Source organism: Zosterops lateralis (genome assembly GCF_965231275.1).
Source record: "Zosterops lateralis genome assembly, chromosome: 31".
NCBI classification, from domain to species: Eukaryota; Metazoa; Chordata; class Aves; order Passeriformes; family Zosteropidae; genus Zosterops; species Zosterops lateralis.
In genome coordinates this window covers 908,780-980,541 of record NC_139791.1, presented here as the reverse complement: position 1 = coordinate 980,541, position 71,762 = coordinate 908,780, and the positions used below count along the sequence as shown (strand labels likewise).

Below are 71,762 nucleotides of genomic sequence, written 5' to 3'. Positions count from 1 at the left end.
CCACTTTTTCCCACCCAAATCCTGATTTTTTCCCCCAAAATCCAATTTTCCAACCCAAATTTTGATTTTCCACCCAAAATCCCAAATTTCCCCATTCAAATCCCAAAATTTTCTTCCCAAATCCCAAATTTTCCCTCAAAAATCCAAATTTTCCCACCCAAATCCTGATTTTTCCCACTCAAATCCCAATTTTTTCCCCTAAAAATCCCAATTTTCCCACCCAAATCCTGATTTTTCCCAAAAACCCCAAATTTTCCACCCAAATTTTCCCACCAAAATCCCAATTTTTCCCTCAAAAATCCCAATTTTCCCACCCAAATCCCACTTTTTCCCACTCAAATCCCAATTTTTTCCCAAAAAAAATCTCAATTTTCCCACCCAAATCCCACTTTTTCCCACCCAAATCCTGATTTTTTCCCCTAAAAATCCCAATTTTCCCACCCAAATCCTGATTTTTTCCACTCAAATCCTGATTTTTCCCAAAAATCCCAAATTTTCCACCCAAATTTTCCCACCAAAATCCCAATTTTTCCCTCAAAAATCCCGATTTTCCCACCCAAATCCCACTTTTTCCCACCCAAATTTTGATTTTTTCCCCTAAAAATCCCAATTTTTCCGCCCAAATTTCCCCCAAAATCCCAGATTTTTCTTCCCAAATCCCAAACTTTCCCATCCAAATCACAATTTTTTCTCCCTAAATCCCAGATTTTTCCCAAAATCCCAAATTTTCCCTCAAAAATCCAAATTTTCCCTCCCAAATTTTGATTTTTTCCCCAAAAATCCCAATTTTCCCCACCCAAATCCTGATTTTCCCCACTCAAATCCCAATTTTTCCCAAAAATCCCAAATTTTTCTTCCCAAATCCCAAATTTTTTCTCCAAATCCCAAATTTCCCCACTCAAATCCCACTTTTTCCCACCCAAATCCTGATTTTTTTCCCCTAAAAATCCCAATTTTCCCACCCAAATCCTGATTTTTTTCCACTCAAATCCTGATTTTTCCCAAAAATCCCAAATTTTCCACCCAAATTTTCCCACCAAAATCCCAATTTTTCCCTCAAAAATCCCGATTTTCCCACCCAAATCCCACTTTTTCCCACCCAAATTTTGATTTTTTTTCCCCCAAAATCCAATTTTCCCACCCAAATTTTGATTTTCCACCCAAAATCCCAAATTTCCCCATTCAAATCCCAAAATTTTCTTCCCAAATCCCAATTTTTCCCAAAAATCCCAAATTTTTCTTCCCAAATCCCAAATTTTCCCTCAAAAATCTCAATTTCCCCACCCAAATCCCACTTTTTCCCACCCAAATCCTGATTTTTTCCCCTAAAAATCCCAATTTTCCCACCCAAATCCTGATTTTTTCCACTCAAATCCTGATTTTTCCCAAAAATCCCAAATTTTCCACCCAAATTTTCCCACCAAAATCCCAATTTTTCCCTCAAAAATCCCAATTTTCCCACCCAAATCCCACTTTTTCCCACCCAAATTTTGATTTTTTTCCCCTAAAAATCCCAATTTTTCCGCCCAAATTTTGATTTTCCACCCAAAATCCCAAATTTCCCCCAAAATCCCAGATTTTTCTTCCCAAATCCCAAACTTTCCCATCCAAATCACAATTTTCTCTCCCTAAATCCCAGATTTTTCCCAAAATCCCAAATTTTCCCTCAAAAATCCAAATTTTCCCTCCCAAATTTTGATTTTTTCCCCAAAAAATCCCAATTTTCCCCACCCAAATCCCACTTTTTCCTATTTAAATCCTGATTTTTTTCCCCCAAAAATCCTGATTTTTCCCCAAAATCCCAAATTTTCCCCAAAAATCCCAATTTTCCCACCCAAATCCTGATTTTCCCCACTCAAATCCCAATTTTTCCCAAAAATCCCAAATTTTTCTTCCCAAATCCCAAATTTTTTCTCCAAATCCCAAATTTTCCCCCAAATCCCAAATTTCCCCACTCAAATCCCACTTTTTCCCACTCAAATCCTGATTTTTTTCCACCAAAATCCCAAATTTTCCCACCCAAATCCTGATTTTTTCCCCAAAAAATCCCAATTTTCCCACCCAAGTTTTGATTTTTCCCTCCCAAATCCCAAATTTCCCCATTCAAATCCCAATTTTTCCCAAAAATCCCAAATATTTCCCCAAAAAATCCCAAATTTCCCCACCAAAATCCCACTTTTTCCCACCCAAACCCTGATTTTTCCCACCTAAATCCCAATTTTTTCCCCCAAAATCCCAATTTTCCACCCAAATCCTCATTTTCCCCACTCAAATCCCAATTTTTCCCAAAATCCCAAATTTTCCCCCTAAAATCCCAAATTTTCCCACCCAAATCACAATTATTTCTCCCTAAATCCCAGATTTTCCCCCAAATCCCAAATTTTCCCTCAAAAATCCCAATTTTCCCACCCAAATCCCACTTTTTCCCATTTAAATCCTGATTTTTTCCCCCCAAAATCCAAATTTCCCACCCAAATTTTGATTTTCCCACTCAAATCCCATTTTTTTCCACCCAAATCTCAATTTTTTTCCCCCGAATTCCAAATTTTTTTTCCCAAAATCCCAAATTTTCCCCCAAAATCCCAATTTTTTTCCACCAAAATCCCCAAATTTCCCACCCAAATCCCAAATTTTCTCACCAAAATCCCATTTTTTCCCACTTAAATGCAAATTTCCACCCAAATCCCAAAATTTTCCCCCCAAATCCTGATTTTCCCCCCAAATTTTGATTTTTCCTCCTAAATCCCAAATTTTTCTTCCCAAATCCCATTTTCCCCCCATTATTCCCCCATTATTTCCCCCATTATTTCCCCCATTATTTCCCCATTATTTCCCCCATTATTCCCCCATTATTTCCCCCATTATTTCCCCCATTATTTCCCCCATTATTCCCCCATTATTTCCCCCATTATTTCCCCCATTATTTCCCCATTATTTCCCCCATTATTTCCCCCATTATTTCCCCATTATTTCCCCCATTATTTCCCCATTATTTCCCCATTATTTCCCATTATTTCCCATTATTTCCCATTATTTCCCATTATTTCCCCATTATTTCCCATTATTTCCCCATTATTTCCCCCATTATTTCCCCATTATTTCCCCCATTATTTCCCCCATTATTTCCCCCATTATTTCCCCCATTATTCCCCCATTATTTCCCCCATTATTCCCCCCATTATTTCCCATTATTTCCCATTATTCCCCCATTATTCCCCCATTATTTCCCCATTATTTCCCCCATTATTTCCCCATTATTTCCCTATTATTTCCCATTATTTCCCCCATTATTTCCCCCATTATTTCCCATTATTTCCCATTATTCCCCCATTATTCCCCCATTATTTCCCCATTATTTCCCCATTATTCCCCATTATTTCCCATTATTTCCCCCATTATTTCCCCCATTATTTCCCATTATTTCCCATTATTTCCCCCATTATTTCCCCCATTATTCCCCCATTATTTCCCCCATTATTCCCCCCATTATTTCCCCCATTATTTCCCCCATTATTCCCCCCATTATTTCCCCCATTATTTCCCCCATTATTTCCCCATTATTTCCCTATTATTTCCCATTATTTCCCCCATTATTTCCCCCATTATTTCCCATTATTTCCCATTATTTCCCCATTATTCCCCCATTATTTCCCCATTATTTCCCCCATTATTTCCCCATTATTTCCCATTATTTCCCCCATTATTTCCCCCATTATTCCCCCATTATTTCCCCCATTATTTCCCATTATTTCCCCATTATTTCCCCCATTATTCCCCCATTATTTCCCCCATTATTTCCCATTATTTCCCCCATTATTCCCCCATTATTCCCCCATTATTTCCCCCATTATTCCCCCATTATTTCCCCCATTATTTCCCCATTATTTCCCCCATTATTTCCCCCATTATTTCCCCCATTATTCCCCCATTATTTCCCCCATTATTTCCCATTATTTCCCCATTATTTCCCCCATTATTCCCCCATTATTTCCCCCATTATTTCCCATTATTTCCCCCATTATTCCCCCATTATTCCCCCATTATTTCCCCCATTATTCCCCCATTATTTCCCCCATTATTTCCCATTATTTCCCCCATTATTCCCCCATTATTCCCCCATTATTCCCCCATTATTTCCCCCATTATTTCCCATTATTTCCCCATTATTTCCCCCATTATTTCCCCCATTATTTCCCCATTATTTCCCATTATTTCCCCATTATTTCCCCCATTATTTCCCCCATTATTCCCCATTATTTCCCCCATTATTTCCCCATTATTTCCCCCATTATTTCCCCCATTATTTCCCCCATTATTCCCCCATTATTTCCCCCATTATTTCCCATTATTTCCCCATTATTTCCCCCATTATTCCCCCATTATTTCCCCCATTATTTCCCATTATTTCCCCCATTATTCCCCCATTATTCCCCCATTATTTCCCCCATTATTCCCCCATTATTTCCCCATTATTTCCCATTATTTCCCCCATTATTCCCCCATTATTCCCCCATTATTTCCCCCATTATTCCCCCATTATTTCCCCCATTATTCCCCCATTATTTCCCCCATTATTTCCCCATTATTTCCCCCATTATTTCCCCCATTATTTCCCCCATTATTTCCCCCATTATTCCCCCATTATTTCCCCCATTATTTCCCATTATTTCCCCATTATTTCCCCCATTATTTCCCCCATTATTTCCCCATTATTTCCCATTATTTCCCCCATTATTTCCCATTATTTCCCCATTATTTCCCCCATTATTTCCCCATTATTTCCCCCATTATTTCCCCATTATTCCCCATTATTTCCCCCATTATTTCCCCATTATTTCCCCATTATTTCCCCATTATTTCCCCATTATTTCCCCATTATTTCCCCATTATTTCCCCCATTATTCCCCCATTATTTCCCCATTATTTCCCCCATTATTTCCCCATTATTTTCCCATTATTTCCCCCATTATTTCCCCATTTTTTCCCCCATTATTTCAAATTTATTTCCAATTTTTTTCCCAATTTTTCCCCTTTTTTTTCCCATTATTTTCCAGGTGCCGACCCCGTCCCCTGGAGCGACTGTTCCGGTGTCACCTGCAGCCCCGGTGACAAATGTCAGGTCACCGACCTGGGCCCCAAATGTGTCACCGTCCCCTCGTGTGACAGTGTCCGCTGTGGGGAGGGGACACGGTGCACAGTGACCCATGGGTGGCCAAAGTGTGTCCCCAATGTCCCCTCGTGTGACAGTGTCCGCTGTGGGGAGGGGACACGGTGCAGGGTGACCCATGGGTGGCCCCGCTGTGTCCCCAATGTCCCCTCGTGTGACAGTGTCCGCTGTGGGGAGGGGACACAGTGCAGAGTGACCCATGGGTGGCCCCGCTGTGTCCCCAATGTCCCCTCGTGTGACAGTGTCCGCTGTGGGGAGGGGACACGGTGCACAGTGACCCATGGGTGGCCCCGCTGTGTCCCCAATGTCCCCTCGTGTGACAGTGTCCGCTGTGGGGAGGGGACACGGTGCAGGGTGACCCATGGGTGGCCAAAGTGTGTCCCCAATGTCCCCTCGTGTGACAGTGTCCGCTGTGGGGAGGGGACACGGTGCACAGTGACCCATGGGTGGCCCCGCTGTGTCCCTGTCCCCTCGTGTGACAGTGTCCGCTGTGGGGAGGGGACACGGTGCACAGTGACCCATGGGTGGCCCCGCTGTGTCCCTGTCCCCTCGTGTGACAGTGTCCGCTGTGGGGAGGGGACACGGTGCACAGTGACCCATGGGTGGCCCCGCTGTGTCCCTGTCCCCTCGTGTCCCCTGCCCGGCTGTGCCCGGTGTCGGATGACCGACGGGTGGCCGGAGTGTGTCCGGCGTCGTGGCCGGAGCGTGTCGTGTCCCCGATGTCCCCGAGGCACCGAGTGTGACACCAGCCGGGGGTGGCCGAGGTGTGTCCAGACCAAAGTGACCCCAAGGTCCTGCCATGATGTCCAGTGTCCCAAGGACACCTCGTGTCAGATGACCAATGGGTGGCCGCAGTGTGTCCACAACCGGCCATCGTGTGACAATGTCCAGTGCCAGAAGGGGACAATGTGTCACCTGGTCAGTGGGTGGCCAAAGTGTGTCCAGATCAAGGTGACCCCAAGGTCCTGCCATGACGTCCACTGTCCCAAGGACACCACGTGTCAGATGACCAGTGGTCATCCCCAGTGTGTCCAGACCAAGACGTCCATCAAGAGTCCATCTTGTGGTCACCTCCACTGTCCCCAAGGAACCCAATGCCAGATGACCAATGGTCAACCCCACTGTGTCCACAACCGACCATCGTGTGACAACGTCCGGTGCCACAAGGACACCACGTGTCACTTGATTGATGGGTGGCCGAGGTGTGTCCAGACCAAGACGTCCATCAGGAGACCTTCCTGCAGTGACCTCCACTGTCCACAAGGAACTGAGTGCCAGATGACCAATGGGTGGCCACAGTGTGTCCATCACCCGCCATCCTGCCAGGACATCCAGTGTCCCAAGGGCTCCTCATGTCACCTGGTCAGTGGGTGGCCAAAGTGTGTCCAGACCAAGACGTCCATCAGGAGACCTTCCTGCCAGGATGTCCAGTGTCCCAAGGACACCACATGTCAGATGACCAATGGTCATCCCCAGTGTGTCCACAACCGGCCATCGTGTGACAACGTCCAGTGCCAGAAGGGGACAGTGTGTCACATGATCGATGGGTGGCCGCAGTGTGTCCAGACCAAGGTGGCCCCAAGGAGACCGTCCTGCAGTGACCTCCACTGTCCACAAGGAACCCAATGCCAGATGACCAGTGGTCATCCCCAGTGTGTCCATCAGCGACCATCGTGTGACAATGTCCAGTGTCAGAAAGGCCACGTCTGCCAGATGGTCAGTGGGTGGCCGAGGTGTGTCCAGACCAAGGTGGCCACAAGGAGACCGTCCTGTCATGATGTCCAGTGTCCCAAGGACACCACGTGTCACATGGTCAGTGGTCATCCCCAGTGTGTCCAGACCAAGACGTCCATCAGGAGACCTTCCTGTCATGATGTCCACTGTCCACAAGGCACTCAATGCCAGATGACCAATGGTCATCCCCAGTGTGTCCATCAGCGACCATCGTGTGACAATGTCCAGTGCCAGAAGGGGACACTGTGCCAGATGGTCAGTGGGTGGCCGCAGTGTGTCCAGAGCAAAGTGACCGCAAGGAGACCTCCCTGCAGTGACCTCCACTGTCCACAAGGAACTGAGTGCCAGATGACCAATGGGTGGCCACAGTGTGTCCATCAGCGACCATCCTGCCAGGACATCCACTGTCCCAAGGGCTCCTCGTGTCAGATGGTCAGTGGGTGGCTGAGGTGTGTCCACACCAAGACGTCCATCAGGAGACCTTCCTGCCGGGATGTCCACTGTCCACAAGGAACCCAATGCCAGATGACTGATGGTCATCCCCAGTGTGTCCATCACCGACCATCGTGTGACAATGTCCAGTGTCAGAAAGGCCACGTCTGCCAGATGGTCAGTGGGTGGCCACAGTGTGTCCAGACCAAGACAGCCCCAAGACCATCCTGTCACGATGTCCAGTGTCCCAAGGACACCACGTGTCACATGGTCAACGGGTGGCCGAGGTGTGTCCAGACCAAGGTGACCTCAAGGTCCTGCCATGATGTGCAGTGTCCCAAGGACACCAGGTGCCAGATGGTCAGTGGTCATCCCCAGTGTGTCCAGACCAAGACGTCCGTCAGGAGACCTTCCTGCCGTGACCTCCACTGTCCACAGGGAACCTCGTGCCAGATGACCAATGGTCATCCCCAGTGTGTCCACACCCGGCCATCCTGTCATGATGTCCAGTGCCAGAAGGGGACAGTTTGTCACATGATCGATGGGTGGCCGAGGTGTGTCCAGACCAAGGTGACCCCAAGGAGACCGTCCTGCAGTGACCTCCACTGTCCACAAGGAACCCAATGCCAGATGACCAGTGGTCATCCCCAGTGTGTCCATCAGCGACCATCGTGTGACCATGTCCAGTGCCAGAAGGGGACACTGTGCCAGATGGTCAGTGGGTGGCCGAGGTGTGTCCAAACCAAGGTGGCCACAAGGAGACCGTCCTGTCATGATGTCCAGTGTCCCAAGGACACCACATGTCACAGGGTCAGTGGTCATCCCCAGTGTGTCCAGACCAAGACGTCCATCAGGAGACCTTCCTGTCATGATGTCCACTGTCCACAAGGCACTCAATGCCAGATGACCAATGGGTGGCCACAGTGTGTCCATGACCCCCCATCCTGTCACGATGTCCAGTGTACCAAGGACACCATGTGTCAGATGGTCAATGGGTGGCCACAGTGTGTCCAGAGCAAAGTGACCGCAAGGAGACCTTCCTGCAGTGACCTCCACTGTCCACAAGGAACTGAGTGCCAGATGACCAATGGGTGGCCACAGTGTGTCCATCACCCGCCGTCCTGCCAGGACATCCACTGTCCCAAGGGCTCCTCGTGTCACATGGTCAGTGGGTGGCCAAGGTGTGTCCAGACCAAGACGTCCATCAGGAGACCTTCCTGCCGGGATGTCCAGTGCTCCAAGGACACCAGGTGCCAGATGACCAATGGGTGGCCACAGTGTGTCCACTCTTCTCCATCCTGCCAGGACATCCACTGTCCCAAGGACACCACATGTCAGATGGTCAGTGGGCGGCCACAGTGTGTCCAGACCAAGACGTCCATCAGGAGTCCATCTTGTGGTCACCTCCACTGTCCCCAAGGAACCCAATGCCAGATGACCAATGGTCAACCCCACTGTGTCCACAACCGGCCATCCTGTCATGATGTCCAGTGCCAGAAGGGGACAGTTTGTCACATGATCGATGGGTGGCCGAGGTGTGTCCAGACCAAGGTGACCCCAAGGTCCTGCCAGGATGTCCAGTGTCCCAAGGACACCACATGTCAGATGACCAGTGGTCAACCCCAGTGTGTCCACACCCGCCCATCGTGTGACAATGTCCAGTGCCAGAAGGGGACACTGTGTCAGATGGTCAGTGAGTGGCCGAGGTGTGTCCAAACCAAGGTGGCCACAAGGAGACCGTCCTGTCACGATGTCCAGTGTCCCAAGGACACCACGTGTCACATGGTCAGTGGTCATCCCCAGTGTGTCCAGACCAAGACGTCCATCAGGAGACCTTCCTGTCATGATGTCCACTGTCCACAAGGCACTCAATGCCAGATGACCAATGGGTGGCCGCAGTGTGTCCATGACCCCCCGTCCTGTCACGATGTCCAGTGTCCCAAGGACACCACGTGTCACATGGTCAGTGGGTGGCCGAGGTGTGTCCAGACCAAGACGTCCATCAGGAGACCTTCCTGCAGTGACCTCCACTGTCCCAAGGACACCACATGTAAAATGACCAATGGGTGGCCGCAGTGTGTCCACCACCCACCGTCCTGCCAGGACATCCACTGTCCCAAGGGCTCCTCATGTCAGATGGTCAGTGGTCATCCCCAGTGTGTCCAGACCAAGACGTCCATCAGGAGACCTTCCTGCCATGATGTCCAGTGCTCCAAGGGCACCAGGTGCCAGATGGTCAATGGGTGGCCACAGTGTGTCCAGAGCAGAGTGACCCCAAGGAGACCTTCCTGCAGTGACCTCCACTGTCCACAGGGCACCACATGTAAGATGACCAATGGGTGGCCACAGTGTGTCCACTCTTCTCCATCCTGCCATGATGTCCAGTGTCCCAAGGACACCACATGTCAGATGGTCAGTGGGTGGCCGAGGTGTGTCCCCACCAAGGTGACCCTAAGGAGACCTTCCTGCAGTGACCTCCACTGTCCCCAGGGAACCTTGTGCCAGATGACCAATGGTCATCCCCAGTGTGTCCACTCTTCTCCATCCTGCCATGATGTCCATTGTCCCAAGGACACCACGTGTCAGATGGTCAGTGGTCATCCCCAGTGTGTCCAGACCAAGACGTCCATCAGGAGACCTTCCTGCAGTGACCACCACTGTCCACAGGGAACCCAATGTAAGATGACCAATGGGTGGCCACAGTGTGTCCACTCTTCTCCATCCTGCCATGATGTCCAGTGTCCCAAGGACACCACATGTCAGATGGTCAGTGGGTGGCCCAGGTGTGTCCCCACCAAGGTGACCCCAAGGAGACCTTCCTGCAGTGACCTCCACTGTCCACAAGGAACCCAATGCCAGATGACCAATGGTCATCCACAGTGTGTCCACTCTTCTCCATCCTGCCATGATGTCCATTGTCCCAAGGACACCACGTGTCAGATGGTCAGTGGTCATTCCCAGTGTGTCCAGACCAAGACGTCCATCAGGAGACCTTCCTGCAGTGACCTCCACTGTCCACAAGGAACCCAATGTAAGATGACCAATGGGTGGCCGCAGTGTGTCCACTCTTCTCCATCCTGCCATGATGTCCAGTGTCCCAAGGACACCAGGTGTCAGATGGTCAGTGGGTGGCCACAGTGTGTCCAGAGCAGAGTGACCCCAAGGAGACCTTCCTGCAGTGACCACCACTGTCCACAGGGCACCAGGTGCCAGATGACCAATGGGTGGCCACAGTGTGTCCACTCTTCTCCATCCTGCCATGATGTCCAGTGTCCCAAGGACACCACGTGTCAGATGGTCAATGGGTGGCCACAGTGTGTCCAGACCAAGGTGACCCCAAGGAGACCTTCCTGCAGTGACCACCACTGTCCACAGGGCACCCAATGTAAAATGACCAATGGGTGGCCACAGTGTGTCCATAACCAACTGTCCTGTCATGATGTCCAGTGCCAGAAGGGGACAATGTGTCAGATGGTCAGTGGGTGGCCGAGGTGTGTCCAGACCAAGACGTCCATCAGGAGACCTTCCTGCAGTGACCTCCACTGTCCACAGGGAACCAGGTGCCAGATGACCAATGGGTGGCCACAGTGTGTCCACCACCCACCGTCCTGCCAGGACATCCACTGTCCCAAGGGCTCCTCATGTCAGATGACCAATGGGTGGCCAAAGTGTGTCCAGACCAAGACGTCCATCAGGAGACCTTCCTGCTGGGATGTCCATTGTCCACAGGGAACCCAATGCCAGATGACCAATGGGTGGCCGCAGTGTGTCCATCACTCACCCTCCTGTCACGATGTCCAGTGTCCGAAGGGCACCGTGTGCCGGGTGGTCAGTGGGTGGCCGCAGTGTGTCCACTCTTCTCCGTCCTGCCGTGATGTCCAGTGTCCGAAGGGCACCGTGTGCCGGGTGGTCAGTGGGTGGCCGCAGTGTGGCCCCGCCCCGTGGCCGTGCCGTGGTCAGCGCTGTCGGCGCCGCGCCCGCGACGTCCCCGCCCCATCCTGCCAGGACCTCACCTGTGAGCCCGGGGCCACCTGCCAGGTGCTGCAGGGCTGGCCCAGGTGTGTCCCCAAAGCTCAGACCTGCCAGGACCTCACCTGTGAGCCTGGAACCACCTGTCAGATGGACGGAGCCACGCACAGGTGTGTCCCCACAGCACTGACCTGCCAGGACCTCACCTGCCCACCTGGATCCACCTGTCGGATGGAGAAATCCACGCCCAGGTGTGTCCCCAAAGCTCCAACCTGCCAGGACCTCACCTGCCCACCTGAGTCCACCTGTAGAATGGAGAAATCCACACCCAGGTGTGTCCCCACTGCATTGACCTGCCAGGACCTCACCTGCCCACCCAGATCTACCTGTCGGATGGATGGAGCCACGCCCAGGTGTGTCCCCACAGCACCGACCTGCCAGGACCTCACCTGCCCACCCGGATCCACCTGTAGAATGGATGGAACCACGCCCAGGTGTGTCCCTTCACCACTGACCTGCCAGGACCTCACCTGCCCACCTGAGTCTACCTGTAGAATGGAGAAAATGATCCCCAGGTGTGTCCCCAAAGCTCCAACCTGCCAGGACCTCACCTGCCAGCCTGGATCCACCTGTAGAATGGAGAAATCCACACCCAGGTGTGTCCCCACAGCATTGACCTGCCAGGACCTCACCTGCCCACCCAGATCTACCTGTCAGATGGATGGAGCCACCCCCAGGTGTGTCCCCAAAGCTCCGACCTGCCAGGACCTCACCTGTCCACCTGGGTCCACCTGTCAGATGGATGGAGCCACGCCCAGGTGTGTCCCCACAGCATTGACCTGCCAGGACCTCACCTGCCCGCCCGGATCCACCTGTAGATTGGACAGAGACACGCCCAGGTGTGTCCCCACAGCACCGACCTGCCAGGACCTCACCTGTCCACCTGGATCTACCTGTAGAATGGACAGAGACACGCCCAGGTGTGTTCCTTCACCACCGACCTGCCAGGACCTCACCTGCCCACCTGGATCTACCTGTAGAATGGACGGAGACACGCCCAGGTGTGTCCCCACTGCACCGACCTGCCAGGACCTCACCTGCCCACCTGAGTCTACCTGTAGAATGGAGAAAATGATCCCCAGGTGTGTCCCCAAAGCTCCGACCTGCCAGGACCTCACCTGCCCACCTGGATCCACCTGTAGATTGGACAGAGACACGCCCAGGTGTGTCCCCACAGCACCGACCTGCCAGGACCTCACCTGCCCACCTGGATCTACCTGTAGAATGGATGGAGCCACGCCCAGGTGTGTCCCCACAGCACTCACCTGCCAGGACCTCACCTGCCCACCTGAGTCTACCTGTAGAATGGAGAAAATGATCCCCAGGTGTGTCCCCAAAGCTCCAACCTGCCAGGACCTCACCTGCCCACCTGGATCCACCTGTAGATTGGACAGAGACACGCCCAGGTGTGTTCCTTCACCACCGACCTGCCAGGACCTCACCTGCCCACCTGGATCCACCTGTAGAATGGACGGAGCCACACCCAGGTGTGTCCCCATCAAATCAACCTGCCAGGACCTCACCTGCCCGCCTGGATCCACCTGTAGAATGGAGAAATCCACGCCTAGGTGTGTCCCCAAAGCTCCGACCTGCCAGGACCTCACCTGTCCACCTGGATCCACCTGTGAGATGGACGGAGACACGCCCAGGTGTGTCCCCAAAGCTCCAACCTGCCAGGACCTCACCTGCCCACCTGGGTCCACCTGTAGAATGGACGGAACCACACCCAGGTGTGTCCCTGTGCCCATCACCTGCCAGGACCTCACCTGCCCGCCCGGATCCACCTGCCAGGCCCCGCCCTGCCCACCTGGGCTCACCTGCCGCCCCACCTGCGCCCCGGCCCCACCCTTGGTGTGCCACGTCCTGAGCCGGCGCCGCTTCCGCGCCTTCGACGGCCTCACCTGGCGGCTGCCGCTCACCTGCCCGCTGGTGGCCACCTGCGGGGGCTCACCTGGCCTGCAGGTGTGGCTGTCCGGCCAGGTGGGCTCGGGGCCCCGCGCCACCTTCTCGCAGGTGACGGTGGCCGGGGACGGGTTCCAGGTGGAGCTGAGGCACGGAGAGGGCACCGCGGCCTGGGTGAGTGCGCACCTGGACAGGTGTGATACCTGTCCGCAGGTGTGGCTGTGTCTGTGTCCCCAGGTGTGATAACTGTCCGCAGGTGTGGCTGTGTCTGTCTCCCCAGGTGTGATACCTGTCCCAGGTGTGTCTGTGTCCCCAGGTATGATACCTGTCCACAGGTGTGTCTCTGTCCCAGGTGTGTCCCTGTCCCAGGTGTGGTTTGTCCCAGGTGTGACACCTGTCCCAGGTGTGGTATCTGTCCCCTGTGTGCTGCCACCTGTCCCAGGTGTGTCCCTGTCCCCAGGTGTGTCCCTATCCCAGGTGTGTTCCAGGTGTGTCTCTATCCCAGGTGTGGTACGTCTCCCCAGGTGTGTCCCTGTCCCAGGTGTGTCCCTGTCCAAGGTGTGACACCTGTCCACAGGTGTGGTTTGTCCCAGGTGTCTCTGTCCAAGTGTGGTACCTGTCCTTTGTGTGCTGCTACCTGTCCCCAGGTGTGTCTCACCTGTCCAGGTGTGTCCCTGTCCCAGATGTGACACTTATCCCAGGTGTCTGTCCCAGGCATGTCCCACCTGTCCCAGGTGTGTCCCTGTCCAGGTGTGGTACCTGTCCTTTGTGTGCTGCTACCTGTGTCCCAGGTGTGGCAACTGTCCCAGGTGTGTCCCTGTCCACAGGTGTATCTGTGTCCCCAGGTGTGACACCTGTCCCAGGTGTGTTCTATCCAAGGTGTGTCCCTGTCCCAGGTGTGACACCTGTCCACAGGTGTCTCTGTCCCAGGTGTGGTACCTGTCCCTTGTGTGCTGCTACCTGTCCCCAGGTGTGTCTCAGGTGTGTCCCACCTGTCCCAGGAGTGTCCCTGTCCAAGGTGTGCCACCTGTCCACAGGTGTGGTTTGTCCCAGGTGTTTCTGTCCCAGGTGTGGTACCCGTCCCTTGTGTGTCCCATCTGTCCCAAGTGTGTCTCACTTGTCCTGTGTCCCTTACCTGACCAGATGTGTCTCACCTGTCCCCAGGTGTGTGTGTTCCTTATCCCAGGTGTGTCCCCTGATCAGGTGTGTGTTACCTGTCCACAGGTGTGTCTCCCCTGTCCCATGTTGGTCTCACCTGTCCAGGTGTGTGTCTCCCCTGTCCCCAGGTGTGTGTCTCACTTGTCCCCAGGTGCGTCTCTCACCTGTCCCCAGGTGTGTCTCACCTGTCCCAGGTGTGTCCCAGGTGTGTCTCACCTGTCCCAGGTGTGCGTTATCTGTCCCCAGGTGTGTCTCACCTGTCCCCAGGTGTGTGTCTCACCTGTCCCCAGGTGTGTCCCTAACGAGGTGTGTCTCACCTGTCCTGTCCCCAGGTGTGTGTTATCTGTCCCCAGGTGTGTCTCACTTGTCCCAGGTGTGTCTCACCTGTCCCCAGGTGTCTCCCCTAACCAGGTGTATCTCACCTGTCCGCAGGTGTCCGGCCACCGCGTGCGTCTCCCTGTGGGCGTGGCCGGGGGCCGTGTCCAGGTGAGGCGCCGGGGGGGGCAGCGGCAGGTGCTGCTCACCTGGGCGGGGCTGCAGGTGAGTCTGGCAGGTGACGGAGCCGTGACCGTGACCGGGAGCGCCGCCACCGCCGGGGGGCTCTGCGGGGCCTGCGCCGGACAGCGCACCTGTCCTGCAGGTGAGTCACCTGGGGGGTCACACCTGTCCTGCAGGTGAGTCATGGGGGTTACACCTGTCCGGCAGGTGAGTCACCTGGGGGGTCACACCTGTCCTGCAGGTGAGTCATGGGGGTTACACCTGTCCTGCAGGTGAGTCACCTGGGGGGTCACCTGGGGGTCACACCTGGGGACAGGTGAGTCACCTGGGGGGGGTCACACCTGGAGACAGGTGAGTCACCTGGGGGGTCACCTGGGGGTCACACCTGGGGACAGGTGAGTCATGGGGGGGGGTCACACCTGGGGACAGGTGAGAGGTTTGGGGGGGCTCAGGTGTGTCCCAGGTGTGAGTGGAAGGTCCCAGGTGTTCCCAGGTGTGTCTCAGGTGTGGGTGGGAGGTCCCAGGTGTGTCCCCAGATGTGTCCCCAGGTGTGTCCCAGGTGTGTCCAGGTGTTCCCCAGGTGTGTCCCAGGTGTGGATAGGAGGTCCCAGGTGTCCCCAGGTGTGTCCCCAGGTGTCCCCAGGTATCTCAGGTGTGGGTGGGAGGTCTCAGGTGTCCCAGGTGTGTCCCAGGTGTGTCCCCGGGTGTCCCCAGGTGTCCCCAGGTGTCCCCAGGTGTGTCCCCTCACCTGTTGGCGGGTCCCGGACACTCCCCCCTCCCCCCTCCATGTCCGGGCCCCTCCCCCACCCCTTTAACCCCTCCCCCCTCTCTCTCTGTCCCCTCCCCCCCAGCCCCTCCCCCCCGCCCCTCCCCCCCCCCCGCAGGTACCTGTCAGGTGTGGCCGCGGCACTTCCGGACCTTCGACGGGGCGGGGGGGGCGCGGGGGGGGCGGGGCTGCCCCTCCCCCCTCCTGCTGGTGCGGAGCTGCGCCCCTCCCCCACCCCGGGGAGCCCCTCCCCCACCCCGGGGAGCCCCGCCCCCTCCTCCAGGCCTGGAGGTGGCGCTGGAGGGGGGAGGGGCGGGGCAGGTGACGGTGACAACGGGACACAGACGGTGGCGCCTCCAGGGGGCGCGAGCACAGGTGAGGGGGGGAGGGGGAGGGATGATGAGGATGACGATGATGGATGAAGGATGGATGGAGAAGGTTGGATGAATGTTGGTGATGATGATGATGATGATGGATGAAGGATGGGGAGGATGATGATGATGGATGAAGGATGGATGGAGAACATTGACTGAAGGATGATGACGATGATGATGACGACGACGGAGGAGATGGATGAAGGATGGATGAAGGATGATGACAATGATGGAGATGATGATGATGGATGAAGGATGGGGAGGATGATGATGATGGATGAAGGATGGGGAGGATGATGATGATGGATGAAGGATGGATGGAGAACATTGACTGAAGGATGACGATGATGATGATGATGATGATGGAGGAGATGGATGAAGGATGATGACAATGATGATGGATGAAGGATGACAATGATGGATGAAGGTTGGATGGAGAAAGTTGACTGAAGGATGATGATGATGATGGAGATGATGGATGAAGGATGATGATGATGATGATGGATGAAGGATCCATGCAGGTTGACTGAAGGGTGATGATGATGATGGAGATGATGGTGATGATGATGACGATGCCAATGATGGAGATGATGATGATGGATGGAGAAGGTTGGATGAAGGATGATGATGATGGCGAAGACGGTGATGATTGAAATGATGATTGAGAAGACGATGATGGAGATGACGATGATGATGATGGAGATGATGATGATGATGGATGAAGGATGAGGAGGATGATGATGATGGATGAAGGATGGATAGAGGCCGACTGAAGGGTGATGACGATGATGGAAATGATGACAATGATGATGACAATGATGGAGATGCTGATGGATGAAGGTTGGATGGAGAAGGTTGGATGAATGATGTGATGATGAATGGAGAAGGCTGGATGAAGGATGTTGAGGATGATGGTGGATGAAGGATGGATGGAGAAGGTTGGATGATGGAGATGACGATGATGACGATAATGATAGAGATGATGATGGATGGAGAAGGCTGGATGAAGGATGATGACAATGACAATGATGATTGAGAGGATGATGACAATGATGGAGATGATGATGATGATGATGATGGTGATGGTGATGGAGATGATGATGACAAGGATGGAGATGATGATGGATGGAGAAGGTTGGATGAAGAATGATGATGACAGAGATGTTGATGATGATTGTGACGATGACATGATGATGGATGAAAGTTGGATGGAGAAGGTTGGATGAAGAATGGTGATGATAATGGAGATGACGATGACAATGACAATGATGGAGATGATGATGATGGATGGAGAAGGCTGCATGAAGGATGATGATAATGGAGATGATGACAATGATGATGGATGAAGGATCCATGGAGGTTGACCGAAGGATGAGGATGGAGATGACGATGATGATGATGGATGAAGGATGATGATGATGGATGGAGAAATTTGACTGAAGGATGATGATGATGATGATGATGATGATGGAGATGACAATGATGGAGATGCTGATGGATGAAGGTTGGATGGAGGAGGTTGGATGAATGACGGAGATGATGGACGGAGAAGGCTGGATGAAGGATGTTGAGGATGATGATGGTGATGGTGGAGATGATGACGATGGAGATGATGACAATGACAACAATGATAATGACGATGATGGAGATGATGATGATGGATGGATGGAGAAGGTTGAGTGATGGAGATGATGATGATGATGATAATGACAATGACGATGATGATGATGATGATGACAACAATGATGATGACAATGATGATGATGATGATGATGATGACAACAATGATGATGATGATGATGAAGACCCCCCCGTCCCCCCAGCTGGACGGCGCCCCCGTCCCGCTGCCCTTCTGCCTCCCGGACGGCTCCGCCTGCGTTGGCCCCGCCCCCGGCCCCGCCCGCAGCCCCGCCCTGGTGCTGCTGACCCCCGACCTGCGCGTGGTCACCGGGGCCGTCCTGGAGGTCACCGTGTCCCCCCGGCTGCGGAACAGCACCTGCGGCCTCTGCGGGGACTTCGACGGCCACGCCCACAACGACCTCGGGGACGTCGGGGACGTCGTGGGGAAATGTCCCCGGGGACGCTGCCGTGAGTGGGGCGGGGACAGGGACACGGGGCGGGGCCTTGGTGTCCAGCCTTGACCTCCTCGTGCCCATCCATGACCTTCCCGTGTCCATCCATGACCTTCCTCTGTTCGTCCTTGACCTTTTCATGTCCATTCTTGACCCCTCCATGTCCATCCATGACCTCTCTATGTCCATCCTTGACCTTGTGTCCATCCTTGACCCTTCAATGTCCATCTTTGACCTCCTCATGCCCATCCTTAACCCCATGTCCATATTTGACCCCCCCGTGTCCATCCTTGACCTCTCCATGTCCATTCTTGACCCCTCAATGTCCATCCATGACCTCCTCGTGTCCATCCTTGACCCCTCCTTGAGTCCATCCTTGGCCTTGTGTCCATCCTTGACCTTCCTGTGTCCATCCTTGACCTTCCTGTGTCCATCCTTGACCTTCCTGTGTCCATCCTTGACCTCCTCGTGTCCATTCTTGACCTCCTCGTGTCCATCCTTGACCTCTCCACGTGTCCATCACCTTCCCCATGACCGTTACAGGTCCATCCTGGTCCATCCATAACCTTTTTGTCCACCCATGACCTTTGTGTCCACCAATGATCTCTCCATGTGTTCCACCCATGATGTCCCTGTGTCCAGCCATGACCTTTGTGTCCACCAATGATCTCTCCATGTGTTCCACCCATGATCTCCCCATGTGTCCACCCATGACCTTTGTGTCCACCCATGATCTCTGTGTCTATCCCTGTGTCTGTCCGTGACCTCTGTGTCCATCTGTGTCCACCCATGACCCGCCCATGTCCATCCCTGACCCACCCTGTGTCCACTCATGGCCTGTGTCCATCCATGGCCTTCTCATGTCCATCCATGACCTTTGTGTCCACCCCCATGACCTCCCAGTGTCCATCCCTGTGGCCATCCATGTTTGTGTCCATTTGTGATGTCCCCATGTCCACCCGTGACCTTTGTGTCCATCCCTGTGTCCATGACTTCCCCATGTCCATCCATGACCTCCGTGTCCATCCCTGTGTCCACCCATGACCTGTGTCAATCCCAGTGTCCACCCGTGACCTTTGTGTCCATCCATGACCTCCCCATGCCCATCCATGACCTTTGTGTCCACCCCAGTGTCCATCTGTGACCTCTCCATGTGTCCATCCAAGACATCCTTGTGTCCATCCGTGTCCATCCCTGACCTCCATGTGTCCATTCATGCCCTCCCTGTGTCCACCCCTGCGTCCACCCCAGTGTCCATCCCTGACCTCTCTGTGTCCATTTCTGTGTCCATCCCTGTGTCCACCCACGACCTTTGGGCCCACCCATGACCTCCGTGTCCATCCCAGTGTCCACCCATGACCTTTTGTGTCCATTTCTGTGTCCATGACCTTTGTGTCCATCCATGACTTTTGTGTCCACCCACGACCTTTGTGTCCATCCCTGACCTCTGTGTCTGTGGCTTCCCTATGTCCATCCCAGTGTCCACCCATGACCTGTGTCCATCCATGACCTCCCCATGTCCACCCATGACCTCCATGTCCATCCCAGTGTCCATCCATTACCTCTGTGTCCATGACCTGTGTCCACCCATGACCTTTGTGTCCACCCCTGACCTCTGTGTCTGTGGCTTCCCCAAGTCCATCCCAGTGTCCATCCATGACCTCCCTGTGTCCACCCATGACCTTTGTGTCCATCCCTGTGTCCATGACTTCCCCATGTCCATCCATGACCTCCGTGTCCATCCCTGTGTCCACCCATGACCTGTGTCCATCCCTGTGTCCACCCATGACCTGTGTCCATCCCTGTGTCCACCCATGACCTGTGTCCATCCCTGTGTCCACCCACGGCCTGTGTCCATCCCAGTGTCCACCCATGACCACTGTCCATCCCTGTGTCCACCCACGGCCTGTGTCCATCCCAGTGTCCACCCATGAGCTCTGTGTCCATCCCTGTGTCCACCCATGGCCTGTGTCCATCCCTGTGTCCACCCATGGCCTGTGTCCATCCCTGTGTCCACCCATGGCCTGTGTCCATCCCTGTGTCCACCCATGGCCTGTGTCCATCCCAGTGTCCACCCATGACCACTGTCCATCCCAGTGTCCACCCATGGCCTGTGTCCATCCCTGTGTCCACCCACGGCCTGTGTCCATCCCAGTGTCCACCCATGAGCTCTGTGTCCATCCCTGTGTCCACCCATGGCCTGTGTCCATCCCTGTGTCCACCCATGGCCTGTGTCCATCCCAGTGTCCACCCATGGCCTGTGTCCATCCCAGTGTCCACCCATGACCACTGTCCATCCCAGTGTCCACCCATGGCCTGTGTCCATCCCTGTGTCCACCCATGGCCTGTGTCCATCCCTGTGTCCACCCATGGCCTGTGTCCATCCCAGTGTCCACCCATGACCACTGTCCATCCCAGTGTCCACCCATGACCACTGTCCATCCCAGTGTCCACCCATGACCACTGTCCATCCCAGTGTCCACCCATGGCCTGTGTCCATCCCAGTGTCCACCCATGACCACTGTCCATCCCTGTGTCCACCCATGACCTGTGTCCAGCCCAGTGTCCACCCATGAGCTCTGTGTCCATCCCAGTGTCCACCCATGACATCCATGTCCACCCATGACCTCTGTGTCCACCCATGACCTGTGTCCACCCCCGTGACCCCCGGGTGACCCCGGTGTGACCTCGGTGTGTCCCCACAGCCGCCCGGTGTCCCCCGGCCGCCGCCCCCCGGGCCCCCCGTGACCTCACAGGTGAGGGGACACAGGTGACCAGGAGGAGGAGGAGGATGGTGGGATGGGATGAAGATGATGGTGGGATGAAGATGATGATGGTGGGATGATGATGATGATGAAGATCATGGGATGAAGATGATGATGATGAGGGTGGGATGAAAACGGTGATGGTGGGATGAAGATGGCGATGGTGGGATGAAGATGATGGTGGCGCTGAGGTGGGATGAAGATGATGATAATGGTGACAATGGGATGAAGACGATGATAATGGGTCGGGATGAAAACAATGATGGAACGATGATGAAGATGGTGGGATGAAGATGAGAGCGGGATGAAGATGATGGTGATGGGGTGGGATGAAGGTGACGATGATGATGATGATGGTGGGATGAAGATGATGGTGATGATGGGATGAAGATGATGATGGTGGGATGGAGATGAAGATGATGCTGGGGTGGGATGAAAGTGATGATGATGATGATGGTGGGATGAAAATGAAGATGGTGGAGGGACGATGATGACAATGATGATGAAGAAGAGGGTGGTGGGATCATGATGATGATGGTAATGGGGTGATGATGGTGATGGTGGGATGAAGATGATGACAAAAATGGTGGTGGGACGGTGATGATGACGATGATGATGAAGATGGTGGGACAGCGATGATTAGATAAGGATAAGATGAAAATTACGGGATGGAACAATGAGGACGATGATGATGAGGATGATGAAGGTGGTGGTGGTGGGATGATGACAATGGAATGAAAAAGATGATGATGATGGGAAGATGAAGATAGGACGATGATGGTGGTGATGGGACAACGATGATGAAGATGGGACAATGACAATGGGAGGATGATGATGATGATGATGAAAATGGTGATGGGACAACAATGATGAAGATGGGACAATATCAATGAGATGATGATGATGAAGATGGTGGTGGTGACGGGAGGATGATGATGGTGGTGATGGGACAATGACAATGGGAGGATGATGATGATGATCATAGTGATGGGAAGATGAAGATAGGAGGATGATGATGATGATGATGATGAAGATGGTGGCGGTGACGGGAGGATGATGATGGTGGTGATGGGACAACGATGATGAAGATGGGATAATATCAACGAGATGATGATGACGGTGGTGGGATGATGATAATGATGATGGGAAGATGAAGATAGGAGGACGACGATGATGATGATGATGATGATGATGATGATGATGACGATGGTGGGATGAAGGTGACACTGACCCCGATAACTCCCCAGACTGACCCCACCCCGTGTCCCCACAGGTCACCTGATGGAACCACTGGGAGCACTGGGAGCACTGGGAGCGCCCCTCGGAGCACCACTGGGACCACTGGGGGGAGGACTGGGACCAGTGGGACCAGTGGGAGCACTGGGAGGACTGGGAGGACTGGGAGTACCACTGGGAGCACTGGGAGGAGCCCTGGGGGGAGGACTGGGAGGACTGGGACCACTGGGGGGACCCCTGGGAGCACCACTGGGAGCACTGGGAGGACTGGGAGGACTGGGGGGAGGACTGGGAGCTCCACTGGGAGCACTGGGAGCTCCACTGGGAGCACTGGGAGCTCCGGTGGCCCCCGGGGCCCTCCTGGGGGTCCCCCTGGGGCCCTGAACTGGGACTGGGGACAATAAAGGACTGGTGTCACCTCGGGGTCACTGGTTTATACTGGGAGAGTACTGGGAGGGGATTGGGAGGGAACTGGGAGGGACTGGGATGAACTGGGAGGGACTGGGATGAACTGGGAGGGACTGGGAGGGACTGGGAGGGAACTGGGATGAACTGGGAGGGACTGGGAGGGACTGGGAGGGACTGGGAGGGGACTGGGAGGGAACTGGGATGAACTGGGAGGGACTGGGAGGGACTGGGAGGGACTGGGAGGAACTGGGAGGGGACTGGGAGGGACTGGGAGGGGACTGGGAGGGAACTGGGAGGGAACTGGGAGGGAACTGGGATGGACTGGGAGGGACTGGGAGGAACTGGGAGGGGACTGGTTTGAACTGGGATGGACTGGGAGGGACTGGGAGGGACTGGGATGGACTGGTTTAAACTGGGATAAACTGGGAGGAGTCCCAGGTGTGGGGACACCAGGTCTACCCATTGACTTCTATGGGGGGTGACATTTGGGGGTCCCAAGTGACATTTGGAGGGTCCCAGGTGACATTTGGAGGGTCCCAGGTGACATTTTTTGGTCCCAGGTGACATTTGGGGGGTCCCAGGTGACACTGGAGGGTCCCAGGTGACATTTGGGGGGTCCCAGGTGACATTTGGAAGGTCCCAGGTGACACTGGGGGGTCCCAGGTGACATTTGGAAGGTCCCAGGTGACACTGGGGGGTCCCAGGTGACATTTGGAAGGTCCCAGGTGACATTTGGGGGGTCCCAGGTGACACTGGAGGGTCCCAGGTGACACTGGGGGGTCCCAGGTGACTCTGGGGGGTCCCAGGTGACACTGGAGGGTCCCAGGTGACATTTAGGGGTCCCAGGTGACATTTGGGTGTCTCAGGTGACATTTTTGGGTCCCAGGTGACATTTGGGGTGTCCCAGGTGACACTGGGGGGTCCCAGGTGACATTTAGGGGTCCCAGGTGACATTTGGGTGTCTCAGGTGACATTTTTGGGTCCCAGGTGACATTTGGAGTGTCCCAGGTGACATTTGGGGTGTCCCAGGTGACACTGGGGGGTCCCAGGTGACACTGGGGTGTCCCAGGTGACATTTGGGGGGTCCCAGGTGACACTGGAGGGTCCCAGGTGACATTTGGTGAGTCCCAGGTGACACTGGAGGGTCCCAGGTGACATTTGGAGGGTCCCAGGTGACACTGGAGGGTCCCAGGTGACTCTGGGGGGTCCCAGGTGACACTGGAGGGTCCCAGGTGACTCTGGGGGGTCCCAGGTGACACTGGAGGGTCCCAGGTGACATTTGGGGTGTCTCAGGTGACACTGGGGTGTCCCAGGTGACATTTGGAGGGTCCCAGGTGACCTTTGGGGTGTCCTGAATGACCCCAGGGGGTCCCAAAGGTGCCGAATTCCGCTGTCCCCAACTGTCCCCAATGTCCCCAAATGCCACCAGCCCCAGGCCCAGTTTTTAACCCTTTATTGGCGGTGCCACTGCGTGTCCCCTGCCCGGGGGGGGGTGACAGCCCTGTCCCCTCCCCCTGTCCCTGTCCCAGGTGTCACCAATGTCACCCCGGGGGGGGGTTGGGGACATTCAGATCTTGCCGGGGAATGTCCCCTCCTCACGGGCCTCGTCCCACGTGGTCACCTGGGGGGACAAAGGGGACATTGGGGACACTTGGGGGACACTGGGGGACATTTGGGACATTTGGGGACATTGGGGACATTGGGGACATTGGGGGACATTGGGGGACATTGGGGGACATTTGGAGACATTGAGGGGACATTGGGGACATTTGGGGACATTGGGGACATTGGGGGACACTTGGGGACATTGGGGACATTGGGGGGACATTGGGGACATTGGGGGACACTTGGGGACATTGGGGACATTGGGGGGACATTTGGGGACACACAGGTGACACACAGGGGACACAGGGGACACACAGGGGACACACAGGTGACATTGGGGACACACAGGGGACATTGGGGACACACAGGGGACACACAGGGGACATTGGGGACATTGGGGACACTCACCCAGGCGGTGGGACACAGTGACTTGTACACCCTGTAGTACCACTGGGGACATTGGGGACACACAGGGGACACACAGGGGACACACAGGTGACATTGGGGACACTGGGGACACTCACCCAGGCGGTGGGACACAGTGACTTGTACACCCTGTAGTACCACTGGGGACATTGGGGACACACAGGGGACACACAGGGGACACACAGGGGACACACAGGTGACACAGGGGACACACAGGGGACATTTGGGGACACTCACCCAGGCGGTGGGACACAGTGACTTGTACACCCTGTAGTACCACTGGCAGGGGGTGGCGTCGGCCCCCCTGGCCGCCATGGCCCGCTGGCACCGCTGGTAGTCTGGGGACAACGGGGACACTCAGGGGACAGCGGGGACAGCGGGGACATTGGGGACAGTGAGGGGACATTGGGGACAGTGAGGGGACATTTGGGATATTGGGGACAGTGAGGGGATATTGGGGACAGTGAGGGGACTTTGGGGACATTGGGGATATCAGGGATATTGGGGACAGTGAGGGGACATTTGGGATATTGGGGACAGTGAGGGGATATTGGGGACATTGAGGATGTTGGGGACTTTGGAGATATTGGGGACATTGGGGATATTGGGGACACTGGGGATATTGGGGACAGTGAGGGGACATTGGGGATATTGGGGATAGTGAGGGGATTTTGGGGACATTGGGGCTATTGGGGACACTGGGGATCTCAGGGATATTTGGGACATTGGGGACAGTGAGGGGACTTTGGGGACATTGGGGACAGTGAGGGGACTTTGGGGACATTGGGGATATCAGGGATATTGGGGACAGTGAGGGGACATTGGGGACACTCATGGGACAGCGGGGACAGTGGGGACACTGGGGACATTGGGGACAGTGAAGGGATAGCGGGAATATTGGGGACAGTCAGGGGACACTGGGGGCATTGGAGATATTGGGGACAGTGAGGGGACATTGGGGACAGTGAGGGGACATTGGGGACAGAGAGGGGACATTGGGGATATTTGTGATATTGGGGATAGTGAGGGGACTTTGGGGATATTGAGGACAGTGAAAGGACATTGGGGTCAGTGAAGGGACATTAGAGACATTGGGCAATATTGGGGACACTGAAGATATTGGGGACATTGGGGACATTGGAGACATTTGAGGACATTGAGGATATTGGGGACATTTGGGATATTTGGGATATTGGGGACAGTGAGGGGACGGTGGGGGGACATTGGGGATGGTGAGGGGACTTCGCGGATATTGAGGACAGTGAAAGGACATTGGGAAGAGTGAAGGGACATTGGGGACATTTGGGATATTGGGGACATTGAGGATATTGGGGACATTGGGGATATTGGGGACAGTGAGGGGACTTTGGGGATATTGGGGACTCCGGGGGCATTGGGGACAGTGAGGGGACATTGGGGACATTTGGGGATATTGAGGATATTGGGGACTTTGGGGACATTGGGGATATCAGAGATATTGGGGACAGTCAGGGGACATTGGCGGCATTGGGGACATTGGGGACATTGGGGACAGTGAGGGGCCACTGGGGGTATTAGGGACAGTGAGGGGACTTTGGGGATATTGGGGACAGTGAGGGGACATTGGGGACAGTGAGGGGACAGGAGGGGACATTGGGGATATTGGGGACATTGGGGACACTCAGGGGACATTGGGGCATTGGGGATATTGGGGACATTGGGGACAGTGAGGGGACACTGGGGATATTGGAGATATTGGGGACATTGGGGACAGTCAGGGGACATTGGGGACAGTGAGGGGACACTGGGGACATTGGGACAGTGAGAGGACTTTGGGGACATCAGGTCTACCCCACCACTATCGGGAATGAAAAAAACCCCAAATTTTGTTATTTTTGGGGTATTTTGGGGGGAATTTTTTGGGCATTCGGGTCAATTTGGGGTTTTTTGGGGTGCCCAGGTGAATTTTGGTGTCCTTTGGGTGAATTTTGGGGCAATTTTGGGGCAATTTTGGGGTTTCTGTGTGTTGGGACATCAGGTCTACCCCACCATTATCGGAAATTAAAAAAACCCCAAATTTTGTTATTTTTGGGGTATTTTAGGGGGGATTTTTTTGGAATTTGGGTCAATTTGGGGTTTTTTGGGGTGCCCAGGTGAGTCCTGAGCCCCCTCAGGTGAATTTTGGGGTGATTTTGGGGCAATTTTGGGGTTTCTGTGTGTTGGGACATCAGGTCTACCCCACCACTATCGGAAATTAAAAAAACCCCAAATTTTGTTATTTTTGGGGTATTTTTGGGGTATTTTTTTAGGAAATTCGGGTCAATTTGGGGTTTTTTGGGGTGCCCAGATGAATTTTGGTGTCCCTCAGGTGAATTTTGGGGTGATCTTGGGAAGATTTGGTGTTTCTGTGTGTTGGGACATCAGGTCTACCCCACCACTATCGACCATGAAAAAACGCGAAATTTGGATATTTTGGGGATATTTTTGGGGTATTTTTGGGGGAATTCGGGTCAATTTGGGGTTTTTTGGGGTGCCCAGGTGAGTCCTGAGCCCCCCCAGGTGATTTTTGGGGTGATTTTGGGGGTTTTTGGGGCCTCACCCAGGTAGTTCTGCCAGCAGTTGCGGGTCTGGTTCTGGTTGGGGAAGCGGCTGTCGAACGGCGCCGTCTTGTAACGAGCCAGTTTGGCCTTGATGTCCTCAGCCATGGCTAATTAGCCTAATTAGAGACCTTAATTAGCGCCTGGGCTCATTAAGGCTCCTCTGCTCAGGGTTAATTAATGACTTGACTTGATTAATTGAGGTTGGGGGGGGTTAATTGGTTAAAAAAAGGAGAGAAATTAAGATTTTTAAGGTTCCTCTTGAAGGGATTTGGAGATTAGTTGACAACTAATTAATTATGGTGATTAATAATTAATTAATTATGGTAATTAGTAGTTTATGAGGATGATTAGTAGCTAATCAATCAGCTAAATAACTGATTAGTGCCCCATTAATTAGTAATTAATCTATTTTTGTTAATTGGATCATTAATTCCTCCAATGGAAATAAAGGAATAAATCAACAAAAATTAAAAGGTCATTAATGGTGTTAATTAGCAACTAATTAATTAATAATCAGGATAACTAGCACCTAATTAATTAGCTAGCAATGCGTAATATTAACTAATAACCCTCTAATAATAATTAATTCATTAATAGGTTAATTAATCTCACCCTGGGATGAAACAGAAGCAAAAAATCAATAGAAAATGACATTAAAAACTCATTAATTAAGCTAATTAATGCCTAATTAATTAGTGATCAGCCTGATTACCAATTAATCTGCTCATTAACAACCTGTAGCATTAATTAATAGAACTCTGGGATTAATTAATTAATTAATGGGTTAATTAGCCCCGTCTTGGAACTAAAAATAACCCTGAGACCAATAACAAATAACATTAATTCATTAATTTTGTTAATCAACATTTAATTGATTATTTAGCAGGTTAGTTAGCACCTCATTCAATTAATTAACAACCTATACTGTTCATTAATAACCTCCCCGAATTAATTAATTAATTAAGAAATTAATTAATCCCACCCCGCAGTGAGAAAGATAAAGATAATTATTGGCCATTAACAATAATTAATTAGGTTAATTAGTGCCCTGCTAATTAATTAACACACTAAAGAACTAATTAAGACCTTCCTGGGCTTAATTAGCCCAGCCTTGATTAATGTAATTAATGAATTAATTAATTCCAGCCTGGAGGAAAAACAAAATGGCGACAAAGGGACCAGGAATGACCCTGAGGCACTAATTAATGACTCTGTTAATTAATTAACACCCTCAGGACTAATTAGTTAATTAATTAATTAACTGGGGGCTGTTAATTGCTTCCCTGAGCAACATCAAGGCAATTAATTACCTCTTATTGATTATTAAACCAAGTAATTAATAAAATTAATTTAAAAACTCAGAAATTATTCAAATTGGTTCCTAATTAAACTGGCAATTAACTAATTAGGGCCCCTGGGATTAATTAATTCCACCTTGGGGCCATTAATTAACTCCCGTTGATTATTAAATCAAATAATTAACAATTAGATGAATATCTAGAAATTCACTGTTCAAATTAGCTCCTAATTAAACTACCCATTAATTAGTTAATTACCAGCTCCAGGGTTGATTAATTAATTAATTCTAGCTGGGGGCTATTAAGCAACTAATTAAGTCTCATAGATTATCAAATTAAAAAATTAATAAAATTAACAACTAACATTATTATCAATAAATTAACTACTCTTATTAACACCTAATTAACATAATAATTAACGGGTTAATTAATTAATTATTTAACACCCCCAAGGTTAATTGGATTAATTAATCAATGAACTCTCCCCAGGAAGGGACCCTGTTAATGGATGGAAGAGAGGACTGATTGCTAATTAGCATATGCTAATGAGGGGATGCTAATGAGGCCCGGGGGGTTAATGAGGCCAGGGGCGGCTCCCAGTTCAAACCAGTAACTCCCAGTTCATCCCAATTCCCTCCCAGTGCTCCCAGTTCAAACCAGTAACTCCCAGTTCATCCCAGTTCATCCCAGTGTTCCCAGTTCAAACCAGTAACTCCCAGTTCAAACCAGTTCCCTCCCAATCCCCTCCCAGTGCTCCCAGTTCAAACCAGTAACTCCCAGTTCATCCCAGTTCATCCCAGTTCATCCCAGTGCTCCCAGTAACCCCCAGTTCATCCCAGTTCCCTCCCAATCCCCTCCCAGTGCTCCCAGTTCAAACCAGTAACTCCCAGTAACCCCCAGTTCATCCCAATTCCCTCCCAGTGCTCCCAGTTCAAACCAGTAACTCCCAGTTCATCCCAGTTCATCCCAGTGTTCCCAGTTCAAACCAGTAACTCCCAGTGCTCCCAGTTCCCTCCCAGTGCTCCCAGTTCAAACCAGTAACTCCCAGTAACCCCCAGTTCATCCCAGTTCCCTCCCAGTGCTCCCAGTTCAAACCAGTAACTCCCAGTTCATCCCAGTGCTCCCAGTTCAAACCAGTAACTCCCAGTGCTCCCAGTAACCCCCAGATCATCCCAGTTCATCCCAGTTCCCTCCCAGTGCTCCCAGTAAGGCCCAGACCTGTCCCAGTATCCCCTCCCAGTTCATCCCAGTAACTCCCAGTGTTCCCAGTAACCCCCAGTTCATCCCAGTCCCTCCCAGTGCTCCCAGTTCAAACCAGTAACCCCCAGTTCATCCCAGTTCCCTCCCAATGCTCCCAGTTCATCCCAGTTCCCTCCCAGTTCCCTCCCAGTTTCACCCAGTAACCCCCCACACCCCTCCCAGTTCACCCCAGGCTCTTCCTAGTCCATTCCAATCCCTCCCAGTAAGCCCCACACCGCTCCCAGTTCCCCCCAGTTCCCTCCCAGTTTATCCCCCCAGCGCCCTCCCAGTCGCTCCCAATTCCTCTCCCAGTTCATCCCAGTAACCACTCCCATCCCTCCCAGTTTATCCCAGTCCCCTCCCAGTTCATTCCACTTTCTCCCAGTTCATCCAAGTTCCCCCCCCGTTCATCCCAGTCCCTCCCAATGCTCCCAGTTCCCTCCCAGTCCCTCCCAGTGCTCCCAGTTCACCCCACACCCCTCCCAGTTTATCCCAGACTCTTCCCAGTTCATCCCAGCAAGCCCCCAGTGCCCTCCCAGTTCACCCCAGTTCATCCCAATTCACCCCAGGCTCTTCCCAGTTCATCCCAGTAACCCCCACACCCCTCCCAGTGCTCCCAATTCACCCCAGTCCCCTCCCAGTTCACCCCAGTCCATCCCAGTCCCTCCCACTAACCCCCCCCACACCCTTCCCAGTTCACCCCAATGCCCTCCCAGTGCTCCCAGTTCCCTCTCAGTCACCCCCCAGTTCATCCCAGTAACCTCCAGGTCATCCCAGTATCCCCCCAGTCCCCTCCCACTGCTCCCAGTTTGCCCCAGTCCCTCCCAGTAACCACCACACCTCTCCCAGTTCATCCCAGTTCCCTCCCAGTCCATCCCAGTAACCCCCCACACCTCTCCCAGTTCATCCCAGTTCACCCCAGTTCATCCCAGTAACCGCCCCACGGCCCTCCCAGTTTATCCCAGTCAATCCCAGTAAACCCCCACTTCACCCTACTCTTCCCAGTCCACCTCAGTAACCCCCCACACCCCCCCCACTCCCCTCCCAGTTTATCCCAATAACCCCCACACCCCTCCCAGTCCCTCCCAGTCCCCCCAGTATCTCCCAGTTTCCCCCAGCCCCTCCCAGTTCATCCCAGTAACCCCCCCCAGCCCTCCCAGATCATCCCAGTCACCCCAGTCCCTCCCAGTTCATCCCAGTCCCCTCCAGTCCATCCCAGTCCGGCCTAACCCGCCCCCAGGGCCCTCCGCGACCCCCCAATCCCCCCCAGTTCCCCTCCCAGTGCTCCCAGTTCATCCCAGTCCCTCTCCCAGTGCTCCCAGTCTATCCCAGTCCCATCTCAGTCTCTCCCAGTCGCTCCCAGTCCATCCCAGTACGTCCCACTCAAAGTGACTTTCACCGCCGCTCGCCGCCCGCCGGAACCAACGAGTCACACCGGAAGCGCCAAGAAGGTCGCCGGAAGTGACGTCACTAAAGACCATAGAGAGCTCGGTTCGGGCCAGAGCGTCTCACCCGGGGAGGAAAAATGGCGGCGACCCCGACCCCGCGTGTCCCCGGAGGCCGCGGGGATCGCCCCGAAACGGCGCCGAAATGACCCCGAAAGGCGTCAAATCGGAAAAAAATCCCCAAAATCTCCGTTTTTATCCCAAAATCATCACTTTTTACCTCAAAAATCCCCTCAGAATTCACCTCGAGGCGCTCTGAGGGAACTTCCGCCCGGGAGGAGGCGTGGCCTGAGCGGCGGGAAGGCGGCGACGCATGCGCAGAGCAGCGGAAGGGGCGTGGCGAATTGACGTAATTTCCTGTTCCGACAGAGGCGCGAGAGACCCGCGTGGAGAGATGAGGCCCGGTGAGAACTGGGAGAGACTGGGATAAACTGGGATGGACTGGGATAGACTGGAGGGGACTGGGGGGAACTGGGAGTCACTGGGAGGGAACTAGGGGTGACTGGGATAGACTGGGATGGACTGGGATAGACTGGGATGGACTGGGATGGACTGGGGGGGATTGGGAGGGGACTGGGAGTCACTGGGAGGGAGCTGGGGGTGACTGGGATATACTGGGAGGGAACTGGGATGGACTGGGAGGGACTGGGGAGGACTGGGAGGAACTGGGACAAACTGGGAGGGGTTTAAGGACTAACTGGGATGTACTGGGCAGGGATTGGGAGGGACTGGGACAAACTGGGATGGACTGGGATAAACTGGGAGGGACTTGGGGGGACTGAGATGGGAACTAGGATAGACTGGGATATACTGGGGGATACTGGGATGGGGACTGGGATAGACTGGAAGGGGTGTGGGGGTTACTGGGACAAACTGGGAGGGACTGGAGGGGACTGGAAGAGGTTTGAGAGGTGACTGGGATGGGACTGGTTTGGACTGGGAGGGAACTGGGATGGGACTGGGACAAACTGGGATAAACTGGAGGGACTGGGAGGGAACTGGGATATACTGGGATGGGACTGGGATAGAACTGAGATATACTGGGAGAGACTTGAGGGAACTGGGCTATACTGGGACGGGCTGGGAGAGGACTGGTGAGCACTGGGAGAGGTTTGAGGGGTAACTGGGATGGAACTGGTGGGACTGGGAGGGACTGGGGGGGACTGGAATAGACTGGTTTATACTGGGATGGGACTGTGGGGTGCTGGGAGGGAACTGGGACAAACAGGGATAAACTGGGAGGGACCAGGAGGGGTTTGGGGGGGGACTGGGATGGACTGGGATATACTGGGGGGGTCTGGAGGGACTGGAGGGAACTGGGAGGGGATTGGGGGGTAACTGGGATGTACTGGGAGGGGACTGGGATATACTGGGATGGGACTGGGATATACTGGGAGGGGATTGGGGGGCACTGGGAGAGGTTTGAGGGGTAACTGGGATGTAACTGGTGGGACTGGGAGAGAACTGGGACAAACTGGGATGCACTGGGGGAAACTGGGAAGGAACTGGGATATACTGGGATGGGACTGGGAGAGGTTTGGGGGGTAACTGGGATGGGACTGGGGAGTACTGGGAGGGAACTGGGGCAAACTGGGATATACTGGGAGGGACTGGGGGGGTGTGGGAGTTAACTGGGACAAACTGGGATGGAACTGGGAGAAGTTTGGAGGGCAACTGGGATGTACTGGGTTATACTGGGATGTACTGGGATGGGACTGGGGAGTACTGGGTTATACTGGGATGAACTGGGAGGGTTTTGGGGTTAACTGGGGGTAACTGGGATGGACTGGGAGGGGTTTGGGTTATACTGGGATGGACTGGGAGGGAACTGGGTTATACTGGGATGGACTGGGAGGGGACTGGGTTATACTGGGATAAACTGGGAGAGGAACTGGGGATAACTGGGTTATACTGGGAGGGGTTTGGGTTGTACTGGGTTATAGTGGGAGGGGTGTGAGTTATACTGGGATGGACTGGGAGGGGTTTGGGGGTAACTGGGTTATACTGGGAGGGATTCAGGGGTAACTGGGAGGGGTTTAAGCTATACTGGGATGAACTGGGACAAACTGGGGAGGGGTTGGAGCCAAACTGGGAGCACAGGGAGCTCTCCCAGTCCATCCCAGTCTGACCAGTTCCCTCCCGCAGGTTTCAGCCCCCGGGGGGGTCGCGGCGGCTTCCGGGGCCGAGGTGAGTCCCAGTATAAACCAGTATAAACCAGTATAGACCAGTAACCCCCAGTGCTGCCCCTGCTGGCTGTCCCAGTGCCCTCCCAGTTTGCCCAGTTGCTTCCCAGTATCCACCAGTCCCTCCCAGTATGACCCAGTTACCCCCCCCAGTCCCTCCCAGTATCCCCAGTTACCCCCTCAATCCCCTCCCAGTGCCTCCCAGTCCTTCCCAGTATAAACCAGTAACTCTCCCAGTATCCCCAGTTACCCTCCAAGTCTCTCCCAGTTCCCCCCCAGTCCCTCCCAGTACAAACCAGTAACCCCAGTTCCTCTCCCAGTCCCCCCCCAGTTCCCCTCCCAGTCCATCCCAGTACAAACCAGTAACCCCAGTTCCCCCAGTACAAACCAGTAACCCCAGTTCCCCCCCAGTACAAACCAGTAACCCCAGTTCCCCTCCCATTGGCTCCCAGTTCCCTCCCAGTCACTCCCAGTATAAACCAGTAACCCTCCCAGTCCCCCCAGTTCCCCTCCCAGTCAATCCCAGGCCATCCCAGTACAAACCAGTAACCCCAGACCCCTCCCAGTCCCCTGCTAGTCAATCCCAGTCCATCCCAGTACAAACCAGTAATCCCAGTTCCTCTCCCAGTCCATCCCAGTAACCCCAGTCTCTCCCAGTCCCCCCAGTTCCCCTCCCAGTACAAACCAGTAACCCCAGTTCCCCTCCCAGACCCCTCAGTTCCCCTCCCAGTCCAAACCAGTAACTCCAGTTCCCCTCCCAGTTCCCCCCCAGTCCATCCCAGTACAGACCAGTAACCCCAGTTCCTCTCCCAGTACAGACCAGTAACCCCAGTTCCTCTCCCAGTACAAACCAGTAACCCCAGTTCCCCTCCCAGTCCCTCCCAGTCCCCCCAGTTCCCCTCCCAGTACAAACCAGTACAAACCAGTAACCCCAGTTCCCCTCCCAGTCCAAACCAGTAACCCCAGTTCCCCTCCCAGTATAAACCAGTCCATCCCAGTCCCCCCAGTTCCTCTCCCAGTACAAACCAGTAACCCCAGTTCCCCTCCCAGTCCATCCCAGTAACCCCAGTTCCCCTCCCAGTCCATCCCAGGTCCCCTCCCAGTACAAACCAGTACCCCCCAGTAACGCCAGTTCCCCCCGCAGGTTCCGGGTTCCCGCCCCGCGGAGGGGGCGGGGCCAGAGGAGGAGGGGGCGGGGCCAGAGGAGGAGGCGGAGCCCGAGGCGGCCCCAGGGGGCGGGGCCGAGGCCGAGGGGGCGGGGCCAGGGGCGGGGCCAGAGGAGGCTTCAAAGGCGGGAAAAAAGTGACCGTGGAGCCGCATCGGCACGAGGGTAACTGGGGATACTGGTTTATACTGGGAGGGACTGGGGGGACTGGGTTATACTGGGAGGGACTGGGAGGGGATTGGTGATACTGGGGGGGACTGGTTTATACTGGGAGGGACTGGGAGGGTAATTGGGGAGACTGGGTTACACTGGGAGGGGACCTGGGGGGACTGGGTTATACTGGGGGGACTGGGAGGGGATTGGTGATACTGGGGGGGACTGGTTTATACTGGGAGGGACTGGGAGGGTAATTGGGGAGACTGGGTTACACTGGGAGGGGACCTGGGGGGACTGGGTTATACTGGGGGGACTGGGAGGGTAACTGGGGATACTGGGAAGGGACTGGGAGGGAACTGGGGATACTGGGTTATACTGGGGGGACTGGGAGGGACTGGGAGGGTAACTGGGGATACTCATTTATACTGGGAGGGGACTGGGGATCTGGAGAAGCTGCGGGCCCCAGGTGTCCCAAGTGTCCCCAAGTGTATCTCAGGTGTGTCCCAGGTGTCTCAGGTGTGTCCCCAGGTGTCTCCAGGTATCTCAGGTGTCTCAGGTGTATCTCAGGTGTGTCCCCAGGTGTCTCAGGTGTCCCCAGGTATCTCAGGTGTATCTCAACTGTCCCCAGGTGTCTCAGGTGTGTCTCAGGTGTCCCCAGGTGTATTGTAGCTGTCCCCAGGTATCTCAGGTGTCCCCAGGTGTCTCAGGTGTGTCCCCAGGTGTCTCCAGGTATCTCAGGTGTCTCAGGTGTATCTCAGGTGTGTCCCCAGGTGTCTCAGGTGTGTCCCAGGTATCTCAGCTGTCCCCAGGTGTATCTCAGGTATCTCAGGTGTGTCCCCAGGTGTATTTTAGCTGTCCCCAGGTATCTCAGCTGTCCCCAGGTGTCCCCAGGTATCTCAGGTGTATCTCAGGTGTATCTCAGGTGTGTCTCAGGTGTCCCCAGGTATCTCAGGTATCTCAGGTGTGTCCCAGGTGTATTTTAGCTGTGCTCAGGTGTATCTCAGGTGTATCTCAGGTGTCCCCAGGTATCTCAGGTGTATCTCAGGTGTGTCTCAGGTGTACCCCCCCTGTCCCACCCAGGTGTGTTTATCTGCCGGGGCCGTGAGGACGCTCTGGTGACGCGGAACCTGGTCCCGGGGGAGTCGGTGTACGGCGAGAAACGCATCAGTGTCGAGGTACTGGGGGGACTGGGGATACTGGGACATACTGGGACATACTGGTTTATACTGGGAGGGACTGGGACAAACTGAGAGGAAAAAACCCGTCGGTTTTAGGGTAAAAAAATAGGATTTTGGGGGTAAAAATTAAGATTTTCAGGATAAAAATGGGAATTTTAGGGGTGAAAAGGAACTGGGAGGGGACTGGGTTATACTGGGAGGGAACTGGGTTATACTGGTTTATACTGGGAGGGACTGGGAGGAAAAAACCCAGCGGTTTTAGGGTGAAAAATGGGGATTTGGGGGGTAAAAATTGGGATTTTGGGGACAAAAAAAGGGATTTTTTTTAGGAACAGGAAGGGAACTGGTTTATACTGGTTTGTACTGGGAAAGACTGGGAGGGACTGGTTTATACTGGGAGGGACTGACTTATAGTGGTTCATACTGGTTTATACTGGTACATATTGATCTATATTGGTCCATACTGGTTTGTACTGGTCTATACTGGTCTATACTGGTTTGTACTGGTTTATACTGGTCCATACTGGTTCCCAGGATGGCGACACCTCCATGGAGTGCCGTGCCTGGAACCCTTAGTAGGGAGGGACAGTACAAATATACTGGTCCATAGTGGTTTATACTGGTCCCTACTGGTTTATACTGGTCCATACTGGTCTATAGTGGTCTATACTGGTTTATACTGGTCTGTACTGGTCCAAACTGGTTTGTACTGGTCCCCAGGACGGCGACACCTCGGTGGAGTACCGGGCCTGGAACCCGTTCCGCTCCAAACTGGCGGCCGCAATCCTGGGGGGCATCGACCAGATCCACATCAGACCCGGGGCCAAGGTGCTCTACCTGGGGGCCGCCTCAGGGACCACCGTCAGCCACGTCTCCGACATCGTGGGCCAGGTAAACACACCTGAGATACACCTGGGACAGGTAACACACACCTGGGACAGGTAACACACACCTGGGGACACCTGGGACAGGTAACACACACCTGGGACAGGTTATGACACACCTGAGCCCATCCACATCAGACCCGGGGCCAAGGTGCTCTACCTGGGGGCCGCCTCAGGGACCACCGTCAGCCACGTCTCCGACATCGTGGGCCAGGTAACACACCTGGGACAGGTAACACACACCTGGGGACACCTGGGATACACCTGGGGATACCTGGGATACACCTGGGACAGGTAACACACACCTGGGACAGGTAACACACACCTGGGACAGGGAACACACACACCAGGACAGGTAATGACACACCTGGGACAGGTAATGACACACCTGAGCCCATCCACATCAGACCCGGGGCCAAGGTGCTCTACCTGGGGGCCGCCTCAGGGACCACCGTCAGCCACGTCTCCGACATCGTGGGCCAGGTAACACACCTGGGGACACCTGGGAACAGGTAACACACACCTGGGGACACCTGGGGACAGGTAACACACACCTGGGACAGGTAACACACACCTGGGACAGGTAACACACACCTGGGGACACCTGGGGACAGGTAACACACACCTGGGGACACCTGGGATACACCTGGGGATACCTGGGATACACCTGGGACAGGGAATACACACCTGGGACAGGGAACACACACCAGGACAGGTAACACACACACCAGGACAGGTAATGACACACCTCGGACAGGTAACACACACCTGGGGACACCTGGGACAGGTAACACACACCTGGGACAGGGAACACACACCTGGACAGGTAACACACACCTGGGACAGGTAATGACACACCTGAGCCCATCCACATCAGACCCAGGGCCAAGGTGCTCTACCTGGGGGCCGCCTCAGGGACCACCGTCAGCCACGTCTCCGACATCGTGGGCCAGGTAACACACCTGGGGACAGGTAACACACACCTGGGACAGGTAACACACACCTGGGGACACCTGGGACAGGTAACACACACCTGGGGACAGGTAACACACACCTGGGGACACCTGGGACAGGTAACACACACCTGGGGACAGGTAACACACACCTGGGGACACCTGGGACAGGTAACACACACCTGGGACAGGTAACACACACCTGGGGACACCTGGGACAGGTAACACACACCTGGGGACAGGTAACACACACCTGGGGACACCTGGGACAGGTAACACACACCTGGGACAGGTAACACACACCTGGGGACAGGTAACACACACCTGGGGACACCTGGGACAGGTAACACACACCTGGGGACAGGTAACACACACCTGGGACAGGGAACACACACCTGGGACAGGTAACACACACCTGGGGACAGGTAACACACACCTGGGGACACCTGGGATACACCTGGGGATACCTGGGATACACCTGGGACAGGTAACACACACCTGGGACAGGGAACACACACCTGGGACAGGTAACACACATCTGGGGACACCTGGGATACACCTGGGGATACCTGGGATACACCTGGGGATACCTGGGATACACCTGGGACAGGGAATACACACCTGGACAGGTAACACACACACCAGGACAGGTAATGACACACCTGGGACAGGTAACACACACACACCTGGGACAGGTAACACACACCTGGACAGGTAACACACACCTGGACAGGTAACACACACACCAGGACAGGTAATGACACACCTGGGACAGGTAATGACACACCTGGGGACACCTGGGGACAGGTAACACACACCTGGGGACACCTGGGACAGGTAACACACACCTGGGGACACCTGGGATACACCTGGGGATACCTGGGGTACACCTGAGACAGGGAATACACACCTGGGACAGGTAATGACACACCTGGGACAGGTAATGACACACCTGGGACAGGTAACACACACACCAGGACAGGTAATGACACACACCAGGACAGGTAATGACACACCTGGGACAGGTAATGACACACCTGGGGACACCTGGGGACAGGTAACACACACCTGGGGACACCTGGGATACACCTGGGGATACCTGGGATACACCTGGGACAGGGAACACACACCTGGGACAGGTAACACACACCTGGGACACCTGGGGACAGGTAACACACACCTGGGGACACCTGGGATACACCTGGGGATACCTGGGATACACCTGGGACAGGGAACAGACACCTGGGACAGGTAACACACACCTGGGACACCTGGGGACAGGTAACACACACCTGGGGACACCTGGGATACACCTGGGGATACCTGGGATACACCTGGGACAGGGAACAGACACCTGGGACAGGTAACACACAACTGGGACAGGTAACTCACACCTGGGACAGGTAATGACACACCTGGGACAGGGAACACACCTGGGACACAAGTGGGACAGGGAACACACACCTGGACAGGTAATGACACACCTGGGCCAGGTGACACTGGTTTGGTGTCCCCGAGGTTTCTCCAGGTGACCCTGGGTGGGGTATTGATAACTCCTGTTGAACTTTGGTGACCTTTGGTGACCGCCATTGACCTGTGCTGACCCCTGGTGACGTTGGGGTGACCCCTGGTGACCTGTGTTGACCTTTGATGAACCCTTATGACCTTTGGTGACCTTGAGGTGACCTCGGGTGACCTTTGATCACCTCTGATGATCTCTGGGTGACCCCTGGTGACCCCTGTTGACCCTTGATGACCTTTGGTGACCTCTATTGACCTTTTATGACCCCCATTGACCCCCATTGACCCCCATTGACCTTTGATGACCATTGGTGACCCCTGGTGACCTTTAGTGACCTCGGGGTGACCCGCATTGACCCCCATTGACCCCCATTGACCCCCATTGACCCCCATTGACCTTTGATGACCCTGGTGACCCCCATTGACCTCCATTGACCTCCATTGACCTTTGATGACCCTGGTGACCCCCATTGACCCCCATTGACCTTTGATGACCCTGGTGACCCCCATTGACCCCCATTGACCTTTGATGACCCCGGTGACCCCATTGACCTTTGATGACCCCGGTGACCCCTGGTGACCCCCATTGACCCCCATTGACCTTTGATGACCCCGGTGACCCCCATTGACCCCCATTGACCCCCATTGACCTTTGATGACCCCGGTGACCCCCAGTGACCCCCATTGACCTTTGATGACCCCATTGACCCCCATTGACTCCCATTGACCTTTGATGACCCCGGTGACCCCCAGTGACCCCCATTGACCTTTGATGACCCCCATTGACCCCCATTGACCTTTGATGACCCCGGTGACCCCCATTGACCCCCATTGACCCCCATTGACTCCCATTGACCTTTGCTGACCCCCGGTGACCTTTGCTGACCCCTGGTGACCCCCGGGTGACCTGTGGGCGTGTCCCCCCCAGGAGGGCGTGGTCTACGCCGTGGAGTTCTCGCACCGCTCGGGCCGGGACCTGCTCAACGTGGCCAAGAAAAGAACCAACGTGGTGCCCGTCATCGAGGACGCCCGGCACCCGCACAAGTACCGCATGCTCATTGGTCAGTCTGGGGCCCAAAATATCCTAAAATAGCCCAAAATATTCCTAAAACAGCCCCAAAATATCCCCGAAATTATCCCCAAAATATCCCTAAAATAGCCCCAAAATTGTCCCAAAGTATCCCCAAAATATCGCCGAAATTATCCCAAAATAACTCCTAAAATAGCCCCAAAATATCCACAAGGTATCCCTAAAATATTCCCAAATTATCCCTAAAATATCCCCAAAATACCCCCAAATTATCTCCAAAATATCCGCAAATTAGCTTTTAAAATAGCCCCAAAATATCCCTAAAATAGCCCCAAAATATCTGCAAAAATATTCCCAAATTATCCCCAAAATATCCCTAAAATTGTCCCCAAAATATCCCCAAATTATCTCAAAATATTCCCAAATTAACTCCTAAAATAGACCCAAAATATTTCCAAAATATTCCCCAATTTACTCCCAAAATATCCCCAAAATAGCACCAAAATTATCCCAAAATATCCCCAAATCAACTCCTAAAATATCCCCAAAATTATCCCCATATTGTCCCCAAAAATACCCCCAAAATATCCCCAAAATACCCCCAAAATACCCCCAAAATATCCCCGGCACCCGCACAAGTACCGCATGCTCATTGGTCAGTGAGAGACCCAAAAATTATCCCAAAATAGCCCAAAATATTCCTAAAATAGCCCCAAAATATCCCCGAAATTATCCCCAAAATATCCCTAAAATAGCCCCAAAATTGTCCCAAAGTATCCCCAAAATATCGCCGAAATTATCCCAAAATAACTCCTAAAATAGCCCCAAAATATCCACAAGGTATCCCTAAAATATTCCCAAATTATCCCTAAAATATCCCCAAAATACCCCCAAATTATCTCCAAAATATCCGCAAATTAGCTTTTAAAATAGCCCCAAAATATCCCTAAAATAGCCCCAAAATATCTGCAAAAATATTCCCAAATTATCCCCAAAATATCCCTAAAATTGTCCCCAAAATATCCCCAAATTATCTCAAAATATTCCCAAATTAACTCCTAAAATAGACCCAAAATATTTCCAAAATATTCCCAAATTTACTCCCAAAATATCCCCAAAATAGCACCAAAATTATCCCAAAATATCCCCAAATCAACTCCTAAAATATCCCCAAAATTATCCCCAAATTGTTCCCAAAAATACCCCCAAAATATCCCCAAAATATCCCCAAAATATCCCCAAAATATCCCCAAAATACCCCCAAAATATCCCCAAAATACCCCCAAAATACCCCCGGCACCTGCACAAGTACCGCATGCTCATTGGTCAGTCTGGGGCCCAAAATTATCCTAAAATAGCCCAAAATATTCCTAAAATTATCCCCAAATTATCCACAAAATATTCCCCAAATTATCCCAAATTACCTCCTAAAATAGCCCCAAAATATCCTCAAATTATCCCCAAAATTATCCCTAAAATTATCCCGAAATATCCCCAAAATTATTTCCAAAATATCCCCAAATTATCTCCAAAACATCTCAAACTAACTCCCAAAATATCCCAAAATTATCCCCAAAATATTTCCAAAATATTCCCAAAATAGCCCCGAAATTATCCCAAAATATTTCCAAAATATTCCCAAAATAGCCCCAAAATATCCCTAAAATATCCCCAAATTGTCCCCAAAATAGCCCCAAATTAACTCCTAAAATATCCCCAAAATAACCCCAAAATATCCCCCAATTATCCCTAAAATATCCCAAATTAACTCCCGAAATTATCCCCAATTAACTCCCCAAATATCCCAAAATTATCCCCAAATTATCTTTAAATTAACTCCCAAAATATCCTCAAAATATTCCCCAAATATCCCCAAAATATGCCCAAAATTATCCCTAAAATATCCCTAAAATAGCCCCAAATTATCCCCAATTAACTCCCAAAATATCCCCAAAATTATCCCAAAATATCCCCAAAATATCCCCAAAATTATCCCAAAATATCCCCAAAATATCCCCAAAATATCCCCAAAATTATCCCAAAATATCCCCAAATTAACTCCTAAAATATCCCAAATTAACTCCCAAAATATCCCAAATTTTTCCCAATTGGGAATTTTGTGGGAATTTTGTGAGAATTTTATGGGAATTTTGAGCTCCTGACTCGAATTTTGGGGGAATTTTTTGGGAATTTTTGGGAATTTCATTTTCCTGGCTGGAATTTTCTGGGAATTTCGGGAATTTTTGGTCAGAATTCCAGGATAATTCAGGAATAATTCCCCTTTCCCCAGACAATGTTGACGTGATCTTCACCGACATGAAATTTTATGGGAATTTTATGAAAATTTTATGGGAATTTTGGGGAAATTTTATGGGAATTTTGTGGGAATTTTATGGGAATTTTGTGGAAATTTTATGGGAATTTGGGGGAAATTTTATGGGAATTTGGGGGAAATTTTATGGGAATTTTGTGGGAATTTTGGGGAAATTTTATGGGAATTTTGTGGGAATTTTATGAGAATTTTATGGGAATTTTGTGGAAATTTTATGGGAATTTTGTGGAAATTTTGGGGAAATTTTATGGGAATTTTGTGGGAATTTTATGGGAATTTTGTGGGAATTTTATGGGAATTTTGTGGGAATTTTATGAGAATTTTGTGGGAATTTTTTGGGAATTTTTTGGGAATTTTTTGCTCCTGGGTTGAATTTTGTGGGAATTTTGAGGGTTTTTGCTGGAATTTTGTGGGAATTTTGTGTTCCTGGGTGGAATTTTAGGGGAATTTTATGAGAGTTTTATGGAAATTTTATGAGAAATTTTTGAAATTTTATGAGAATTTTATGGGAATTTGGGGGGAATTTTGGGGGAATTTTCTGAGAATTTTGTGGGAATTTTATTGGAATTTTTGCTGGAATTTTATGAGAATTTTATGGAAATTTTATGAGAATTTTATGAGAATTTTGTGGAAATTTTCTGAGAATTTTATGGGAATTTTATGAGAATTTTATGGGAATTTTGTGGAAATTTTATGGGAATTTTGGGGAAATTTTATGGGAATTTTGGGGGAATTTTTTGGGAATTTTTTGCTCCTGGGTTGAATTTTGGGGGAATTTTGAGATTTTTTTGCTGGAATTTTGGGGTTTTTTTTCCTGGAATTTTGGGGGAATTTTATAGGAATTTTATGGGAATTATGTGGGAATTTTAGGAGAATTTTATGGAAAGTTCATGTTCCTGGGTGGAATTTTATGGGAATTTTGGGGTTTCTTTTCCTTGGAATTTTGGGATTTTTTCCTGGAATTTTGGGGTTTTTTTTCCTGGATATTTTAGGTGAATTTTGTGGGAATTTCGTGTTCCTGGTTGAGTTTTTTTCGGAATTTTATTGGAATTTTTGCTGGAATTTTATGAGAATTTAATGGAAATTTTATGAGAATTTTATGAAAATTTTATGGGAATTTTATGAAAATTTTATGGGAATTTTGGGGAAATTTTATGGGAATTTTGTGGGAATTTTATGGGAATTTTATGAGAATTTTGTGGAAATTTTATGGGAATTTTATGAGAATTTTGTGGAAATTTTATGAGAATTTTATGAGAATTTTATGGAAATTTTATGGGAATTTTGTGGGAATTTTATGGGAATTTTGTGGGAATTTTTTTGGGAACTTTTTGCTCCTGGATTGAATTTTGTGGGAATTTTGAGGTTTTTTGCTGGAATTTCGGGGTTTTTCTTGGATTTTTGGGGGAATTTTATGGGAATTTTGGGGAATTTCGTGTCCCAGGTTAAATTTTCTGGGAATTTTGGGAATTTTGCCCAGAATCCCGGGATAATTTGGGAATATCCCCATTTTCCTCAGGCATGGTGGATGTGATCTTTGCCAACGTGAAATTTTATGGGAATTTTGTGCTTCTGGCTGGAATTTTATGGGAATTTTTGGGAATTTCATGTTCCTGGCTGGAATTTTGGGGGAATATTTCAGGAATTTTGTGCTCCTGGGTGGAATTTTGGAGGAATTTTGGTGTTTTTTCCCTGGATTTTTGGGGTTTTTTTTCTGGAATCTTCAGGGTTTTTTCCTGGAATTTTGGGGTTTTTTTTTTCTGGAATTTTGGGGGAATTTTTGGGAATTTTGTGCTCCTGGGTGATTTTTTTGGGAAATTTTGGGGGTGGAATTTTGGGGTTTTTTTTGCTGGAATTTTGGGGGAATTTTTTGGGAATTTTGTGCTCCTGGGTGACATTTTTGGGGAATTTTGGAGTTTTTTTGCTGGAATTTTGGGGGGTTTTTTGCTGGAATTTTGGGGTTTTTTTGCTGGAATTTTGGGGGAATTTTTGGGAGTTTCATTTTCCTGGCTGGAATTTTGGGAATTCTGCCCAGAATCCCGGGATAATTTGGGAATATCCCCGTTTTCCCCAGGCATGGTCGATGTGATCTTCGCCGACGTGGCGCAGCCGGACCAGACGCGGATCGTGGCCCTGAACGCCCATCACTTCCTGCGCTGCGGGGGGCACTTCCTCATCTCCATCAAGGTACCACACCAGTACGGACCAGTACGGACCAGTATAAACCAGTATAGACCAGTATGGACCAGTACAGACCAGTATAGACCAGTATGGACCAGTACAGACCAGTATAAACCAGTATAAACCAGTACGGAGCTATTGGAAGAGGAATGGGGGAGTCAGGACCAGTAACAAACCATTAAAAACCAGTAAAAACCAGTTCAGGGTGCTGGGAATGGGTTTGGGGGGGTTAGAAACCAGTATGGACCAGTATAGACCAGTACGGACCAGTACAGACCAGTATGGACCAGTATAGACCAGTACAGACCAGTATGGACCAGTATGGACCAGTATAAACCAGTATAAACCAGTACGGAGCCATTGGAAGGGGAATGGAGCAGTCAGGACCAGTAACAGACCAGTAAGAACCAGTAAAAACCAGTTTGGGGTGCTGGGAATGGTGTTGTGAGGGTTAGAAACCAGTATGGACCAGTATAAACCAGTATAAACCAGTATAAACCAGTATAAACCAGTACAGAGCCATTGGAAGGGGAATGGGGCAGTCAGGACCAGTAACAAACCAGTAAGAACCAGTTTGGGGTGCTGGGAATGGGGTTTGGGGGGGTTAGAAACCAGTATGGACCAGTATAAACCAGTATGGACCAGTATGGACCAGTATAAACCAGTATGGACCAGTATGGACCAGTATAGACCAGTATAGACCAGTATGGACCAGTACAGACCAGTATGGACCAGTATAGACCAGTATGGACCAGTACAGACCAGTATAGACCAGTACAGACCAGTATGGACCAGTACAGACCAGTATGGACCAGTACAGACCAGTATGGACCAGTATGGACCAGTATGGACCAGTATAGACCAGTATAGACCAGTATGGACCAGTATAGACCAGTACAGACCAGTATAGACCAGTATAAACCAGTACGGAGCCATTGAAAGGGGAATGGAGGAGTCAGGACCAGTAACAGACCAGTAAGAACCAGTTTGGGGTGCTGGGAATGGGTTTGGGGGGTTAGAAACCAGTATGGACCAGTATAGACCAGTATGGACCAGTATGGACCAGTATAAACCAGTATAGACCAGTACAAACCAGTATAGACCAGTACAGACCAGTATAGACCAGTATAAACCAGTACGGAGCCATTGGAAGGGGAATGGAGGAGTCAGGACCAGTAACAGACCATTAAAAACCAGTAAAAACCAGTTTGGGGTGCTGGGAATGGTGTTGTGAGGGTTAGAAACCAGTATAGACCAGTATGGACCAGTATAAACCAGTATGGACCAGTACAAACCAGTATAAACCAGTATAAACCAGTACGGAGCCATTGGAAGGGGAATGGGGCAGTCAGGACCAGTAACAGACCATTAAAAACCAGTAAGAACCAGTTTGGGGTGCTGGGAATGGTGTTGGGGGGGTTAGAAACCAGTATAGACCAGTATAGACCAGTATGGACCAGTATGGACCAGTATAGACCAGTATGGACCAGTATGGACCAGTACGGACCAGTATAGACCAGTATGGACCAGTATGGACCAGTATAGACCAGTATGGACCAGTATGGACCAGTATAGACCAGTATGGACCAGTATAGACCAGTATGGACCAGTATGGACCAGTACGGACCAGTATGGACCAGTACAGACCAGTATGGACCAGTATAGACCAGTATGGACCAGTATGGACCAGTATGGACCAGTATAGACCAGTATAGACCAGTATGGACCAGTATGGACCAGTATAGACCAGTATAGACCAGTATGGACCAGTATGGACCAGTATAGACCAGTATAGACCAGTATGGACCAGTATGGACCAGTATAGACCAGTATGGACCAGTATGGGGCACTGGGAGTGGAAATGGGGGTTTTCACTGGTTTGAACTGGGATTGAACTGGTTCTAACTGGGATTTCACTGGTTTTTACTGGTTTGAACTGGTTCAAACTGCCATTTAACTGGTGCCAAACTGGTTCTCACTGGTTCAAACTGGTTCTCACTGGTCCTAATTGGAATTTAACTGGTTCTAACTGGGATTTCACTGGTTCAAACTGGTCCTAACTGGACTTGAAGTGGTTTTTACTGGTTTGAGCTGCCATTGAACTGGTTCAAACTGGGATTTCACTGGTTCAAACTGGTCCTAACTGGGAATTAACTGTTTCAAACTGGTGTTGAACTGGTTCAAACTGGGATTTCACTGGTTCGAACTGGGATTTCACTGGTTCAAACTGCCATTGAACTGGTTCTAACTGGGATTGAGCTGGTTCTAACTGGGATTGAACTGGTTCTAACTGGGATTGAACTGGTTCTAACTGGGATTGAACTGGTTCTAACTGGGATTGAACTGGTTTTAAATGGGATTTAACAGGTTTTGACTGGTTCAGACTGGGATTGAACTGGTTTTCACTGGTTCTAACTGGGATTTCACTGGTTCTAACTGGAATTTAACTGGTTTTATTGGGATTTCACTGGTTCTAACTGGTTCAAACTGCCATTTAACTGGTTCTAACTGGTGTTGAACTGGTTCTAACTGGGATTAAACTGGTCCTAACTGGGATTTCACTGGTTCTCACTGGGATTAAACTAGTTCTAACTGGGATTTCACTGGTTCTAACCGATTTTAACTGGTGTTAAACTGGTTCTAACTGGTCCAAACTGCCATTTAACTGGTTCTAACTGGGAATTAGCTGGCCCTAACTGGCATTTCACTGGTTTTCACTGGTCCTAACTGGGAATTAACTGGGAATTAGCTGGCCCTAACTGGCATTTCACTGGTTTTCACTGGTCCTAACTGGGATTGAACTGGAATTTAACTGGTTCTATTGGGATTTCATTGCTTCCAACTGGGATTGAACTGGTTTTCAGTGGTTCAAACTGCCATTTAACTGGTTCTAACTGGTCCTAACTGGTGCTGAACTGGTTTTATTGGGATTTAACTGGTTCTATTGGGATTTCACTGGTTCTAACCGGTCCCAACTGGGATTTAACTGGTTCTAACTGGGAATTAACTGGTCCTAAGTGGTTCTAACTGGTTCTCACTGGTTCAAACTGGGATTTCACTGGTTCTAACTGGGAATTAACTGGGAATTAACTGGTCTTAACTGGCATTTCACTGGTTTTCACTGGTCCTAACTGGGATTGAACTGTTTCAAACTGGGATTTAACTGGTTCTAACTGGTCCTGACTGGGATTGAACTGGTTCAAACTGGGATTTAATTGGTTCTGATTGGTCCTAACTGGGATTTCACTGGTCCTAACTGGTCTTCACTGGTCCTAACTGGTCCTAACTGGGCTTGAAGTGGTTTTTACTGGTTTGAGCTGCCATTGAACTGGTTCTAACTGGGATTTCACTGGTCCAAACTGGTCCTAACTGGGAATTAACTGTTTCAAACTGGTGTTGAACTGGTTCGAACTGGGATTTCACTGATTCTAATTGGGATTTCACTGGTTCTAACTGGGATTGAACTGATTCTAACTGGGATTTCACTGATTCTAACTGGGATTGAACTGGTTCAAACTGGGATTGAACTGGTTTTAAATGGGATTGAACTGGTTTTAAATGGGATTTAACAGGTTTTGACTGATTCAGACTGGGATTGAACTGGTTTTCTCTGGTTCAAACTGGTTCTAACTGGGATTTCACTGGTTCTAACTGGTTCAAACTGCCATTGAACTGGTCCTAACTGGTGTTGAACTGGTTCTAACTGGGATTGAACTGGTTCTAACTGGGATTTAATTGGTTTTTACTGGTCCTAACTGGGATTTCACTGGTCCTAACTGGTCCTAACTGGTTCTAACTGGGATTTCACTGGTCCAAACTGGTCCTAACTGGGAATTAACTGTTTCAAACTGGTGTTGAACTGGTTCTAACTGGGAATTAACTGTTTCAAACTGGTGTTGAACTGGTTCTAACTGGGAATTAACTGGTTCTAACTGGGATTGAACTGGTTCAAACTGGGATTGAACTGGTTTTAAATGGGATTTAACAGGTTTTGACTGGTTCAGACTGGGATTGAACTGGTTTTCACTGGTTCAAACTGGTCCTAACTGGGATTTCACTGGTTCTAACTGGTTCAAACTGCCATTGAACTGGTCCTAACTGGTGTTGAACTGGTTCTAACTGGGATTTCACTGATTCTAACTGGGATTTCACTGGTTCAAACTGGTCCTAACTGGGAATTAACTGTTTCAAACTGGGATTTCACTGATTCTAACTGGGATTTCACTGGTTCAAACTGCCATTGAACTGGTCCTAACTGGTGTTGAACTGGTTCTAACTGGGATTTCACTGGTTCTAACTGGGATTTAATTGGTTCTGATTGGTCCTAACTGGCATTTCACTGGTTTTCACTGGTCCTAACTGGGAATTAACTGGTCCTAACTGGGATTGAACTGGAATTTAACTGGTTCTATTGGGATTTCATTGCTTCCAACTGGGATTGAACTGGTTTTCAGTGGTTCAAACTGCCATTTAACTGGTTCTAACTGGTCCTAACTGGTGCTGAACTGGTTTTATTGGGATTTCACTGGTTCTATTGGGATTTCACTGGTTCTAACCGGTCCTAACTGGGATTTAACTGGTTCTAACTGGGAATTAACTGGTCCTAAGTGGTTCTAACTGGTTCTCACTGGTTCAAACTGGGATTTCACTGGTTCTAACTGGTCCTAACTGGGAATTAACTGGTCTTAACTGGCATTTCACTGGTTCAAACTGGTTCTAACTGGGATTGAACTGGTTCTATTGGAATTTAACTGGTTCTATTGGGATTGAACTGGTTCTAACTGGGATTTCACTGGTTCAAACTGGGATTAAACTGGTTCTAACTGGTCCTAACTGGCACTGACCTAGTCCTAACTGGTCCAAACTGGTCCTAACTGGGATTTCACTGGTTCTGTTGGGATTTCACTGGTCCTAACCGGTCCAAACTGGGATTTCACTGGTCCTAACTGGTTCTAACTGGGATTTAATTGGTTCTGATTGGTCCTAACTGGGATTGAACTGGTTCTAACTGGAATTTAACTGGTTCTATTGGGATTTCACTGGTCCAAACTGGTTCTAACCGCTCCAAACCGGTGTCCCAGGCCAACTGCATCGACTCGACGGCGCCGGCCGAGGCGGTGTTCGCGGGGGAGGTGAAGAAGATGACGGCGGAGAGGATGAAACCGCAGGAGCAGCTGACCCTGGAGCCCTACGAGAGGGACCACGCCGTGGTGGTCGGCGTCTACCGGTGACTGGGGGATACTGGTTTATACTGGGAGGGACTGGGGGGAAAAATCCCGGGGGGGTTGGGTGAAAAAACGGGGATTTTAGGGGTAAAAATGGGGATTTTGTGGGTGAAAATGGGATTTTGGGGGGTAAAAAGGGAACTGGGTTATACTGGGACAGACTGGGTTATACTGGGTTATACTGGGTTATACTGGGTTATACTGGGAGGGACTGGGGGGAAAAATCCCGGGGGGTTTGGGTGAAAAAACGGGGATTTTATGGGTAAAAATGGGGATTTTATGGGTGAAAAATGGGGATTTTATGGGTAAAAATGGGAATTTTATGGGTAAAAACGGGAATTTTGGGGATAAAAAGGGAACTGGTTTATACTGGGAGGGACTGGGAGGAAAAAACCTTGTGGTTTTAGGGTGAAAAATGGGGATTTTGGGGGTAAAAATGGGATTTTTAGGAGATGAAAAGGGAACTGGGTTATACTGGGTTATACTGGGACGGACTGGGAGGGGACTGGGTTATACTGGTTTATACTGGGAGGGACTGCGGGGAAAAATCCCGGGGGGTTTGGGCGAAAAAATGGGGATTTTAGGATGAAAATGGGGATTTTATGGGTGAAAATGGGATTTTTATGGGTAAAAATGGGAGTTTGGGGATAAAAAGGGAACTGGGTTATACTGGGAGGGACTGGGAGGAAAAAACCTTGTGGTTTTAGGGTGAAAAATGGGGATTTTGGGGGTAAAAATGGGATTTTTAGGAGATGAAAAGGGAACTGGGTTATACTGGGTTATACTGGGTTATACTGGGACAGACTGGGAGGGGACTGGGTTATACTGGTTTATACTGGGAGGGACTGGGTTATACTGGGAGGAAAAAACCTGGTCGTTTTATGGGAAAAAATGGGGATTTTATGGGTAAAAATGGGATTTCTTGGGGATAAAACCAGAGTGGGTTATACTGGGACAGACTGGGTTATACTGGTTTATACTGGGTTATACTGGTTTATACTGGGAGGGACTGGGTTATACTGGGAGGAAAAAACCTGGTCGTTTTATGGAAAAAAATGGGGATTTTATGGATAAAAATGGGATTTTTGGGGATAAAAAGGGAACTGGGTTATACTGGGTTATACTGGTTTATACTGGGAGGGACTGGGGGGAAAAATCCCGGGGGGTTTGGGTGAAAAAACGGGGATTTTATGGGTGAAAAATGGGGATTTTATGGGTAAAAATGGGATTTTTATGGATAAAAATGGGAATTTTGGGGATAAAAAGGGAACTGGTTTATACTGGGAGGGACTGGGAGGAAAAAACCTTGTGGTTTTAGGGTGAAAAATGAGGATTTTGGGGGTAAAAATGGGATTTTTAGGAGATGAAAAGGGAACTGGGACTGACTGGGTTATACTGGGACAGACTGGGAGGGGACTGGGTTATACTGGTTTATACTGGGAGGGAACTGGGTTATACTGGGAGGAAAAAACCTGGTCGTTTTATGGGAAAAAATGGGGATTTTATGGGTAAAAATGGGATTTCTTGGGGATAAAACCAGAGTGGGTTATACTGGGACAGACTGGTTTATACTGGTTTATACTGGGTTATACTGGGTTATACTGGGAGGGACTGGGGGGAAAAATCCCGAGGGGTTTGGGTGAAAAAATGGGGATTTTAGGGTGAAAAATGGGGATTTTATGGGTGAAAATGGGATTTTTGGAGATGAAAAGGGAACTGGGACTGACTGGGTTATACTGGGTTATACTGGGACAGACTGGGAGGGGACTGGGTTATACTGGTTTATACTGGGAGGGACTGGGTTATACTGGGAGGAAAAAACCTGGTCGTTTTATGGGAAAAAATGGGGATTTTATGGGTAAAAATGGGATTTCTTGGGGATAAAACCAGAGTGGGTTATACTGGGACAGACTGGGTTATACTGGTTTATACTGGTTTATACTGGTTTATACTGGGAGGGACTGGGGGGAAAAATCCCGGGGGGTTTGGGTGAAAAAACGGGGATTTTAGGGTGAAAAATGGGGATTTTATGGGTGAAAATGGGATTTTTATGGGTAAAAATGGGATTTTGGGGGATAAAAAGGGAACTGGGTTATACTGGGAGGGACTAGGAGGAAAAAAACTTGTGGTTTTAGGGTGAAAAATGAGGATTTTGGGGGTAAAAATGGGATTTTTAGGAGATGAAAAGGGAACTGGGTTATACTGGGTTATACTGGGACAGACTGGGACAGACTGGAAGGGGACTGGGTTATACTGGTTTATACTGGAAGGGAACTGGTTTATACTGGGAGGGACTGGGGGGAAAAATCCCGGGGGGTTTGGGTGAAAAAACGGGGATTTTAGGGTGAAAAATGGGGATTTTATGGGTAAAAAATGGGATTTTGGGGATAAAAAGGGAACTGGGTTATACTGGAGGGGACTGGTTTATACTGGTTTATACTGGGAGAGACTGGGTTATACTGGGAAGGAACTGGTTTATACTGGGAGGGGACTGGGTTATACTGGGAGGAAAAAACCTGGTCGTTTTATGGGTAAAAATGGGATTTTTGGGGATGAAAAGGGAACTGGGTTATACTGGGAGGGGACTGGGTTATACTGGGTTATACTGGTTTATACTGGGAGGGACTGGGGGGAAAAATCCCGGGGGGTTTTGGTGGAAAAATGGGGGGTTTAGGGTGAAAAGTGGGGATTTTATGGGTAAAAATGGGATTTTGGGGGGTAAAAAGGGAACTGGATTATACTGGGTTACACTGGATTATACTGGTTTATACTGGGAGGGACTGGGAGGTACTGGGGGGAAAAATCCTGGTGGTTTTAGGGTGAAAAATGTGGATTTTATGGGTAAAAATGAGATTTTGGGGGATAAAACCAGAGTGGGTTATACTGGGACAGACTGGGTTATACTGGTTTATACTGGGTTATACTGGTTTATTCTGGGAGGGACTGGGATGAACTGGTTTATACTGGGAGGGACTGGGGGGAAAAATCCCGGGGGGTTTGGGTGAAAAAACGGGGATTTTAGGGTGAAAAATGGGGATTTTATGGGTGAAAATGGGATTTTTATGGGTAAAAATGGGAGTTTGGGGGATAAAAAGGGAACTGGTTTATACTGGGAGGGACTGGGAGGAAAAAACCTTGTGGTTTTAGGGTGAAAAATGAGGATTTTGGGGGTAAAAATGGGATTTTTAGGAGATGAAAAGGGAACTGGGTTATACTGGGTTATACTGGGACAGACTGGGAGGGGACTGGGTTATACTGGTTTATACTGGGAGGGACTGGGGGGAAAAATCCCGGGGGGTTTGGGTGAAAAAATGGGGATTTTATGGGTAAAAAATGGGGATTTTAGGGTGAAAAATGGGAATTTTATGGGTAAAAACGGGAATTTTATGGGTAAAAACGGGAATTTTGGGGATAAAAAGGGAACTGGGTTATACTGGGTTATACTGGGAGGGGACTGGGTTATACTGGTTTATACTGGGAGGGACTGGGGGGAAAAATCCCGGGGGGTTTGGGTGAAAAAACGGGGATTTTATGGGTAAAAATGGGGATTTTGTGGGTGAAAATGGGATTTTGGGGGGTAAAAAGGGAACTGGGTTATACTGGGACAGACTGGTTTATACTGGGAGGGACTGGGGGGAAAAATCCCGGGGGGTTTGGGTGAAAAAACGGGGATTTTATGGGTAAAAATGGGGATTTTATGGGTAAAAATGGGATTTTTGGAGATGAAAAGGGAACTGGGACTGACTGGGTTATACTGGGTTATACTGGGACAGACTGGGAGGGGACTGGGTTATACTGGTTTATACTGGGAGGGACTGGGTTGTACTGGGAGGAAAAAACCTGGTCGTTTTATGGGAAAAAATGGGGATTTTATGAGTAAAAATGGGATTTCTTGGGGATAAAACCAGAGTGGGTTATACTGGGTTATACTGGAGGGGACTGGGTTGTACTGGGTTATACTGGGACAGACTGGGACAGACTGGGAGGGGACTGGGTTATACTGGACGGACTGGGAGGGACTGGGGGGAAAAATCCCGGATGGTTTGGGTGAAAAAATGGGGATTTTAGGGTGAAAAATGGGGATTTTAGGGTGAAAAATGGGATTTTTATGGGTAAAAATGGGATTTTGGGGGGTAAAAAGGGAACTGGGTTATACTGGGGGATACTGGATTATACTGGTTTATACTGGGAGGGACTGGGAGGTACTGGGGGGAAAAATCCTGGTGGTTTTAGGGTGAAAAATGTGGATTTTATGGGTAAAAATGAGATTTTGGGGGATAAAACCAGAGTGGGTTATACTGGGTTATACTGGTTTATACTGGAGGGGACTGGGTTGTACTGGGTTATACTGGGACAGACTGGGACAGACTGGGAGGGGACTGGGTTATACTGGGACAGACTGGGAGGGACTGGGGGGAAAAATCCCGGGGGGTTTGGGCGAAAAAATGGGGATTTTAGGATGAAAAATGGGGATTTTATAGGTGAAAATGGGATTTTTGTGGGTAAAAACGGGAATTTTGGGGGTAAAAAGGGAACTGGGTTATACTGGGACAGACTGGGTTATACTGGGTTATACTGGGAGGGACTGGGAAGAAAAAAAAAAAAGGGAGATTTGGGTGAAAAAATGGTTATTTTAGGTATAAAAATGTGCTTTTGGGGGATAAAAAGTGAACTGGGTTATACTGGTTTATACTGGGAGGGACTGGGGAGTTACTGGGAGGGTCCAGAGTGTGCAACTGGTCTATACTGGTCCATACTGGTCCATACTGGTCTATACTGGTCCATACTGGTCTATACTGGTCCATACTGGTCCATACTGGTCCATACTGGTCTATACTGGTCCATACTGGTCTATACTGGTCTATACTGGTCTATACTGGTCTATACTGGTCCATACTGGTCCATACTGGTTTTTGCTGGTCTATACTGGTTTTTACTGGTTCTCACTGTCCCCTCTCCCCCCCCCCCAGGCCGCCCCCAAAGGAGAAATGACGTCATCGCACCCCCGACCCGCCAGGGGGCGCCATCGGAGGGGGCGTGGCTTAGAGCGGAAGTTTTTGTCACGAAACCGGAAGTGGGCGTGGGTTAGACCGGAAGTTCTCTGTCCAAGCCGGAAGTGGGCGTGGCCTAACACGGAAGTGAATCGGGATGGGGGGAGGGGTCCGAGGGGGGTTTTGGTAAATAAAGGAAAATTTGTTAATTGGTGTCGTTAATTAATTAATTGTGGGGTTAATTAATGGGTTGGGGGTGGGTAATGGGGGTTAAAACGCTCTGGGGGATTAATGGAGTTATTAATTAATTAATGGGTTAATTAGGGGCGTTAATTTGGGTTAATGGAGCTCATTAATTAATTATGGGCGTTAATTGGGGTTAATGGGGTTCATTAATTAATGGGGAGGGATTTAATGAGGGATGTTAATTAGGATTAATGGGGTTCATTAATGGGACAGAAAATATTAGGGGTGTTAATTGGGCTCATTAATTAATGAGGACAGAATTAATTAACTTGGGCTAATGGAGCTCATTAATTAATGGGGACAGTATTAATTAGAGGCATTATTTTGGGTTAATGGAGCTCATTAATTAATGGGACAATTAATTAGGGGTGTTAATTGGGGTTAATGGAGCTCATTAATTAGGGAGGTTAATTGGGGCTAATGGCGCTCATTAATTAATGGGGAGGGAATTAAATAGGGGAGTTAATTTGGGTTAATGGAGCTCATTAATTAATGGGGACAGAATTAATTAGAGACATTGATTTGGATTAATGGGATTCATTAATTCATTAGGGGCATTAATTGGGTTTAATGGGGTTCATTAATTAATGGGGACAGAGGGGCATTAATTGGGGTTAATGGAGCTCATTAATTAATTATTTAGGGATGTTAATTTGGGTTAATGAAGCTCATTAATTAATGGGACAGAGTTAATTAGGGGCATTAATTGGTGTTAATGGAGCTCATTAATTAATGGGGAGGGAATGAATTAATTAATTAACACCATGGCCCAAAACTGACCCAAAATCCCCAGAATTCACCCCAAAAATGGCCAAATTTAACCCAAAAATGGGAAAATTCAACCCAAAAACTGTCAGTGGTGGGGGAGGGGTCAGTGGGGGGAGGGGTGACCTCAAAGTGACCACAAGGTGACCATGAAGTGACCACAAAGTGACCACAAGGTGACCCCAGACTGACCATGAGGTGACCACACAGTGACCACAAGGTGGCCTAAAGGTGATCCCAGAGTGACCACAAGGTGGCCCCGGAGTGACCAAAGAACTGACCACAAGGTGACCCCATGGTGACCCCAAAGTGACCACCAAGTGACCACAAAGTGACCCCAAGGTGACCCCAAACTGCCCACAAAGTGACCACAAGGTGACCATAAAGTGACCTTAAAGAGACCTCAAGTTGACCCCCAGGTGACCCCAAACTGACCACAGAGTGACCACAAGGTGACCCCAGAGTGACCATGAAGTGACCACAAAGTGACCACAAGGTGGCCTGAAGGTGATCCCAGAGTGACCACGAAGTAGCCCCAGAGTGACCAAAGAAATGACCACAAAGTGACCAAAACCCAAACCCAGAGTGACCTCAAGGTGACCCCAGAGTGACCACGAAGTGACCACAAGGTGACCACAAAGTGACCAAAGAACTGACCACAAGGTAACCATAAAGTGACCTCTAAGTGACCCCCAGGTGACCCCAAACTGACCACAACGTGACCAAAAACTGACCAAAGAACTGACCACAAGGTGACCCCAGAGTGACCATGAAGTGACCACAAAGTGACCACAAGATGACCATAAAGTGACCACAGTGTCCCCGCAGTGTCCCAAATATCCCCAATGTCCCCCAATGTCCCCAATGTCCCCCCAGTGTCCCCAATGTCCCCAATGTCCCCCCAATGTCCCCAATGTCCCCCCAGTGTCCCCAATGTCCCCAATGTCCCCCCAATGTCCCCAATGTCCCCCAATGTCCCCAATGTCCCCCCAATGTCCCCAATGTCCCCCAATGTCCCCCCAGTGTCCCCAATGTCCCCAGTGTCCCCAATGTCCCCAATGTCCCCCAATGTCCCCAATGTCCCCCCAATGTCCCCAATGTCCCCCAATGTCCCCCAATGTCCCCAATGTCCCCAATGTCCCCCAATGTCCCCAATGTCCCCAATGTCCCCCAATGTCCCCAATGTCCCCCAATGTCCCCCAATGTCCCCCAATGTCCCCAATGTCCCCCAATGTCCCCAATGTCCCCAATGTCCCCAATGTCCCCCAATGTCCCCCAATGTCCCCCCAATGTCCCCAATGTCCCCCAATGTCCCCAATGTCCCCAATGTCCCCCAATGTCCCCCAATGTCCCCCCAATGTCCCCCAATGTCCCCCAATGTCCCCCAATGTCCCCCCAATGTCCCCCAATGTCCCCCAATGTCCCCAATGTCCCCCAATGTCCCCCCAATGTCCCCCAATGTCCGCCCAATGTCCCCAATGTCCCCCCAATGTCCCCAATGTCCCCAATGTCCCCAATGTCCCCAATGTCCCCCCAATGTCCCCAATGTCCCCAGTGTCCCCCCAATGTCCCCAATGTCCCCCCAATGTCCCCAATGCCACCCCCAGTGTCCCCAATGTCCCCAGTGTCCCCCCAATGTCCCCCCAGTGTCCCCCCAATGTCCCCAATGCCACCCCCAGTGTCCCCAATGTCCCCAGTGTCCCCCCAATGTCCCCAATGTCCCCAATGTCCCCCAATGTCCCCAACTCCCCCAATGTCCCCCAATGTCCCCAATGTCCCCAATGTCCCCAATGTCCCCAATGTCCCCCCAATGTCCCCAATGTCCCCAATGTCCCCAATGTCCCCAATGCCACCCCCAGTGTCACCCCCCTCAGTGTCCCCTGAGTCACAGGTGCCACCCCCCGTTGTCACCGTGTGTCACCTGCGGTGTCAGCGCGGGTTCGGGGCGGGGGTGGCGCGTCCCCTCCCGGCCCCGGAGGTGACACTGGTGACACCTGGGTGGGGGAGGGGTCATTAGCGCGGGCGGCGACACCGGCGGGACCGGTCCGGCCCCTCCCCCACCCGGGCGGTGCCCCTGGCGCTGTCACTGTCACCTCCTTGTCACCTCCTTGTCACCGGCCCTGTCACCTCCCTGTCCCTGTGGATGTCATTGTCACCTGTCTGGGGGTTTGGGGACATTTGGGGTCCCTTCATTGTCACCTTCAGTGTCACCGGTGTCCCCTCAGTGTCCCCTCATTGTCCTCACTGTCCCCTCACTGTCCCCCCACTGTCCCCTCATTGTCCTCAGTGTCCCCTCAGTGTCCCCTCAGTGTCCCCTCACTGTCCCCTCACTGTCCCCTCAGTGTCCCCTCACTGTCCCCTCAGTGTCCCCTCACTGTCCCCTCACTGTCCCCTCATTGTCCCCTCAGTGTCCCCTCACTGTCCCCTCAGTGTCCCCTCACTGTCCCCTCACTATCCCCTCATTGTCCCCTCACTGTCCCCTGCAGTGTCCCCTCATTGTCCCCTCACTGTCCTCTCACTGTCCCCTCATTGTCCCCTCACTGTCCCCTCATTGTCCCCTCAGTGTCCCCTCACTGTCCCCTCAGTGTCCCCTCAGTGTCCCCTCATTGTCCCCTCAGTGTCCCCTCACTGTCCCCTCACTGTCCCCTCAGTGTCCCCTCACTGTCCCCTCACTGTCCCCTCACTGTCCCCTCACTGTCCCCTCATTGTCCCCTCAGTGTCCCCTCACTGTCCCCTCAGTGTCCCCTCAGTGTCCCCTCACTGTCCCCTCAGTGTCCCCTCACTGTCCCCTCACTATCCCCTCATTGTCCCCTCACTGTCCCCTGCAGTGTCCCCTCATTGTCCCCTCACTGTCCTCTCACTGTCCCCTCATTGTCCCCTCACTGTCCCCTCATTGTCCCCTCAGTGTCCCCTCACTGTCCCCTCAGTGTCCCCTCAGTGTCCCCTCATTGTCCCCTCAGTGTCCCCTCACTGTCCCCTCACTGTCCCCTCAGTGTCCCCAGTGTCCCCTCAGTGTCCCCTCACTGTCCCCTCACTGTCCCCTCAGTGTCCCCAGTGTCCCCTCATTGTCCCCTCAGTGTCCCCTCACTGTCCCCAGTGTCCCCTCATTGTCCCCTCAGTGTCCTCAGTGTCCCCTCACTGTCCCCTCAGTGTCCCCTCAGTGTCCCCTCAGTGTCCCCTCACTGTCCCCTCACTGTCCCCTCAGTGTCCCCAGTGTCCCCTCACTGTCCCCTCACTGTCCCCTCACTGTCCCCTCAGTGTCCCCAGTGTCCCCTCAGTGTCCCCTCACTGTCCCCTCAATGTCCCCTCACTGTCCCCTCACTGTCCCCTCAGTGTCCTCAGTGTCCCCTCAGGTGTGTCCAGGTGTCCCCAGGTGTCCCCTCAGGTGTGTCCAGGTGTCCCCAGGTGTCCCCAGGTGTGTCCCCAGTGTCCCCAGGTGTGTCCCCTCACTGTCCCCGTGGGAATTTGGGGACAGCTGGCCGGGCCGGTCACACCTGGCCGGGCTGGACACGCCCCAGGAAGGGCCCGGACAGGTGAGGCCGGTGACACCTGGGGAGGGGACACACCTGGGGACACCTGGGGACACCTGGGGAGGGGACACACCTGGGGACACCTGGGGAGGGGACACACCTGGGGACAGCTGGGGACACCTGAGGGGACACCTGGGGACACCTGGGGACACCTGAGGGGACACCTGGGGGGACACCTGGGGACACCTGAGGGGACACCTGAGGGGACGCCTGGTGAGTGGGGACACACCTGGAGGTCCAGAGGGGACACACCTGAGGACACCTGGAGACACCTGGGGACACCTGAGGGGACACCTGGGGGACAGCTGAGGGAACATCTGAGGGGACAATGAGGGGACACCTGAGGGGACAGCTGAGGGAACACCTGAGGGGACAATGAGGGGACACCTGTCACATCTGAGGGGACACCTGGGGACGCACCTGGGGACACCTGAGGGGACACCTGGGGGACACCTGGGGACACCTGAGGGGACACCTGGGGGACAGCTGAGGGAACATCTGAGGGGACAATGAGGGGACACCTGTCACATCTGAGGGGACACCTGGGGACACACCTGGGGACACCTGAGGGGACACCTGAGGGGACACCTGAGGGGACACCTGGTGAGTGGGGACACACCTGGAGGTCCAGAGGGGACACACCTGAGGACACCTGGAGACACCTGGGGACACCTGAGGGGACACCTGGGGGACAGCTGAGGGAACATCTGAGGGGACGATGAGGGGACACCTGTCACATCTGAGGGGACACCTGGGGACACACCTGGGTTGTGATGGGATCTGGACCAGGGATCAGGACCTGGATTGGGACTGGGATGGGGATCAGGATCGGGATCGGGATTGGGATTGGGATTGAGATCAAGACCGAGTTTAGGATCGGGATCAGGATCAGGACTGGGATTGGGATCGGGACTGGGATTGGTTCCAGGATTAAGATTAGAACCAGGACTGGGATCGGGATCAGGATCAAGATCAGGATTAGGAACAGAACCAGGATCAGGACCAGGACTGGGATTCGGATCAAGACTATGATCAGGATCAGGACCCAGATCAGGACCAGAACCAGAACCGGGGCCAGGATCAGGATCAGAACCCGGATCTGAACAGGGATCAGGACCAAGACTGGGATCAGGCTCAGGATCAGAATCGGGACCAGGCCCAGAACCAGGATCAGAACTGGGATCAGGGCAGGGATCAGGATCAGAACTGGGATCAGGATCGAGATCAGGATCAGAACTGGGATCAGGGCAGGGATCAGGATCAGAAAAAGAACCGGGATCGAGACCAAGACTGGGATCAGGATCAGGACCGGGATCAGAATCAGAACTAGCATCAGGACCGGGATCAGAACTGGGGCCAGAACTGGGATCAGGATTAGGATCAAGACCAGGATCAGGACCAGGATCAAGACTGGGATCTGAACCGGGATCAGGACCAGGACCAGGACCGGGATCCGGATTAGGATCAGAACTGGGATCAAAACCTGGATCAGGACCAGGATCGGGATCAGAATGGGGGCCAGGATTAGGATCTGAACCGGGATCAGGACCAAGACCAGGATCAGGACCAGGATCAGGATCAAGACCAGGATCAGAACCAGAACCGAGATCAGGACTGGGACTGGGATTAGGACTGTGATCAGAACTGAGATCAGAACTGAGACCAAGACCAGAACCAGGACCAGGACTGGGATCAGAACCAGGATCAGGATCAGGATCAGGATCAGGACCAGGACCAGGCTTGGAACTGGGATCAGGACAGGGATCAGAATCGGGATCAGAATCGGGATCAGAATCAGGATTGGGACCGGGATCAGGATCAGAACTGGGACCAGCCAAAATCAGGATTAGGATCAGAACCGGGATCAGGATTAGGATCAAGACTAGGATCAAAACCAGCATCAGGACCAGGATCAGAGCTGGGATAAAGACCAAGACTGGGATCAGAACTGGGATCAGACCCTGGATCAGGATCAGGAACAGAACTGGGATCAAGATCAGGACCAGGATTGGGATCAGAACCGGGATCAGGACCAGGCTCAGAACCAGAACTGGGATCAGGACCAGGACCAGGATCAGAACCGGGATCAGGATCAGGATTGGGACCAGAATCTGAATCAGAACTGGGATCAGGATTAGGATCAAGACCAGGATCAGAACCAGGACCGGGATCAGGATCAGAAATGGGATCAGGCTCGGGACTGGGACCATGACAAGGGCCAGGATCAAAAAAAGAACCGGGATCAGGACCAGGAACCGGATTAAGAACAGAACCAGGACCAGAACCGGGATCAGGATTAGGATCAAGACCGGGATCAGAACCAGGATCAAGACCAGGATCAGAATCAGAACCAGGACCGGGATCAGGATCAGGACCAGGACCAGAACCAAGACTGGGATCCGGATCAGGCTTGGGGTCAGAACTGGGATCAGAACGTGGATCTGGATCAGGATCAGGACCAGGACTGGGGTCCGGATTAGGAACAGAACCAGAACCAGGGACAGGATCAGGACTGGGGTCTGGATTAGGAACAGAACCGGGACAAGGACCAGAACTGGGACCAGGACTGGGATCAGAACCAGGACCAGGACCAGGACCAGGATCAGAACCGGGATCAGGACCAGGATTTGGACCAGAATCCGAATCAGAACTGGGATCAGGATTAGGATCAAGACCAGGATCAGAACCAGGACCGGGATCAGGATCAGAACCGGGATCAGGCTCAGGACTGGGACCATGACAAGGATCAGGACCGGGACCAGGACCAGGATCAAAACCAGGACCAGGATTAGGATCAGGACCAGGACCAGAACCAAGACTGGGATCAGGATCAGGCTTGGGATCAGAACTGGGATCAGAACGTGGATCTGGACCAGGACCAGGACCAGGATTGGGGTCTGGATTAGGAACAGAACCGGGACGAGGACCAGAACTGGGACCAGGACTGGGATCAGAACCAGGACCAGGGCCAAGACTGGGATCAGGCCCAGGATCAGAACTGGGATCAGGACCGGGATCAGGATCAGGACTAGGATTGGGATCAGAACTGGGATCAGAACCTGGATCTGGATCTGGATCAGGATCAGGATCAGGATCAGGATTAGGACCAAAACCAGGACCAGAACCGGGACCAGGACCAGAACTGGGATCAGGATCAGGACCAAGATCAGGATCAGGATCAGAACCGGGATCAGGACCAGGATTGGGACCAGAATCTGAATCAGAACTGGGATCAGGATTAGGATCAAGACCAGGATCAGAACCAGGACCGGGATCAGGATCAGAAATGGGATCAGGCTCAGGACTGGGACCATGACAAGGGCCAGGACCGGGACCAGGACCAGGATCAAAACCAGGACCGGGATCAGGATCAGGACCAGGACCAGAACCAAGACTGGGATCAGGATCAGGCTTGGGGTCAGAACTGGGATCAGAACGTGGATCTGGACCAGGACCAGGACCAGGACTGGGGTCCAGATTAGGAACAGAACCAGAACCAGGGACAGGATCAGGACTGGGGTCTGGATTAGGAACAGAACCGGGACGAGGATGAGAACTGGCACCAGGACTGGGATCAGAACCAGGACCAGGATCAGGACCAGGATCAGAACCGGGATCAGGACCAGGATTTGGACCAGAATCTGAATCAAAACTGGGATCGGGATTAGGATCAAGACCAGGACAAGAACCAGGACCAGGATTAGGAACAGAACCAGGACCAGAACCAAGACTGGGATCAGGATCAGGCTTGGGATCAGAACTGGGATCAGAACGTGGATCTGGACCAGGACCAGGACTGGGGTCTGGATTAGGAACAGAACCGGGACAAGGACCAGAACTGGGACCAGGACTGGGATCAGGACCAGGACCAGGGCCAAGACTGGGATCAGGCCCAGGATCAGAACTGGGATCAGGACCGGGATCAGGATCAGGATCAGGATTAGGACCAAAACCAGGACTAGAACCGGGACTAGGACTGGGACTGGGACCAGAATCAGGATTAGGATCAGAACCAGGACCAGGACCAGGACCAGGACCAGGACTAGAACTGGGATCAGGACCAGGACCAGGTCAGGACTGGGATCAGAAGTGGGATCAGAACCTGGACCAGGACCAGAACCAGGATCAGGACCAGAACTGGGACCAGGACCAGGGACAGGATCAGGACCGGGACCAGGACCAGGATCAAAACCAGGACCAGGATTAGGAACAGAACCAGGACCAGAACCAAGACTGGGATCAGGATCAGGACCGGGATCAGAACCAGGACTGGGATCAGGACCAGGACCAGGATCAGAATCAGGACTGGGTCTGGGACTAGGATTGGGACTGGGATCAGGATCAGGCTTGGGATCAGAACTGGGATCAGAACGTGGATCTGGACCAGGACCAGGACCAGGACTGGGGTCTGGATCAGGAACAGAACCGGGACGAGGACCAGAACTGGGACCAGGACTGGGATCAGAACCAGGACCAGGGCCAAGACTGGGATCAGGCCCAGGATCAGAATTGGGATCAGGACCGGGATCAGGATCAGGACTAGGATTGGGACCAGAACTGGGATCAGAACCTGGATCTGGATCTGGATCAGGATCAGGATCAGGATTAGGACCAAAACCAGGACCAGAACCGGGACCAGGACCAGAACTGGGATCAGGATCAGGACCAAGATCAGGACCAGGATCAGAACCGGGATCAGGACCAGGATTGGGACCAGAATCCGAATCAGAACTGGGATCAGGATTAGGATCAAGACCAGGATCAGAACCAGGACCGGGATCAGGATCAGAACCGGGATCAGGCTCAGGACTGGGACCATGACAAGGATCAGGACCGGGACCAGGACCAGGACCAGGATTAGGAACAGAACCAGGACCAGAACCAAGACTGGGATCAGGATCAGGCTTGGGATCAGAACGTGGATCTGGACCAGGACCAGGACCAGGACTGGGGTCCGGATTAGGAACAGAACCAGAACCAGGGACAGGATCAGGACTGGGGTCTGGATTAGGAACAGAACCGGGACAAGGACCAGAACTGGGACCAGGACTGGGATCAGAACCAGGACCAGGGCCAAGACTGGGATCAGGCCCAGGATCAGAATTGGGATCAGGACCGGGATCAGGATCAGGACTAGGATTGGGACCAGAACTGGGATCAGGACCAGGACCAGGATCAGAACCGGGATCAGGACCAAGATTGGGACCAGAATCTGAATCAGAACTGGGATCAGGATTAGGATCAAGACCAGGATCAAAACCAGTCCCAGAACCAAACCAAACCCAAACCCCAACCCCGTCGGTATCTGATTTTTGGGGCGTGGCCTCCCCTCCCCTCCCCCTCCCTGACTCACCTCCCCTCCCCCCCCCCGGCTCTATAAGAATCCCCGGCCCGGCCCGGCCCCGACCCGCGTCCGCCCAGGTGAGTCCGCCCAGGTGAGTCCGCCCAGGTGAGTCCAAACATCCCAAATTCCGGGGGAAAAACAGCCCCAAAAATCCCCAAAATCCGGGGGGAAAAACGGCCAAAATCCTCATTTTCCTATGGGAAAAAAATCCCCAAAAAATTTGGGATTTGGGGCTCAAAATCTTCATTTTCCTATGGGAAAAAAATCCCCAAAATCCTGAATTTCCTATGGGAAAAAATCCCCAAAAAATTTGGGATTTGGGGTTCAAAATCTTCATTTTCCTATGGGGAAAAAATTCCCTAAAAAATTGGGATTTGGGGCTCAAAATCCTGATTTTCCTATGGGAAAAATCCCCCAAATGCTCATTATCCTATGGGAAAAAATCCCCCAAAATCCTGAATTTCCTATGGGAAAAAATCCCAAAAAAATTTGGGATTTTGGGGCTCAAATTTTGGGATTTGGGGCTCAAAAATCCCCCAAAAAATTTGGGATTTGGGGCTCAAAATCCTGATTTTCCTATGGGAAAAAATCCCCCAAATCCTCATTATCCTATAGGAAAAAAATCCCCCAAATCCTCATTTTCCTATGGGAAAAAATCCCCCCAAAATTTGGGATTTTGGGGCTCAAAATCCTGATTTTCCCACGGGAAAATAATCCCCCAAATCCTCATTTTCCTATGGGAAAAAAATCCCTTAAAAAATTGGGATTTTGGGGAAAAAAATCCTGATTTTCCCACGGGAAAAAATCCCCCCAAAAATTTGGGATTTGGGGCTCAAATTTTGGGATTTTGGGGCTCAAAATCCTGATTTTTCCACGGGAAAAAATTCCCAAAAAAATTGGGATTTGGGAGCTGAAATTTTGGGTTTTGGGGCTCAAATCCCGATTTTCCCACGGGGAAAAAAAATCCCTAAAAATTTTTGGGATTTTGGGGCTCAAAATTTGGGATTTGGGGCTCAAAATCCTGATTTTCTCATGGGAAAAATTCCCAAAAAAATTTGGGGTTTGGGGCAAAAAATCCTGATTTTTCCACGGGAAAAATCCAAAAAAAAATTGGGATTTGGGGCTCAAAATCCTGATTTTCCTATGGGAAAAATCCCCAAAATCCTGAATTTCCTATGGGAAAAAATCCCAAAAAAATTTGGGATTTTGGGGCTTAAATTTTGGGATTTGGGGCTCAAAAATCCCCCAAAAAATTTGGGATTTGGGGCTCAAAATCCTCATTTTCCTATGGGGAAAAATCCCCCAAATCCTCATTATCCTATGGGAAAAAAAATCCCCCAAAATCCTGAATTTCCTATGGGAAAAAAATCCCCCAAATCCTCATTTTCCTATGGGAAAAAAATCCCCCCAAAAATTGGGATTTTGGGGAAAAAAATTCTGATTTTCCCAAGGGAAAAAAAATAAAAAAAAATTGGGATTTTGGGGCTCAAATTTTGGGATTTTGGGGCTCAAAATCCTGATTTTTCCACGGGAAAAAATACCCAAAAAAATGGGATTTGGGAGCTGAAATTTTGGGATTTGGGGCTCAAATCCCGATTTTCCCACGGGAAAAAAAATCCCTAAAAATTTTTGGGATTTTGGGGCTCAAAATTTGGGATTTGGGGCTCAAAATCCTGATTTTCTCATGGGAAAAATTCCCAAAAAAATTTGGGGTTTGGGGCAAAAAATCCTGATTTTTCCACGGGAAAAAAATCCAAAAAAAAATTGGGATTTGGGGCTCAAAATCCTGATTTTCCTATGGGAAAAATCCCCAAAATCCTGAATTTCCTATGGGAAAAAATCCCAAAAAAATTTGGGATTTTGGGGCTTAAATTTTGGGATTTGGGGCTCAAAAATCCCCCAAAAAATTTGGGATTTGGGGCTCAAAATCCTCATTTTCCTATGGGGAAAAATCCCCCAAATCCTGAATTTCCTATGGGAAAAAAATCCCCCCAAAAATTGGGATTTTGGGGAAAAAAATTCTGATTTTCCCAAGGGAAAAAAAATAAAAAAAAAATTGGGATTTTGGGGCTCAAATTTTGGGATTTTGGGGATCAAATCCTGATTTTTCCACGGGAAAAAATTCCCAAAAAAATTGGGATTTGGGAGCTGAAATTTTGGGATTTTGGGGCTCAAAATCCTGATTTTTCCACGGGAAAAAAATCCCTAAAAATTTTTGGGATTTTGGGGCTCAAAATTTGGGATTTGGGGCTCAAAATCCTGATTTTCTCATGGGAAAAATTCCCAAAAAAATTTGGGGTTTGGGGCAAAAAATCCTGATTTTTCCACGGGAAAAAATCCAAAAAAAAATTGGGATTTTGGGGCTCAAAATCCTGATTTTCACATGGGAAAAATAAAATTAAAAAAAAAAATAAAAATTGGGATTTGGGGCTCAAATTTTGGGATTTTGGGGCTCAAAATCTTGATTTTTCCACGGGGAAAAAAAAAATCCAAAAAAATGATTTTAATTTTAATTTTTTATTTTAAATTTTGAATTTTGAATTTTTATTTCCCTCCAGGAATGGCTCCCCATGGACTCTTCATCCCCCTTTTCATCCTCCTCCTCCTCAGCCCGGCCGAGGCTCAGGGAAACGCCGGACAGGAACGTGAGTGCAAAAATATTGGGAATTTTTTGGGAATTTTTTGGGAATATTTTGGGGTTTTTTTTAAAGAATTTTTTGGGGATTTTTTGGGAATTTTTTTTTTTTTTTTTTTTTTTTTTTTTTAATTTTTTAGGAATTTTTTGGGAATTTTTTTGAGAATTTTTTAGGAATTTTTTTGGATTTTTTTCGGATTTTTTTTTTTTAAATTTATTTTTTGGGAATTTTTTGGGAATATTTTGGGGGGTTTTTTTTAAAGAATTTTTTTGGGGATTTTTTGGGAAATTTTTTTGGATTTTTTTTTTTTTTTAAATTTTTTAGGAATTTTTTTGGGAATTTTTTTTGGATTTTTTTTGGATTTTTTTTCGGATTTTTTTTTTATTTATTTATTTTTTGGGAATTTTTTGGTGAATTTTTGGTGATTTATTTATTTATTTATTTATTTATTGGGATTTTTTTTGTGAATTTTTTGGGATTTTTTTTTTGTAATTTTGGGGGATTTTTTGGTGAATTTTTGGGGATTTTTCGGTGAATTTTGGGGATTTTTCGGTGAATTTTTGGGGATTTTTTTGGGATTTTTTTGGGATTTTTTTGGGAATTTTTGGGGATTTTTTGGGAAATTTTTTGAGATTTTTTTTGAATTTTCTGGGGATTTTTTGGGATTTTTTGGGGGAATTTTTGGGATTTTTTGGGGGGATTTTTTGGGGAATTTTTGGGGGATTTTTTGGGAATTTTTTTGGATTTTTTGGGAATTTTTTTGGATTTTTTGTGAAATTCTTGGGAATTTTTGGGGATTTTTTTGTAAATTTTTTTGGGATTTTTTTGGGATTTCTGGGGGATTTTTTGGGATTTTTTTTGGGATTTTTTGGGATTTTTTTTATTTTTTTAGGAATTTTTGGGGATTTTTTTGTGAATTTTTTGGGATTTTTTGGAGAATTTTTGAGATTTTTTGGGATTTTTGAGGAAAAATTTGAGAAATTTTTTGGATTTTTTAATGAATTTTTTTTGGAATTTTTTGGGGAATTTTTTGGGGAATTTTTTGGGGAATTTTTTTGGAATTTTTTTGGGAATTTTTGGTGAAATTGTGGGATTTTTTGAGGATTTTTTGGGAATTTTTTTTGTAATTTTTGGGAATTTTTTTGTGAATTTTTGAGATTTTTTTGGGATTTTTTTTTGAGAATTTTTTTAGAATTTTTTGGGAAATTTTGGGGATTTTTCGGTGAATTTTTGGGGATTTTTTGGTGAATTTTTGGGGATTTTTGGGGGATTTTTTGGGGGGATTTTTTGGGATTTTTGGGGGATTTTTTTCGGATTTTTTTTTTTTTTTTTTTTTTAGGAATTTTTTGGGATTTTTTTGGTGAATTTTTGGGGAATTTTTGGGGATTTTTTGTGAAATTCTTGGGAATTTTTTGGGATTTTTTTGTAAATTTTTTTTGATTTTTGGGGGAATTTTTTGTGAATTTTTGGGGATTTTTTGGGGGGATTTTTTGGGGATTTTTTGGTGGATTTTTGGTGGATTTTTTGGGAATTTTTTTGGGATTTTTTGGATTTTTTTGGATTTTTTCCGGATTTTTTGGTGAATTTTTTTGAATTTTATGAGAGTTTTGTGGGAATTTTTTGGGAATTTTTTGGTGAATTTTTGGGATTTTTGGTGAATTTTTTGGGATTTTTTGGGGATTTTTTTGGATTTTTGAGGGATTTTTTGGGATTTTTTTGGAGAATTTTGGGGATTTTTTGATGAATTTTGAGGATTTTTTTGGGATTTTTGGGGGATTTTTTGGGAATTTTTTGGGAATTTTTTGGGATTCTTTTTGCTTTTTTTTTTTTTTTTTTTAATTTCGGGGATTTTTTGGTGAATTTTGGGGGGTTTTTTTTCCGTAATTTCTTCCTCCTCCTCCTCTGGAATTTCCGGGAATTTCGCCGGTTTGGGGTTTGTTTTTTATTTTGGGGAAAAAGCGGTTTTGGGGTTTTGGAGTTTTGGGGTTTTTGGGGTTTTGGGGATTTTGGGTTTTTGGGGTTTTGAGGTTTTGGGGTTTTTTCCCACCTGGAGAAAAAAAAGGAGGGATTTGGGATCCCGGAGGTTCTTAAAGCCAAACCCACAAATCCCGAATTTCCTGAACCCCCTCAGGGCTGGATTCCTGAAATTTGGGGACAATTCCTGAATTTCCTGGGGCTGGGACAATTCCCAAATTTCCCAGGGGACAATTCCCAGATTTCCCAGAGGACAATTCCCAAATTTCCCAGGGGACAAATCCCAAATTTCTCAGGGCTGGGACAATTCCCAAATTTCTCAGGGCTGGGACAATTCCCAAATTTCCCAGAGAACAATTCCCAAATTTCCTGAGGGTAGGAAAATTCCTGGGGGATGATTCCCAAATTTCCCAGGGGACAATTCCTAAATTTCCTGGGGCTGGGACAATTCCCAGGGAACAATTCCCAATTTTCCTGGGGGACAATTCCCAAATTTCCTGGGGGGACAAATCCCAAATTTCCCAGAGAACAATTCCCAAATTTCCTGAGGGTAGGAAAATTCCTGGGGGATGATTCCCAAATTTCCCAGGGGACAATTCCCAAATTTCCCAGCCCTGGGACAATTCCCAGGGGACAATTCCCAAATTTCTCAGGGAACAATTCCCAGATTCCCCAGAGGACAATTCCCAAATTTCCCAGGGGACAAATCCCAGACTTCCTGGGGCTGGGACAATTCCCAAACCGGCCTGGACTGGTCTGGACTGGTCTGGACTGGTCTGGACTGGTCTGGACTGGTCCCACCGTCAGCCCATTCCGATGTCCCAATGGCGGGTGGGGACACCCAGGGGTGGGGGGGACACCCAAGGGTGGGGGGGACACCGGGGACGGGGTCGTGACCTCTGGGGGTCACTCGGTCCTGTGGTCACTCCCAAGGTGGTCAAGCTGGTCAAGGTGGTCAAGGTGGTCACTCAGTCCTGGTGGTCACTCTCAGGGTGGTCAAGGTGGTCAAGGTGGTCACAGGTCCAGGTGGTCACTCTTAAGGTGGTCACGCTCAAGGTGGTCAAGGTGGTTGTGGTCAGGGTGGTCACTCTCAGGGTGGTCACTCTTGGGGGTCACAAGGTCCTGGTGGTCACTCTCAAAGTGGTCACAGGGTTCAGGTGGTCACTCTCAAGGTGGTCAAGGTGGTTGTGGTCAAGGCGGTCACTCTCAAGGTGGTCACTCTTGGGGGTCACAAGGTCCTGGTGGTCACTCTCAAGGTGGTCACTCTCAAGGTGGTCAAGGTGGTCACAAGGTCCAGGTGGTCACTCTCTAGGTGGTCACTCTCAGGGTGGTCAAGGTGGTCAAGGTGGTCACAGGTCCAGGTGGTCACTCTCAAGCTGGTCAAGGTGGTCACAGGGTTCAGGTGGTCCCAATGCCCAGGTGGTCACTCTCAAGGTGGTCACAGGTCAGGGTGGTCACTCTCAGGGTGGTCACAAGGTCCAGGTGGGCACTGTCAAAGTGGTCACTCTCAGGGTGGTCAAGGTGGTCACAGGTCCAGGTGGTCACTCTTAAGGTGGTCACTCCCAAGGTGGTCAAGGTGGTTGTGGTCAAGGTGGTCACTCTCAAGCTGGTCAAGGTGGTCACAGGGTTCAGGTGATCCCAATGCCCAGGTGGTCACTCTCAAGGTGGTCAAGATGGTTGTGGTCAAGGTGGTCACTCTTGTGGTGGTCACAAGGTCCCAGTGGTCATTCTCAAGGTGGTCAAGGTGGTCAAGATGGTCACAGGGTCCAGGTGGTCACTCCCAAGGTGGTCAAGGTGGTCTCAATGTCCAGGTGGTCACAGGGTTCAGGTGGTCACTCTCAGGGTGGTCACAAGGCCCAGGTGGTCATTCTCAGGGGGGTCACTCTTGAGGTGGTCACTCTTGGGGTGGTCAAGGTGGTCAAGATGGTTGTGGTCAAGGTGGTCACTCTTGAGGTGGTCACTCTCAAGGTGGTCAAGGTGGTCAAGGTGGTTGTGGTCAAGGTGGTCACTCTCAGGGTGGTCACTCTTGGAGGTCACAAGGTCCTGGTGGTCATTCTCAAGGTGGTCACTCTCAGGGTGGTCAAGGTGGTCACAGGTCAAGGTGGTCACTCTCAAGGTGGTCAGAGGTCAGGGTGGTCACTCAGGGTGGTCACTCTCAAGGTGGTCAAGGTGGTCACAGGTCAAGGTCAGAGGATCCAGGTGGTCACTCTCAGGGTGGTCACAGGGTTCAGGTGGTCACTCTCAGGGTGGTCAAAGTGGTCAAGGTGGTCCCAATGTCCAGGTGGTCACTCTCAGGGTGGTCACTGTCAAGGTGGACAGGGTGGTTGTGGTCAAG

The 71,762-nt window shown here is 50.6% G+C and overlaps 3 protein-coding genes and 1 long non-coding RNA gene across 8 annotated transcripts in view; 3 read left to right on the top strand and 1 right to left on the bottom strand.

The window, feature by feature from the left end:
• Positions 1 to 23,978: 23,978 nt before the first annotated feature.
• On the bottom strand, positions 23,979 to 31,442 carry COX6B1 (cytochrome c oxidase subunit 6B1). Of its 4 annotated transcripts, none has more exons than XM_083880624.1 (4): positions 31,354 to 31,442; positions 27,151 to 27,267; positions 24,810 to 24,910; positions 23,979 to 24,162 (listed from the first exon to the last, which is right to left on the bottom strand). In XM_083880624.1, exons 2-4 carry the CDS (start codon positions 27,254 to 27,256, stop codon positions 24,109 to 24,111), a joined length of 261 nt encoding a protein of 86 aa, XP_083736750.1. In that variant the 5' UTR covers positions 27,257 to 27,267; positions 31,354 to 31,442; the 3' UTR covers positions 23,979 to 24,108. The 4 variants fall into 4 exon arrangements, with proteins under 4 accessions (XP_083736750.1, XP_083736749.1, XP_083736751.1 ...); XM_083880623.1 differs by lacking the exon at positions 31,354 to 31,442 and adding an exon at positions 31,070 to 31,181 and having other exon boundaries at positions 27,151 to 27,268; XM_083880625.1 differs by lacking the exon at positions 31,354 to 31,442 and adding an exon at positions 31,082 to 31,131.
• Positions 28,683 to 30,287, top strand: LOC310920580. Of its 2 annotated transcripts, XR_014592008.1 has the most exons (4): positions 28,683 to 29,058; positions 29,458 to 29,566; positions 29,636 to 29,688; positions 30,258 to 30,287. It is a non-coding gene; the product is annotated as an uncharacterized lncRNA (long non-coding RNA). The 2 variants fall into 2 exon arrangements; XR_014592009.1 differs by lacking the exon at positions 30,258 to 30,287 and having other exon boundaries at positions 29,636 to 29,742.
• A 44-nt stretch (positions 31,443 to 31,486) lies between the features above and the next one.
• FBL (fibrillarin) lies at positions 31,487 to 55,122 on the top strand. The gene is made up of 9 exons (XM_083880631.1): positions 31,487 to 31,537; positions 33,279 to 33,320; positions 34,461 to 34,646; positions 35,718 to 35,812; positions 36,536 to 36,706; positions 40,102 to 40,234; positions 44,610 to 44,722; positions 49,798 to 49,943; positions 54,912 to 55,122. The coding sequence occupies exons 1-9, from the start codon at positions 31,528 to 31,530 to the stop codon at positions 54,931 to 54,933; spliced, it is 918 nt and encodes a 305-aa protein (XP_083736757.1). The 5' UTR covers positions 31,487 to 31,527; the 3' UTR covers positions 54,934 to 55,122.
• A 16,228-nt stretch (positions 55,123 to 71,350) lies between these two features.
• Positions 71,351 to 71,762, top strand: part of LOC310920733 (kallikrein-14-like) — a gene marked incomplete at both ends in the record, with an annotated part of 9,240 nt that continues 8,828 nt past the window's right edge. Inside the window, one exon of the mRNA XM_083880792.1 lies at positions 71,351 to 71,612. Coding sequence (XP_083736918.1) covers positions 71,351 to 71,612 — 262 coding nt within the window. The remainder of the gene's footprint in view (positions 71,613 to 71,762) is intronic.

Bases quoted from the DNA above. Each gene is read 5' to 3' on its own strand.
- COX6B1 (XM_083880624.1), bottom strand. From the start codon at position 27,256: ATGGCTGAGGACATCAAGGCCAAACTGGCTCGTTACAAGACGGCGCCG. The intron at 24,911-27,150 runs GTGAGGCCCCAA...CGTTGTCCCCAG, and splicing joins CTGCTGGCAGAACTACCTGG to ACTACCAGCGGTGCCAGCGG. The intron at 24,163-24,809 runs GTGAGTGTCCCC...TTGTCCCCCCAG, and splicing joins CACTGTGTCCCACCGCCTGG to GTGACCACGTGGGACGAGGC.
- FBL (XM_083880631.1), top strand. The intron at 40,235-44,609 runs GTCAGTCTGGGG...CGTTTTCCCCAG, and splicing joins CAAGTACCGCATGCTCATTG to GCATGGTCGATGTGATCTTC. The intron at 44,723-49,797 runs GTACCACACCAG...CCGGTGTCCCAG, and splicing joins ACTTCCTCATCTCCATCAAG to GCCAACTGCATCGACTCGAC.